General features: G+C 43.3%; 4 protein-coding genes and 4 pseudogenes across 5 annotated transcripts; 2 read left to right on the top strand and 6 right to left on the bottom strand.

The window, feature by feature from the left end:
- Positions 1–6559: 6559 nt before the first annotated feature.
- On the top strand, positions 6560–8726 carry LOC123152413 (uncharacterized). Its single transcript, XM_044571969.1, has 3 exons — positions 6560–7426; positions 7587–7816; positions 7915–8726. Exons 1-3 carry the CDS (start codon positions 7114–7116, stop codon positions 8557–8559), a joined length of 1188 nt encoding a protein of 395 aa, XP_044427904.1. The 5' UTR covers positions 6560–7113; the 3' UTR covers positions 8560–8726.
- Positions 8727–11856: 3130 nt separating this feature from the next.
- Positions 11857–17901, bottom strand: LOC123147588 (ABC transporter G family member 45-like; annotated as a pseudogene).
- A 283-nt stretch (positions 17902–18184) lies between these two features.
- Positions 18185–20528, bottom strand: LOC123153032 (ABC transporter G family member 45-like). The gene is made up of 5 exons (XM_044572353.1): positions 20455–20528; positions 20172–20271; positions 18792–18880; positions 18491–18575; positions 18185–18382 (listed from the first exon to the last, which is right to left on the bottom strand). The coding sequence occupies exons 1-5, from the start codon at positions 20526–20528 to the stop codon at positions 18185–18187; spliced, it is 546 nt and encodes a 181-aa protein (XP_044428288.1).
- A 6749-nt stretch (positions 20529–27277) lies between these two features.
- LOC123150213 (DNA repair protein RadA) lies at positions 27278–37369 on the top strand. The gene is made up of 15 exons (XM_044570041.1): positions 27278–28026; positions 28155–28210; positions 29471–29529; positions 29721–29792; positions 29946–30029; positions 30260–30367; positions 30717–30779; positions 30874–30954; positions 32784–32849; positions 33810–33965; positions 34508–34585; positions 34822–34860; positions 35241–35323; positions 35537–35609; positions 36986–37369. The coding sequence occupies exons 1-15, from the start codon at positions 27317–27319 to the stop codon at positions 37154–37156; spliced, it is 1899 nt and encodes a 632-aa protein (XP_044425976.1). The 5' UTR covers positions 27278–27316; the 3' UTR covers positions 37157–37369.
- A 930-nt stretch (positions 37370–38299) lies between these two features.
- Positions 38300–38453, bottom strand: LOC123155094 (uncharacterized; annotated as a pseudogene).
- Positions 38454–47910: 9457 nt separating this feature from the next.
- LOC123155088 (uncharacterized) lies at positions 47911–48061 on the bottom strand (annotated as a pseudogene).
- Positions 48062–48613: 552 nt separating this feature from the next.
- On the bottom strand, positions 48614–53336 carry LOC123150267 (ATP-dependent 6-phosphofructokinase 6-like; annotated as a pseudogene). The gene is made up of 14 exons (XR_006475023.1): positions 52919–53336; positions 52402–52448; positions 52271–52310; positions 52092–52154; positions 51874–52011; positions 51253–51411; positions 51050–51103; positions 50754–50822; positions 50535–50664; positions 49940–49980; positions 49605–49826; positions 49429–49474; positions 49200–49354; positions 48614–49108 (listed from the first exon to the last, which is right to left on the bottom strand). The product of XR_006475023.1 is annotated as an ATP-dependent 6-phosphofructokinase 6-like (transcript).
- Positions 53337–55797: 2461 nt separating this feature from the next.
- On the bottom strand, positions 55798–56708 carry LOC123152274 (uncharacterized). Its single transcript, XM_044571862.1, has one exon. The coding sequence runs from the start codon at positions 56670–56672 to the stop codon at positions 55920–55922; it is 753 nt and encodes a 250-aa protein (XP_044427797.1). The 5' UTR covers positions 56673–56708; the 3' UTR covers positions 55798–55919.
- Positions 56709–71365: the final 14657 nt, after the last annotated feature.

Genomic DNA, 71365 nt, shown 5'->3' on the forward strand with positions numbered 1-71365 from the left:
AAAGGGTGGCCACACCCCTCCCCATGGGCTGGTCCGAATTGGACTAGGGAGGGGCGCCCCCTTCCTTCCTTCTCCTTTTCCCTTCCCTTTCCTTCCCTCCTACTCCTACTACTTGGAAGGGCTCCTAGTTCTACTAGGAAAAGGGGAATCCTACTCCCGGTGGGAGTAGGACTCCCCTAGGGCGCGCCATAGAGAGGGCCGGCCCTCCCCCTCCTCCACTCCTTTATATACGGGGACAGGGGCACCCCATAGACACAACAATCGATCTCTTGATCTTTTAGCCGTGTGCGGTGCCCCCTTCCACCATAATCCACCTCGATCATATCGTAGCGGTGCTTAGGCGAAGCCCTGCGATGGTAGAACATCATCATCGTCACCACGCCGTCATGCTAACGGAACTCTCCCGTGAAGCTCTACTGGATTGGAGTTCGCGGGACGTCATCGAGCTGAACGTGTGCAGAACTCGGAGGTACCGTGCGTTCAGTACTTGGATCGGTCGGATCGTGAAGACGTACAACAACATCAACCGCGTTGTCATAACGCTTCCGCTTTCGGTCTACGAGGGTACGTGGACACACTCTCCCCTCTTGTTGCTATGCATCACCATGATCCTGTGTGTGCGTAGGAATTTTTTTGAAATTACTACGTTCCCCAACACGAACATGTATGCAAATGCGATGTACATGATGACATGATATGAAATGTATGACACGAAAACAAATGATAAGGCAACAACAGCGAATAACTGGAAGACACCTGGCGCAACGGTCTCGGGGTGTTACATTGGGTAACCCCCAAATGTAAGGGTGATGTAAACTTGCAATAAGTATTTCTCTCAATTGAGAATCAAGGTTTATCTCCACAACGACTAATGGTCAATACTTGCATACAACAAAAAAACAAACTTTTCCCTAATGATTCAAGAAAGTTGTCAATCTTCTTCTCTTGTTAGTTACAACGGAAAATTGCATAGTATAGTAGGAAGTGGTAAATAGAAGCAATAAAGAAAAATGAACGACGAAAAAACAAAATCATAACATTTGACTGCAATGATAGGAAAATAGACTTGGGGCCATAGTGATGGTGTCCTCGACTAGGGGGTGCTTACCGTGTCGACTCCCGGATAGCTAGGCCGGGCCGAGGACCCGCTTTGTCAGTTACCTCATGGGCCACTTTGGGAAGCACATGATGAAGGAAATATGCCCTAGAGGCAATAATAAAGTTGTTAGTATTATATATTTTTCTTATTCATGCTAGAATTGTATTGATCGGAAACCTAAATACATGTGTAAATATATAAACAAACACCGTGTCTCTAGTGAGCCTCTACTTGACTAGCTCGTTGATCAAAGATGGTTAAGGTTTCCTGACCATGGACCACTACTGGAATCAGCAGATTTGCCGTCTGCCGACACTTTGCCGTCAGCTAGCGGACGACAAAGAAAGGCTTTGCCATCGGCCACCGGAAAACGGACGGCAAAAAAGATAGTGGATGCCAACGAAAGGCTTTGCCATCAGCATATCTTTGCCGTCTGCTAGCTGACGGCAAAGAGGATGGGTGGCGGGCTTACGAGGACGACCTAACGGTCATTTTCTTTGCCGTCTGCTGGCGGAAGGCAAAACTTCTTTGTTGTCAGCCAGCAGACAGCAAAGAAAATGTCTATTAGGTCGTCCATTTCCACCCAGCCCCACCCCACTAGGTACGCTCTTTGCCATCTGCTAGCAGACGACAAAGAGCTGTGACCTACTAGTAGAAAAGGGGCCGCGCCCGCGCCCGTGCCCCCCCCCCCCTCTCTGATCTGTCCGTCCCCTGCCCGAGCCGCCGCCACCCCTCAACCCTGCCGCCGCCCCTAACCCGCGCCGCCACCCCCGTCGTCGGCCACCGCGCACCGCCCCGCCCCGGCCCCGTGCCTGATCCGCCGCCGCCCCGCGCCACCCCCGTCGCGGGCCGCCCCGCACCGCCCCGACCCCGTCCCGAGCCGTCGCCGCACCGCCGCCCGCGCCGCTTCCGCCCGCCCGGCCGCGCCGCCCCCGTCCCGAGTCGCTGGCCGCCCCACATCGCCCCGCCCCCGTCCCGAGCCGCCGCCGCCCGGCCGCACCGCACCGCCCGGCCCTGCCCCGCCGCCGCCCTGCCCCTCATCGTCGTGAGTTTTTTTCTTCTGTTTTTTAGATTTAGTTTACGTTTGTTTAGGTTAGGTTAATTAGGTTAATTTAGTTTAGGTTAGTTTAGGTTAGTTTAGGTTATTTAGGTTAGTTTAGTTTATTTTAGGTTACATATAGTTTATAGTTTTGTTTAGGTTTTTTTCCTGTTTTTAAGAATAATCAAGAAAGATGAAAGAAAAAGAAAAAGAAGAAGAAGGAGAAGGAGAAGAAAAAAGAACAATAAGTAGTAAAAGAAGAAGATGATGAAAAAAAGAAATAGAAGTTGAATATGAAAAAAGAAGTAGGAAAAGGGGGCGCCCGGGGACGAGCGGGTTAATTAGGGGGTTCCTCGGTGTCGATGGAACCCTAAATAGCAAGTATATCATCGGTGCGAGATACATGTGGCCGTCGGTGTCGAACACTACATTCATGTCCCACAAGTGACGCCGACGTTCGGCGTCTCAAAGCAACTGTTCTCGGCGTCGATGGCGGTCGAACACCATCGCGAATTTGTATGGCAGCCTCTGCGATGACGATTGAAAGGCAAGTGTTGAAACTTGAAACACCCAAACTGACTCAAGTTGGTTTGGTTGTTTGACATTTCAAAACTTGGCTTTAATCCTCATCGCAGAGGCTGCCAGACAAATTCGCGATGGTGTTCGACCGTCATCGGCAACCAGAACTATTGTTGCGGGACGCCGGGCGCCGACTTCACTTGTGGAATGTGGATCTAGTGTTCAACGTCGAGCGCCACATGTATCTCGCACCGATGATACTTGCTATTTAGGGTTCCATCGACGCCAAGGACCCCCTAACCTGCTCGTCCTGTTGTCAATATTTAGTTAGGTCAACTGAAGAAACAAAATTGCTATGTTACTCATCTTTGGATTTAAATGTGCAGTTATTTCGTCGCTGCGAGGGTCTAGTGTTCGACGAGCTTCGCCCTTGCGTTCGTTGGTGAGCATAAATGACATCTCCCGATGAAACTTGCTAGCTATATGTGTCAATCATCAGTATGCGTAACCACTATGCGTCTCCCGTTCGAAAGGGTTACATCTATAAATATGCATGCATTTGCATATTTATAATCGTGATTCTTTCGAATTGTCCAACGTTATCCATGGACAGCCCGAGTATGTGTAGATTGGGTTCTTTTTCCCATATGCTCTGCTCCAGATCCGATGCAGAATTTCGTTAGTGCCTCCCTGTTGTTCTCCGAGTACACATCCTCTCTGCTTATTGCCGAGACATGTATCAGGAGAACAGCGGGGAGGTGCTGCCAAAATTTTGCGTCGGATCCGGAGTAGAGCATGGGAAAACGAACTCAATCTACACATACTCGGGTGGGATTAGGACCTATCTTTACCTATTAGCGTGTAGGTTGCATGGACGTAATAAAACTGACAAACTCCATTAACTGATGGATATGGTTTGCTTAATTATGTATATATTTCTTGTGTGCCCAGTAGGAAGTCAATATGAGTGATCGTGCATGGATGTACACCGGTTACACTAGTCAGAAAGTTTGGACCGAGGAATGGTTAACAAAAACCAAGGGGTTTGTTAGAGCCGCATTTGCAAATGGCCAGGAATTAAGCTGGTGCCCTGTGCCTGTTGCGACAACTATAAAAAGAGGGACAAGCTTGAAATGAGTAAAGACCTGCAAAAGTTTGGTTTTATGCCTGGTTACACGGTCTGGACATTACATGGTGAGTCTGCCTAACATGGCAGAGCCGAGGTGGTTCATCGTTGCACCGACGAGCATGGTACCGGGACCGTAGACATGGTGCAAGACTTTGACGATGCTTGGGACTCGGACGAGGAGATGGAGGAATCTGCAAAGGCCTTCACTGAAATGTTGGAGTCCTCAAAACATCCTCTCCACGAGCACACTGAGCTTTGTCAGCTGGATGCCATCTCACAAATAATGGCTTTGAAGGCTCAATTCAACTTGGGCAGAGAATGCTACGATGCGATGATGACAATATTGACGATTTCTACCCAAAGGCCATGTGCTACCTCCGTACATATACCAGTCAGACAAAATCCTTCGTGCTCTTAAGATGCCCTATGAGAAGATACATGCCTGTGAGAAAGGACGTGTCTTATTTAGGCTTCAGTATGAGGACTTGAACTATTTATATTTCCTTATATCATGATAAATGTTTGTTATTCATGCTAGAATTGTATTAACCGGAAACTTAGTACATGTGTGAATACATAGACAAACAAAGTGTCACTAGTTTGCCTCTACTTGACTAGCTCGTTGAATCAATTATGGTTATGTTTCCTGACCATAGACATGAGTTGTCATTTGATTAACAGGATCACATCATTAGAGAATGATGTGATTGACTTGACCCATCCGTTAACTTAGCACGATGATCGTTTAGTTTGTTGCTTTTGTTTTCTCCATAACTATACATGTTCCTATGACTATGAGATCATGCAACTCCCGAATACCGGAGGAACACTTTGTGTGCTACCAAACGTCACAACGTAACTGGGTGATTATAAAGGTGTTGTACAAGTGTCTCCGATGGTATTTGTTGAGTTGGCATGGATCAAGATTGGGATTTGTCACTTCGGTTGTCGGAGATGTATCTCTGGGCCCTCTCGGTAATGTACATCACTATAAGCCTTGCAAGCACTGTAGCTAATGAGTTAGTTACGGGATGTAGCATTACGGAACGAGTAAAGAGACTTACCGGTAACGAGATTGAACTAGGTATTGAGATACCGATGATCGAATCTCGGGCAAGTAACATACCGATGACAAAGGGAACAACGTAAACCGTTATGCGGTTTGACCGATAAAGATCTTCATAGAATATGTAGGAACCAAGATGAGCATCCAGGTTTTGCTATTGGTTATTGACCGGAGACATGTCTCGGTCATGTCTACATAGTTATCGAACCCGTAGGGTCCGCATGCTTAACGTTCGGTGACGATCGGTATTACGTGTTTATGTGTTTTGATGTACCGAAGGTAGTTCGGAGTCCCGGATTTGATCACGGACATAACGAGGAGTCTAGAAATGGTCGAGACGTAAAGATCGATATATTGGAAGCCTATGTTTGGACATCGGAATGGTTCCGAGTGAAAATGGGAGTATACTGGAGCGCATGGAGGTTACCGGAACCCCCCGGGGGGTATATGGGCCTTATTGGGGGGGAAGAGCAAAGGAGGGGGCGCCCCCCCCCCCCCCCCCAAGCCCAATCTGAATTGGGAGCCCCCCCTTTCCTTCCTCCTCCCTCCTCCTTCCTTCTCTCCTAAATCCAACAAGGCAAGAGGGGAATCCTACTCCCGGTGGGAGTAGGACTCCCCTTGGGGCGCGCCTAGGAGGCCGGCCCCCTCCCCTTCCTCCACTCCTTTATATACGGGGGAGGGGGGCACCCCATAGACACACAATTGATCATTGATCTTTTAGCCGTGTGCAGTGCCCCCCTTCACCATAATCCACCTCAGTTATATCGTAGTGGTGCTTAGGCGAAACCCTGTTCCCGTAGAAACATCATCACCGTCATCACGCCGTCGTGCTGACGAAACTCTCTCTCGAAGCTCTACTAGATCGTGAGTTCGCGGAACGTCACCGAGCCGAACGTGTGCAGATCGCGGAGGTGCCGTACCTTCGGTGCTAGATCGGTCGATCGTGAAGACGTACAACTACGTCAACCGCGTTGTCATAACGCTTCCGCTTACGGTCTACGAGGGTACGTAGACGGTACTCTCCCCTCTCGTTGCTATGCATCACCATGATCTTGCGTGTGCGTAGGAATTTTTTTGAAATTACTGCGTTCCCCAACAGTACTTGACATTGGTTTTTCCCAGGACCAAAATGCTCTCTCTCTCTCTCTTCTCCTTAATTGTTGTGTCATGCCATTTTTTCGCTTATGTGGCATGATTAGCACATGTACATCATGAAGCACTGGTAAGCTATAACCCTTCCCTCTCTCTTATTAATTATTACTCCCTCCGTTTCATAATATAAGAGTGTTTTGGACACCAACACGAAGAAGTGAGTGTAACACATCAGCAAAACATCTATGAAACCGTGCTAAGAAATCTGCATACAAAAATTCCCTCGATGAAGTGAGCCTTTCCATTAGCGCTTACAAAATTCCCTAATAATCTCACCGTAGCCCTCGGTCCCGCCTACATCACTCGCACCCAAACTCCATCTCGCCTTGAACTGTGAGAAGAACACAATGATCATTGGTTAATCTCATTTCAGGGCTCAGCCAAAAGAAGAGGACGAAGAAATTGGTTTCAAACAGCTTTTTTTTCGTGTATATATAAAAATTCAATTCACGGCAGCTCAACCTATCAGGCCAAAGGTTTGCCAAATTCTAACCGGGCTCTGTTTCCCGAGGCTCCCGAATCACAGGCCCAGCAGCCCACCTTTGTCGTCTTTGTCGGTTTGGATCTCTCTCCGCCTCCTTTCCTCTTCGCCGCCGAGTGTACGGGAGACGAGGCGAAGCCGCCACCGCCGCGTGGTGTATAAATACCCACCGAGCAGAACACGGCGGCGATCGAGGCGAGTACCAGAGCAAAGATCGCGGAGAGGAGATGGCGATGGAGGGAGGCGAATCGAGCTCCACTCCCGAGCAGCAGCAGATCGAGGTCCTGTGCGTGGAGATGGAGGAGCTGGCGTCTTTCCTGAGGGCCAAGATCGAACCAGCAGCAGCCGCGCTCCGCCGCCGCAGCAGCAACGAGCCGGCGGCGGCGCCGGGGACGGACATCTCGGATCGCATCTCGGAGGCGCGGTACGCCGTATCCAAGGTCAGATCGGGGATGGCCACGCTCCTGCGGGGACCAGCAGCTGCATGCGAGTTCGTTCCGAACCCCGCTGGCGCTGACCATCAACCGGAGGAGGGGGAGGAGGAGGACATGACCCCCGAGACGACCAAGTATTAAAGGATGCTCGAGAGCGAGGTCGAGCTGGAGGAGAACGGGTGGAGGACATAGCGATGTATGCCCGGTTCTGCAAGGAGCTGCTAGAGATGGAGTACGGCCTTCGAGAGCTCCGGGAGCAGAATGAGAGGGACGACATTAAAAGGCAGCGCGAAGTGGACGCCACCATCCGCTTGTCGCGTCGGGGCCAACAGGAAGAGGAGGATGAAGAGGAAGCTGAGGAGGAGGAGGAAGAGGAAGAGGATGAAGACCTCACGGAATCAGCCGAGGAGATGGCCATGGAGATGGAGGCGGAGGAGAAGTTGTTTGCTTTGGAACGTAAAGGCTGGGAGTCTGCATGGGGAGACGAAAACGACTTCGAAGACGCGAGTAAGTAAAATATATTCCTTTGCTTTCTTCATTCAATCCTCCATTGTACTCCTTATGTAAACTAATATAAGATCTTTTAGATCACTAAAGATGGTATAAAGTAATTCATGTTGGAACATGTCTAACGCTTGGATTGATTTGGTTGCTTTGTGTCCTGCAGCCGTGCTGAGTCCTATGCACTTTACATACTGCACGCCAGGATTGATCCCATATGCTGCTAGGACCGCGAGCACCCTGCAGATCTACTCCGTCAAGATTATCGGAGCAGGTAGGAAGTTGGAGTGGCCACTCAATGTGTATGGGGTCGTCGCTGCCCGAGACGCCGTGGACTACAACCACAACATCCTCTTCTCTCGGTGGGGGGACGACTGCCAAAAACTCACTCCAGAGGTGTGCACCGTGTCCCTGTTTTTTCTCTTCGTTCCACCTTTCTTTTTCTTTTTCATTGTGCTCAACTATACGCATGATTATGATGATGATCCCTGCAGGATCCATTTTTGTGCTTGACTGGTCCGTCCCGTGCGATTGTGGCCATGGAATGTGCCGATTTGGAAGTCCAGCTGAAAGTAAAGGGTGAAACAAGGTCTAGTGATAGAGCATTGATCACCCGTCGGTCCACTTACTCCGGTGGTTACCATCAAGGTTTAGAGACCATGCTCTTCAGCAACTGCTTTTGCACGGTAGAGTTAAGCTTAGAGCGGCTTACGGAAACTGTCCAGGCTACTATCTTGAGTGTCCGTGTTGACGAAGAGGGGCCATGGCCTTTTGAACATGGCGGACGGATTATGTGCTCCTCACCACCACACGAAGTTAAGGACCCCCTATCCAAGCAAGTTGTTCTGGTTGATTCTCATAGTTGTGAAGGTGGAGAAATGCCAATGGGCACAGCCAGTTACATTGATCTGTCAAGGCGTGTTGTTTCTGTAAAATTGGAAGACAGCCTGCAATTTGCCATACAAGCCTACTCGCAGTCTGGCGCTATTGCTAGACAAAGTAGTGTCACGTTCAGGACCAAATATTGCAACGTTAGCCGAGGTATATGCAAGATTGGTGACTCGGTGGTGGAGATTACTATTGCTTGGTCCCATATTGTTAGGCGCAAGAGAGGAATCCACTTAGCAGGTCATGTTTGATGCTTCCTGTATTGTGTTGATGTTTTTTTTTTCGAAAGGGTATTGCGTTGATGTTATGGACTATGATACCCTTTACCAAGTTGTATCTGTTTTTGCCTCACATGTGGTTTACGAAGCTGCGGAAACTTCTTTTTTGTAGTAGTAGTATCGATTAGCTAAATGACCAATGTTACCTGAATATTTTTGTGTATGTGTATTATAATTTCTTACTATGCTGTGTGAAGTAGATTCAGCAGCCATGTTGTACAAATAGTCTGTGTTTTGTACTTTTCTTATTATATGTCACTCATGCTATATTCTGTCTACCATAATACTTGATTTCCCATAACATCCATCCATTCTTGTAAAGCCAAAACCAAATAAATGGCTATGGTCGAACCTGAGCTCCATCAAGGTGCTCTCAATGTTTTACAACTCCCCAGCCACCCGAAACATTGTCTCCGACATCAACTTTTCCAGGGCTTTCAGTGGTCAACTTGTTTCACTTGTCCTTTGCAGCAGAAAGGAACCTGTTTGACTTGTCCCTGCCTGAAAAGATTTACTAAGAAAAGGGCCCATGAGTAAGAGTTGATAGACCAAGGAAACAGCATGAACATGGAGCCACGAGATCAGCTTGTTCCATGTCTGACCTGGCCTCCATGATGAATTATACCTGGTTTCTAGCGTAAGATGCAGGAGCATCCCTACCAGCTGTTTCCTCTATCTCATCAGCTGACATTTGATCAACACGGTTGCCCAACACATGCTGACAGAGAATCTCTAGTCCTGGTTGTTTTGCTCAATCTCTTCAATTGCTTAAGTTCTGCGAATTATAGAGTCACAAAGCGGAGTAGAAGATGTCATTTTTTTTTAGGGAAAAGTATATTTCTCATCCCTCAACTCTTACAAAAGTTTAGAAATAGTCTCTAAACTTCAAAACCAGCAAAATATAGTCCCTCAACTTTCAAAAGCAGATAAGTTCTCTCGAAATAGGATTTCGCCCCGCTTTATAAATAAAGCAATAATCCCGAAAATCCAAATCCGAACATCACCATACAAATGACGGATGGGGCCATAGCACAATCATGCCCAAGTAAATAAAAGAGAAATAAGAAAAAAGCCACCTAATGGCGAGTGCCAACGGGCACTATGCCGATGATAAGCGACGCACCGAAGCCAGGATTCAAAAGCAGATAAGTTTAGTCGCTGGTGTCACCTCATGTGGTTTCTTTGCTGACCAGGAGTGGTTTTTGATTAAAACAGGACATGCCATGTGCGGGTCCCACTTGTCATTGTCAGGGAGAAAGAAATAATAGCTAAACATAAAAGTAAGGTGGGTGGGCTGCTAGCCCTTGCGTACTCCTGTCGCCGCGGTGCGGGTTCGACCCTGTGTCTCACACTTCTCTCTTAACTAGCTAGTATGATGCCCGTGCATTGCACGGAACATCAAGATGCATATTTTTATAAAACACCTATTGTGATTGACCCATGCGGAAGTAATCCCATGTGTAAAAACTAATGACATCTCGAGAAAGATGAGAGATAAGGTGAGGAGGAGTGGGGTGTGGTGGTGATCGGTGGTCGGACTGAGCGGAGGCATGGGGATGGACGACACTGACAGCGGCCACCATGCCAGATCGTTCCAGAGGCTTCCTTTTTTAATTGCTCAACAATTAGGTTGTGGGAGATAAGGATGAACGAGGGAATGCCATATCTGTAAATATGGAGAGAGGTGCGAGTATCTTTTTGCAAAATTGTCATAGTTTGCTTTCTATCCGTCAGTTATAGATCGGACGGTCTATATTGCAAGATGGCAGGCACACCATCATCATCAACTCGGTTTTTTTATAAGAAATAAAGACTAAAAAGCCAGAGGGGTAAATGAATGGATTATGATGAGCTGCAAAACATATACTATTGTGAATAAAGTAAGGACCAAATAAATTGTATGACTTGTCTGGTTGTCCCTGCCTGGATAAATATATACTCAAAAAGGAACAATGACTAGAGCTGACGACCAAGGAAAACACATTTGATGGACCGCCGAGGCACGGCATGAACGTGGAGCCATGCAATTTAAGCGTCACTGGTAAAGTTAGGATACTCGCACGGAGTACATCAACAGACGACAACACAGCTAGCCGTCAGTGTTTTCACAAAGAAAATAAAATTTCGCGCGGTGCAAAGTTCTAGGGTTATGAGAAGTCGGCTTTTCCCCGGGTCAAGTCAGAATTGTGATGGTTTCGTACAATTCACTAAGATCAAGTGAACTTTCTGAACCATGGTCACGAAATTCTCCTCTCCTATAGAATATAATTTGTAGTTTGCAATTAGATTAAAGCCTCAAACAGATCTTCAGCCATTTGTTGTATACATTAAAATTGAGGTCTCGAGGCCAATAAGCTAACAGTTTTTTGGTTCTCGAGATAGCTGACCGCTCTTTTTTTTGCCAAACGGTCAATAAGCTAACAGTATACTTCTATTATTTAAAAAAAAACAGTATACTTCTACTTGTGAATTAGAGATTTTGCAATTTGTTTTTATGAAGTGCTCTCATTTCTTCCTCTTGCCCTTGGTGTATACATCCCAGAAAACGACGAAACATGAGGGTGGTGGAGAGCGATGGATGCCGGCGGCCAAACCCTAACAACGGTGCACTGCCCCCGAGTATGAGAGCAAAGATGTGAATAATGGGTTGAACCAACCACTTGCTCGCGTTCAAACTAGTAACTCTTCCGATTATGCCCGTTGCCCTGTGGGATTTGTTTGGTCCCTTTGACCAAAAAAATACTAGCACTCACGTGTGGGAGTAGTATCGATTGATCAGGTTCCTCGGATCAGCTCAATGAATGCCTCATATCGATCTGCTCGTATCTTAAAAGTTCTCTTTTTCTAGGAGGCCTATTTTCTGCTATTATTTCTCTAAATACATGCATGTTTGATTGACTTTCATTCACGCTTTTATCACTCCATATTTGCTATCGTTGATATTATGTCTAGAAATTCCAATTTCCCTCATTTATATCAGGGAGGTGCTCCACTGTTCTTCCTACTTTGGTATGATGTTCTATTTTATCTTATAGACGTTTCTCCGAGACCCAAGTTAAATCCAACCATTTCTTTAGTTCTTCAAATAATCCTTTCAGTTCGATTCACATGTCCACTCCGATCATTTAATCTACAAATATTAGCTACAAGCAGAATACACAAACATATCACCCAAAAAAATTTCTATAGATATTAATAATTATGTACCATCTATATACAGTACATACACTTTTAATGATGCCCCATAATGATCCACAAATTTTAAAACGTCTATCTTTTTTGAAACTTGATATACTTGATGCCAACACAGAAGATAAAACAGAAGAACATGCTTAGCACAAAGTGAAGAGCTGTGACTAGGGGAAAGTAGCCATTTTCAAGGCCTAAGTACTCCTCCAAAAACTTCATCACTGGTTGGTCTGGCTGGCCCAACACACGGATTAGTTCCGTGTGGTCGCCGAGCTGTGAAGACACAAGCCCATATAGGGTCCATGCTGCTGGATCGGCCCAGTACATCCACCTCCACCACATGGGCATCGCCTGTAAAAGTGAGTGGCAATGCGTCATATACGCTAACATCCATTCTTCTATCAAAATTTCTAAGAGAGAAAGAATTGAAGGAATCAATTACCTTCCGTGTAATGATGAAGCCCGAGAAGAAATTCCATATCATGAAGATGAGGAAGGATAGCCCAGCAGCTATCTCTGGACTGGGTGTCAGTGCAACAGCCATCATCCCGTAGAGTGTGTAGTCCATGAAGCTTAGTATCATGTACATGACAAACCATATGAATTTTTCAAATGTCATCTGGAACCCTACCATTGGGTACACAATTGCTGAGAAAATGAGTGGTTGAATAACAATGTAAGGAATTTCAGCTGCTACCTGTGCAAGAAGATCCATTATGTGTGTTAGTTGCATTCCCAAGTGATGGAAGGTGTTTTACCAATTGACTTACCTGACCAATTACAAACGCCATTGAGGAGTACATGCCAGAAGCTTTTTCTCTATAGAAAACAACTCTCTCCATCGCCACGACTGGTTGTAAACTATTGCAGTTCATGGAACCGAGAAATAGGGCTGATCCATATCCAATTCCCAGTATGTTGAACACATCTTGCTCCACCTTACTGTTGTGAAGAAGATAGCTGGTAAATATTCTATGTCTGGTGAACTTTTCATTTTAGATTTGACACAACTAGTGACCATGCATGCGTACTTACATTGTTGACCCAATTTGCCAGAACACAACGCCAAACATGATTGAGATTGCAAATGTATTTAGAAAGCGAAATATATTTAGCTCTGAGTTTTTTCTGTAAGAGCAATATTGTTTCCATATACATGTCATGCATTGAGTTTTAGTGTCTCGCCAATATTTGGATGTGAATTGTAGATCTTCCTGGTTTGTATTTGGTTTGCTCAGCTCATCAACCAAAGCCATGTTCTCCCTGTGGATAGATACACAAGCCAGAGAAATACAATGTGATCATTTGCCTTCAAAATTTCCAGATGACAAATACAATATTTAAACAGCAAATTTATAGGCATGCATGTAATAGCTTACTTATATAAGTTGGAGTTCTCATAAATTTGTACGTAGTCCACTCCAATTGTACACTCCATGGCATGTGAGCTAATGTCTAACACCCATGAAGCTGGATTTTGACCATCCTTGATTCTAGGAACAGCGGGAATAACCTAAAAAGAGGCCATTTAGTTTTTCTCTCTATCTTATGAATGATAAGTTCGTCTCAACCTATCTCACCTCGAAATATTTTGTCAAATTTCTAGATAGTGATCCTAGAGAACCGCTATAAATGAGTTGACCTCCTTGTTTCATAAGTAGCAGCTGTGATTAGTGAGAAAAAATCAATCATTGTACTAAATAAATTTTTGCATGGAATAAATGATTAGCTTAATTTTAAGAAATGTTTTGTCCAATGAACCCCTATAAAAGAGACATCCCTACTCTATATATTGGGTGTGGTTGTCATTCTTTCTGGTAGCACTAGACATGTGCACAACAACTAACATACCTCGTCAAAAGATTCGAATAAATGAATATTCGGTTGATGAATTGTGCAAACAATAGTGCGCCCAGTGTCCACCAACTTTCGTACTGTATGCAAGACAATTGCTGCAGCACGAGCATCTAAACCAGTTGTTGGCTCATCCATGAACATAATAGAAGGGCTTGCCACAAGCTCCACCGCTATTGTAAGTCTTTTTCGTTGCTCGGCTGATAGACCTGTCACCCCAGGAATGCCCACCATTGCATTCCTCAAGCTGTTTAGCTCTACTAGTTCCATAATTTCTTCCACAAACATCTAGCAAAGTTTAAAACATGAAACTATGAGAACATGTATGCAAATCATGGTGCTAGTTTTTCTGTAATAATAAAAGTAATAAATATCTTACATCTCGTTGATAAGGTTTCACATATGAAGGTAGGCGAAGGTATGCAGAGAATAGAAGTGACTCATAGACTGTCAAGTGAGGAGAGTGTATGTCGGTTTGCTCACAATAACCAGTAATCCTTGAGCATGTATCTTGCTGTTTTTGGTAGCCGCCTATGTTAATAGTACCTTCGATGTAACCTCCGGTTTTTCTTCCTGCCAAAACATCAAGTAATGTTGTTTTCCCAGCACCAGTGATCCCCATCAACGCTGTTAGGACTCCTGGTCTGAATGAGCCACTAACATCTCGTAACAGCTGAAGCCTTGTTTCGGTTGCTCCAAATTTTTTCATCTCCTGTCATAAAATTGGCATATCTAAGATAAGAAGAGAGCAAAATAAGTTTTCATAACTAACATAAAATTGACATACAAGGGAGGGATTACTTTAGGCATGTCAACAAAATAGTTGATTTTTTTAAATACAAAACACAGCGGTTGGAACGGGATGCTAGCTTGATCAGTTGAAGCCTTCCCACCAACTATTACTTGACCGTCGTACTCTAAAGATTGTCTCCCTTGTGACTTGATATTACTTTGGTGCTTGTGTGGAGCTGCAAATAGTTTGATGAGATATTTATCCTTGTTTTTTCTCCGTGAAGCATAAGATGTAACTTTGTTCAATGTACTTACAGTTTAAGAACTCTAATGCCAATATGCTCAGGATGTTGAAGATCAGTGCAAATCCAAATAAAACTACTACACAAATCCAATACCATTGCCATTCACCGAGCAAACCCCTGACCTTCAGAATAGCTTCTCCAATAGTCTTAGCATTTTCAAAATGGAACTCCTGTAATAAGACATGATTTAGAAAAATAGTAGACAGTGGAACACGGAGATATTGTGTCTCATGACATACAATAATTGTTTATGTTGTAGTGTTATATGCTGCTAGTATATCGTTCCTTCTTACCTTAGCCCATCTTTTGTCAAGATATTCGTTCAAAGCTAGAGCATTGAGGGCGTAGGTGAATGGGGAAGCCCAATAACCCCAGCTCAACCATGGTTGGAGGTCATCTGCGTTTTGAATGGAAAATAGGTAAATTCCATCTCTGGCCTTGAAATGATGAGAATGTTATTACGTTGTTGCGCTATTCAGTGGTAGATAATCTAACCTTTTGATATGATGAAGCCTCCAAGTATGAAGATTGCAACTAGAGCTTGCGTCCCTAGTATATTTGATACTATTGGTGTTCTTCCAATGGTCGCTAAAAAGCGATAAAGACCTAGTGACATTTGATGCATCACAAAAAACACTAGTAATTGCTGAAATAACCTGCCACAAAATTGAAGGCCTCAGTTAGTGAGTAGTTATTTCCTTATTGGATAGCATTTGAATGATGATGGATGATGTTGAAATTTTTGTATATACCTAATGGGAGAAGGTGCATAGCCAATTGCATAGTAGGTTGGGAAAGGTCCAAAGACTTGACTCCATTAGTGATATAGGTAGACTGATAAGGAAAACTGAGCAAACAACAGCCCATCCTGGTAATGCTAATGACTCCCTTTGTTTATAGAATATCGGGAGTCTCTTTGTGGTCATTGCAAGTTCGATCATGCTGTTGAAGTTTATGACAGCTATACCCATAAAGAGAGCACCCAAGTACTTTACTCCCTCAAAAACTGTATCTGGGCTCGTTTCTGTCCGAAGGAAAAGTGTCGCAATGACAAAAGCTAGAAAAATGATTTGTATAGCCTTGAACATATGAACCGGACAATTTCTTTTAAATAGGAGTACTTCCCTTGAGAGGCAAGCTCTGAAAACATTCCGCTTTGATATGCCTGGATTGTTATATGCTTGAAATTCTTCCTTGCCCTGTTCGATGTCGTAATTCTTGCACTGCTTATCTTCCAGAGATTGAGGAAGGTCATATGCTTTGAAGCAATTTACGAAATTTTCAATGGTATGATTTTGATATTCACTCACATCACCGCTCTAGTACTGCTTTTGATACTTTTTTAAGGTAACCTATCCAATGCAAATAGTACATTATTTATCATGTTGAGTAGTTGGAGAAATTGATCTCGTGCTTACTCTAAATGATACATTAGACTATAAAGTGCTTTACTATTGATTCCAATCACCATGTGTGAACAAGCGGACAAGACTTCTTGTGCATTAGAATTCAGTAAATAAAAAACACTGGCATGCAGTTCAACTTAATAAATGTCACTCTACTATTTCCCTATGCTAAAGAAACAACCTAGTGCTCTTCCTAATATTGTTTCGTCTTTTTGTATGTTTCTTTCAATGGAACACCATGTCAACTAAATTATCTTCGCTTCATTTTTCCGTGCGATGTTTGGTTATGTTAATCACATAACAATGCTTAATCCATACACGTCTATACTCATAGTATATTTATTTTCTATTGATGACCTTATGGCTATATAATTAGAAATGGCAAGATATTTGTACTATGTGTTTTCTCTACCTAGTGAACTAATGGTCTACGATACAATTCCAATATAGCTTTCCGATCATTTGAAGCTCATGCAAGGCAAGTACTTGTAACGAATATGATTTATAACCAGTTATGAAATGTATCATGATTTACCTCTTGAAGGAAGTCAGCTACATTCTTCCTGCTAGGGCAGGTAAATCCAATGTTGTTGAAAAGGTCAATAACATTTTGTCGAGCGCCATGGTAAACAATATCACCCTCACAGAGAAGGATTATGTCATCAAACAATTCTAATATCTCTGGAGATGGTTGTAACAAGGAGATAACCATTGTAAGATCCATGAGATGTGCCATTTGTCCAAGAAATGTCATAATCTCAAATGTGGTAGAGCTATCCAGGCCTGTTGATATGTCATCCATAAAGAAGCACCTTGCACGACCAACTAGCATCTCTCCTGGATCATTAAAAGGAAGGTAATTAGAAAGATTGCTAGTGAGATACATATATATAATGAATTACAATATGTACATGCAACCTACTTAACCCGAGCATACCCAGGACCAGGCTTTTGCAAAGCCTACCATGGTAATCATGTGGCCCAAAAACAGACGTTTGCATTGTAAAAGGCACTCAAACCATTTTTTTGGAATAAACATGAGTTAATGTGCCTATTTAAAAATATTTTTTCACAACTTTTGGTATTTTGGGGCCGGTTTTGGCAGAAATCATAGCTCAAGCCCATGCACACCCCCTCGAAATTTCAGGTCGGGCTGCCCATGACCAGGCATAGTACAAACCATGTGGCACAATATAATTTTCCAACGATTGTAGACATGTAAATTTTATCTCTGCAATGTTCTTTCCTTCATCAACATAATAGAGTTAAATGTACCTTTAATTATATTATTCTCTTTGCAATATTTTGGGCCATGTTGTCCCACAACATAGGTAGGGTATGCAATTCTTCATGTCGTTTTTGCAACAAGCACCTAATGTGCTAAATATCGCTTACTTTTTAGTGTGTTGTACAATTGATTGCAAACAACTATATTATATTTCATTAGTAGAAATAAATCTTCTAGGATCACAATCTCCGAGGACAAGAATAATATTGCCATATTGGTCAGACAAAAGATCCTTTAGACTGAAGTTACTCAATTGCATAGAGTGGTATGGAAGTTAAAGCAAATAGTTTATCAGAGTGGAACAGAAGATCATGTGTGTATTTAAAAAAAGTAAGACTTGCCTAATGTGGTTCTCTTCTTTTGCCCCCCAGAAATCCCTCTTCGGAGCTCATCCCCTATTATGGTGTCAGCACAGTTCGACAATCCAAGAATCTATGTGTAGTATAATTTTTAAGTTATTGTTAGATAATATAATTCTGAATATCATAAGATGAAATAAATATACCTTCATAATATAGTTTGTTTTCAGGTTGCTTCCTTCTCCAAACTTGGTTGCCTATGCAAAAGACACCTTGTATGTTATTCAATAAAATGATGACAACTTCACAAATATTTTAGTCATAAAAGTGAGTGATACCTTAGAAAATAGCTCATCATCCACTGGAGCAGTCCTTCGCACTTCATCTTGTAGCATCTCTAAATTGATGGGCATGTCAAGTAGGAGCAATGAATTTGTGCGTATTTCGCATGGAAATTGATATTATTTATTATTGAAACATGGCTACTGCCTGATTGTGTCAGTTAAATCAAGAGATTATTTGTGCCTAATTTAGCGTAAGCAATAGAAGAAACACAAGGGGCACACCAAAGTCGTTGCTGGAACCCATCATGTTGGAAGAGAAATTAAGTGTTTCTCTCACTGTCATCTCAGCATGGTGAAGATCATACTGGCTAACATAAGCACGCATGTAGTGAGGTGTAGAGGAAATTGATTCTCCATTGTACATTACTTTCCCTTGGAACTGCCAAAATGATATTAAAACATGATATTATTTAAAACCTTGCTTGCAAACCATTTGCAACAGATGTAACATAGCATAATATATTATGTACTTTTTTTAGCCTGATACCTTCAAAGAGGGGTCTAATTTTCCAGCCAGTGCTCTTAAAAAGGTTGTTTTTCCTGATCCAGGTGCTCCCACAACAAGAGTCATCCTAAATATAAATAGAAAGGAAAGCTTCAGGTATAATGAAATAATGTACTTCCCTTCATAGATATTCAATAGGACCTCAGGACATCGCCTCCTCGATGACGCAAAAGGTTGTCCACGGCTCAATGAGAATGAGTGCACTATGCTTACTCCTTCTAGCCATGATGGAACTTATTTGTAACATAAAATGTGCCATGGAAAAAGAATTATGTAGCTTTACCTTGATGATCGTATTGTGCCACTTGCCGTGTTGAGAATTTTGATTCCCGTCCTCTGTGTGCCACAAAGGTATGCAGATTCTAGAATTTCCTACGCGAGAAAGAGATTTTCGCCCGTACATAAACTTTTCAATGAGGATACAAGAGGATATTGCCATTAATTGGTGAGCACCATACAAACCAGCAATAGGAAAATACATCTGTAACATAGTTGCAAGCACACCTAGCTAGCTATTTGATAAAATCTACAAAACATTATTGTACATACTTTTGTGTTTTCTATGGCCCTTTTTCACTGACAACGAGCTTCGTAAGTTTTTTTTTGCGCTGTTGTTTCTATTCTTCAATTTGGTATGCTTGTTGTTCTCTTCCAGATTCTGGTCAAGCTCATGTGACTGGGTGTATGTCGTGGAATATGTGATACATTCGCTGCCATGCAATGATGGCAATGAACAATTTCTATCAAATCCACGTCACATATATAGCTATAGATGAATAATAGAACACATATATGTGTATATAATTATGAATTTTAGCACTTGGGTGGTTGGGTTACAAGCCAACTTGACATGTACATATAGGAATAGGAATCGGCAAGCAGACACAACCACTAGGTCATTGCTATTCGACTAGTCTATCAGAGTATCCTACGAAGTCAGGTCCAGTAGGCGCAGGATGCGCTAAGCCATTCGATCTTCCTACTGGTGGTCCACCATAGAGCTCTATGTAGCCATTTATTTTCTCTCTTAAATAATTTGTTTCTTTTTTATCTCATGACTTTTTATGCGATCGAAAAACGAATGAGATCAGAAAGATAGGCGGACGACTTGACCATAAGGTGGGATGTTTCCCTGAGCAGTAAGCAACGGATCTCCCTTAAGAGGATTTATGCGGGTGCCTGGGTACCGACCCCATTGTTTTGGCTTTCAATTTTGAATCTTGTATATATTTTGAACCAAAAGTCTAAATGAAGTTTTGTTTGCACATTCATTTTCCTAGTGAAGAGGACTTTTAAATAAGATCACTTCTGAATACATTTTGGCATGTTTTTAAAACTTCACCAAGTTCCAGCTGGTAAAACTTTTTTTTGCGGGAGTTCAACTGGTGAAACTTGATATGAACGAACGAAAAAATTACCAAGTTTCAGGAACTAAAACTTAAAACTTGGTATTTCTCGTGTGGAATCCAATGATTTTGCGGATTCAGAAGCAATCGTGCTGCTGGGCACGGCTGAGCTGGTGTGTGCCCCTACACCCGTGTGCCTCTGCGAATTTCGGTGTACATATATGTATGCCATGTTGAGCTAAATTTGTAAATAAGCATATGGGGGTGGTTTGCCGGGCATGCATGCGTGCATCGTTAAAAGGCGTAACCGTACCCACCTTGGCAGCGCGGACGCCCGGCAGTGCAGGCACGCCGGCGTGGACACTGACGTCGTCGAACTGGACCTCCACCTTCCCCGGAGCTCCGCCGCATCCCGACCTACGCACGCACACAGCTCCGCTTTCATTAATCTGCATGCATTATATGGAGTGCACACTAGCATATACTGTATATACTACTCCTTCCGTCTCAAAATAAATGTCTCAAGTTTAGTACAACTTTATACTTGCAAATGCAACCATGCATGCAAGCACATAAAATCGTAAAAGAGCGTATATGTACCGTAGCCTGGCCTCCCGGAGAATGCGAAGGAACTCTCGGTTCTCTGCATGCGTCAATGGAGGCACCTCCGCCATTGTTGCCGCCCGCAAGTATGTGACTGTGCGTATACCGAGCAACCATGGTGTGTATATATACACATTTAAAACGGACGCTTCCACTTTGAGCGTAAACCTCAGGAAATGCTAGCGAGTAGTACGTAAAAATATACTTATAATAAACACGCATGACTCGCATTGCTCTGTATTCTAAGCGCCCAACCAACCATGCATATGGGCTAATATTTAAGAAGCAAAGACCTCTACCTACACGATCAACAAAATGATTCAGTCGAATGTTAGTGGTGCTTATGATACGTATAAAATGGGTATGGGTTGATGTATTTCAGTATTTGTGCTGAAGTAATGGGTGCATGTACTATTTAAAACATACAGTTACATGAATTCACGTAAAAAACGATAGTTATAGGTATATCAACGATCGACCCACGTTGTACAACCTACACATAGTGCTAATACGTTCGCTAGAAAAATCTTAATCGGTTGGCTAAGAGATTCTGCAAGCGACGTGCGTTGAGGAGTCATACTAACCGGCCTGGTGATCGCGTCTACTTTTTTTAACACAGTAGAGATGTAAGCGCTCCTATAAACGCGCATACACTCACTCTAATAAACATACACACGCACACCCTATTTCTATGAACACCTCCGAAAGACTGAGCCGCCATATCATCTTGAAATTTACGAAGTCACCGTAGCCCGACGGGAACGTCTCCTCCCACTGAATGCGCATCGCCGGAAATCCTGAAATAAATTCAGGAATAAATGCAAGCACCAGGACTTGAACCCTGATGGGCTGGAGATACCATAGTTCCTCTAACCATCCAACCACAGATTGGTTCGCCGCGTCTACTTTAATTATTAGTTGATGCATGCGCCACATGGGCTATACGCTGTGCAATTGTTCTCCGCGGGACACTGCGATCTAGACAAACCTGCATAACAAAACGCCAGACCTGAAGAACCAAATCTGGGGACACGCCATCTTTCACACACCTCCCGGCGATACAAAGAAGCATCATCGGAACGAGGGCGAGGTGGGTGTACCTTATTGCATGCCGATAGTGACACCATTGTCTCGCCACCGCCAAACGGAGACAACTCTAAATTTATTCCTAACCCTACCATCACTCGAACAAAGCCCGGGTGTCCCCCTTTCTTCATCTAGCGGCAGATGGAGGGAGAGGTGGCCCTCAGACTCGTGGGGAGCAGTGGCGGAGCTACACTCAAAAGCTTGGGCGGGCCAGTCTGAAGAGAAACCTAATATTTTTGATAATTATGACCCACATCTACCCTTACCCCAGCCTGGTGCAGCAAAATTTGGACGGGCCATGGCCCTTTTTGCTACAATGTAGCTCCGCCAGTGGTGGGGAGTATGATCAATCGGGCTCACCGCTCTCCTAAGTGAGGGGGACAGGAGAAAAGAATGACCCAACACTTTAACATCCTAACAAATTAAAGAATTTAACATCCATTTGATTTTCCTTGCTCCACCATGCAAATCAGTTCATCATTTTCATTAACAATACGTACCTCCTCATAAATCTCTGGCCTTACGAGAACATTCGTGTTTGGGGTTGATTTTGCTATGTCTATAACTTGTTGCAAGCAAGTTGCATTAATCGTATCAGCCTTTGTTACGATCAATGAAATGTAAATGAGGTACTCCCTCTGAATGAGAATACACTGATTTTTAAGTCTTTGATTTGACTAGCGGAACATGAGTTTTATTCCATAAAAACTATATCTATAGATACATTGTCAAATGAAGTTTCTAAACATATATTTATTGTCGCATATCATACATATTTTATTAGTTAAACTGATTATCTAAAACCCCGTGTCCAGCTTATATTCCCATCTAGAGGGAGTATTGAGTGTGCATTTCTGCAGACTCTGATACCTTCAAAGCCACCAACTTCTTCTTCCTGCATTAACAAACTAGACAAGCCTTCCGCATATGGCAACGAAGTGACAAGGGATGGCAAAATCCCCTAGTTGGATGGAAACCATCTGCCACCTGAGAATTGAGCCAAATTAAGTTTAACCTTACCATTCCTGCTAAAGGAGCCAGCTGATCAGAACATATTTACCCTTCCTAGAATAGAACCCGCGTTTGTTGCACTGGAGCTTGCCTCGTCCAATGCTATCAAGTCGCCATGCAAACCCTAGTCCACAACGGGACATGTCACCCAGCTCAAGCCTATCACATGAGACAAGAGCCAAATGATCGTCATGAACAAGGAGAAAACCCATGGTCGCGATACCACTGAGAGGAGGGAAAACCTTAGACTTACGTCGGGGAAAACAAATATGTAAACTCTTTTTTATGATGCATACTAATATGGGTTTATATACCTTTTTTAGAAAACTCCACTCGAACTTATGGGTTTATATACCTAGATCCGCCAATACATCTATCGTACTCAATTCAGGGTAAGCTAGTTTCTTCTTTCTTTGAAAGCCTATTGGCGCTTTAGCCCGGGCGCAGCTATGCCTCACTTTATGCGAGACGGTACCTTGGCTCGCCTATAGGGAGCCAGTAGTGGGTCGGCCCAGCAACCATGTGGGATTGTCATGCCGATGTCACGTACGTTTCCTTTTTCTGTTTTACGCTTGTTTATATTTTGGAAATATTAAATACATATATTACAGAAAATTAGTTTTGTTAGTTTTTTACAATGTTCATCATACGTTAAAACATGCACATGCATTGTAAAACAATGCTCAACTTTTAGAAAATATCTGTACCATCAAAAAAATGTATGCGACTATCAGTAAATGTTCCAAGTTCTAAAAATGTGTTTGACATTTTTTTAAATGTTATACAATGTAAATTAATTTTCGTGTAATTCAATATAAAATCATACCATTCAAAAAAAATCATTACATTCAACGTTTGAATTTTTTTAGCATGCATTCAAGAAATACTTAACAACATTAATCATGTGTTTAAAAAATATTAAACATGTACATAAGATGTTTTAGATGTATATAAAAAACATACAATGTGTATGAAAAAAGTAGATATCAAAACATATATTTAAAAAACTATTAATCATGTCCTTAAAAAAATGGTAAACATGTACAAAAAATGTTTGTGATGTATATGAAAAATGTATAATGTGTATGAAAGACATGTGTTAAAAAATTTAAACAAGAAAAATAAGAAGATGAAAAATACCAAAAAACACAGACAAAAAACAAATAAATCCGATGCAAAATAGTGAAACCCCAATAAAGAAAACCACAAACATAAAACTCACGCGACAGCTACCGTCCGGTTCCAGCCCAGTAAGTCCGCGCCAGAAGCGAGACCTCGCAGCGGGCGAGAAATAACTCTGGCGCTTCAGGTCGAAAAGATACACGTTCTGCGGGCCCAACCAACCGACGGCAGGTGTAAGACCCGAAACCCCCCGTCGGGACCTCCTACATTTTTCTTTCCAAATAATAACGTTCACACGCGTGGCATATTTGCACATTGCTCACACGCCTTAATCCATGTTGCTTCCGTTTTTGCACGAATCCTAAATAAATCTGTTAAAATATGAGTGCCACGTGGCATCATCGTGTGCGTGGGAGTTGGAAAATTTGCCCACACGTCCCGCAGCATGCGGTTTGCCAGCTGCGCTGACCTAGTCCATGTGCGCGTGGGCGAACTGCTTTTCGTTCACACAATACTCATATGTTGTTGGATGGCAACTGCAGTTGCACGTAGGTGGCAACTAGGTAAACACACATGGTAACTATGATTCGTTGCTAGACGGCAACTGTAGTTGCGTGTACATGGCAACCAGATAAACACACATGACAACTGTGATTAACCATACATAACAACTATGATTGGACCACACGTGACAACTAGATAAACACACGTGGCAACTATTGTTTAACCATATGTGGCAAGTAGTTAATCGGACACGGTAACTATGGTTTGATTACACGCGGTAATTAACATAAATTCGATATAGCAACTATAGTTAACCAAAACAGAAAGAGTTGTCATGCTTTTACAACTACATTTGTCATCCCTGACAACTACATTTGTCATCCCGGATGGCAACTAAATCGTCATCCTGCGAGTACCTAAAGTAGCTGCCCAGGACGTGGAGGCACATTTACTTCATGCCACACATGTGGGGTGGGGATGAATAGTATTTGTTGGGTATATGGCACGAAGTAGCTTCGTTTAAACGTGTGAACAATTCTAATATTCGCCAACACATAACTCGTGTGGGTTGCCTCCTACTCACACCACACACGGTATGTGAGCGAATGTTTTTTTTTGTGGCGATAGACGCGGCGGAAACCAGTGAAGTGGGCACCCCCTCCCCATGTGCGAGGCAGCGCATGTGCTGGGCGGGAAGCTACCTTGTTTTTCTATTTTCCTATTTTTTTCTGTTTTAACTTTTTTCCTTTATAAAATAATTCAGGATTTAAAAAAGTTATGATTTTGGAAAAGATGTTCATGGATTCAAAAAATGTCCATGACTTAAAAAATATTCCGGAAATGATAAATGCTCACAGATTCAAAAAAAACATGAGTTTCTAGAAAATGTTGACAATATTCAAAAATTGTTCGAAAATTTCAGAAAAAATTCTTCACAAACTTATAAAAATGTTTCCAATTCTCTAAATATTCATGAACAGAAACAATATTAGTAAAAAATGATTCTGAATTTCAAAAATTGATCCTAAACATATATGGAATTTCAAAAAATGATCCTAAACATATATGGAATTTCAAAAATTGTTCGTGAATTTGAAAATGTTGAAGATTTTTAAAAAAATTCACAGTTCATACAATGTTCATGAATTTAAAAATACTCATGATTTCAATACAATGTTCATGATTGCAAAATATGTTCACAAGTTTGAAAGATGTTCGCAAAAAATTGAAAAAGAAAAAGTAAAAGAAAAATAAAAGAATAAAAAGGAAAATAAAAAGGAAAGGAAAAAACAAAAAAAGGGAAAAAGAAAGAAAAAGATGAAAGGAAGACAAAAACCCGGTCCAGGGTTGGTTCTAGAACCTTCCAACTACCGGTCAAGATAAAATTCAGAAATGGGCTGGCCCACACGAATAGCGGGTGAGGGGTTACGCGCTAGGTCACTAGAACCGGCGGAATAGAAGTGGACGGGTCGGGTCGTAAGGATATCTTCATCGACGACCTAACCAGACACCGCATTTGTGATTTGTCCCCTATAAAAAAATTGCGGAGAAGGGGGATCAGTCCACGTTCCTCATCTCTGGCCCGTCATGAGCCCCGAAAAATGAAGCTTCGCCTCCTTTGCAGTCATGAGCGTCAAGAAGTCAAGTTATCCGCCTCCGTGTCACCGACCAGCGGCTAATCGGCCGACGATGTTGAGGCCGCCAAGCTTAGCTTCAACAGGAAGGGAGGAACGGTGGCCTTCATGTGATACAAGCTTCGGAGACCTCTTGTGCGTTACTCTTCCTTATTGCCGACGACGCTCGTGGATGTGCCGACTTCTTGGTCGTGGCGGCGGGACGCGGCCGAGCTGGCGACCTAGTCTTCGTCCTCACTCTTGCCAAACACTTTTATCTACTGCCTCGTCCATCTCCTTGTAGGCGGCCTCTAAATCCGCCTGGTATTGGTGGTAGCGCCAGCGCTCACGGCGGATGTCGTAGGCAAAGTGATAGGACTCGAGCAGAGCCTCCTGCTCGGGCACGTCCACGTCCAGCGCAATAGGCGTGCCGACAGTGAGTAGATCCTCCGTCCGTCGCTGCTCGTCGAGGAGGCAGAGGTTGTAGGCATGGTCGGCCTGCGCTTGCCACAATGTGACCTTCCGGTCCTCCAGCACGATGTCCATGTAGTGAGCACGGGCCTTGCCCATGGTGATGCCGACATTGGCCGGCGCAGACAGTGGCACCGGCTCGTCGTCAACCGCCTCTGCCATTGGCACGTCCGCAACGCCGGCCACTGGTGAGCTCGTCCGTCTAGCGCCCTGCCAACCAGCAGTAATGGCGACGATCTCCTTCTTCTGTTCGAACGAGAGGCCGTCCCATAGGGCTTTGGAGCTCGAGGAGGTCATGGCGGGTATGGTAAGGTGAGGGATAAAGAGCGGAGGAGGGTGGATGGATGCGGTTGTGTTTGCCGACCTGTGGGGGTTAAATAGCGGGCATAGGGCATGCCAGATGGCGAGGTCCTTAATGGTGGGCGGCAGACGGACGGACGAGTGGCACCGGAGTAGGTTTCTCGGCAACCACGCACGCTTAATGGAGGGAGGTGGACGAACTGGTGCTGTTTGAATGCAAAGAGACGGGGTGTGCATCAGGACGCAACAACACTCTTAGTCGGCGCGACACTTCAATGCCGGCTCTAGTGATAGGTCACCTCCGCTCTGGGCCGACATGGATGCGATGCTGACCAAAGTCGGGCGGAACGTAGCCGGGGGGAGAGAGAGGGTTTTTTGGTGCGCCAGGTTAGTTAGACGCGCGCGTGGCAGTTGTCCGGAAGCCCGCAAAGCCCCCTAGTTTGTCTCCGGTTTGCGAGAAAAGGTTTATCTGGACCTTCGAGCGGACCGATGCAGGACCGCATAGCAAAACACGTCTAAACCGCGCGGTGAGATGGTTGCGGGCGTTTCGAGGGTCGGCGTTCGAGATGCCCTAAGTAGTTATACGAAAGTAAAATGAAATTACGGGGAATATAATAGTGTTCCCCTTTGTGAAATTTCTTTCCCTTCGCCCGCCGCTCCCCCTCCTCCCCTTTCCCCGCCGGCGCGCCGTGTTTCCGCCCCCAAACCCCCTCAAAACCCTGCGAAAACCTCCTCCGTCCCCTTCCCCTTCCATGCTCCGCACCACCGCCGCGATGCTCCCGTCCCCCTCCTCCCTCCGCGCGTTCCTGCGCCTCTCCAGCCGCGGCCCCCTCCCCCTCCCCCGCTTCCGCCCGCTCCCGAGCCCCGCGCTCCTCCCCCACCTCCGCCCCCTCTCCTCCTCGCCCAAGCCCGCCCGCGACCCCCTCGCCCCGCCGGAGCCGCTCTCCTCGGCCTTCGCCGCCGCCGCCGCCAACCCCGACCCCGACTCCGACTCCTCCTGGGGCGTCTTCGACCCCGTCGCCGGCCGCATCGTCCTGCAGGCGCACCCGCCCCCTACCCCTCCACCTTCCAGCTCCGACCGGGAGGAGGACGAGGATGAGGAGGAGGTGGTGGAGGTGAAGCGGAAGGCGAGGCCGAGCGGCGGGAGGCGCGAGCCCAGGTGGGCGGACGTGGCCACCGCGAGGAGGGCCGCGGGGAAGGGCGGCAAGGCGCCGAGGGTCTCGTACGTCTGCAGCAACTGCGGGGACGGCTTCTCGCAGTGGTGGGGCACCTGCCGCGGCTGCCAGGCCGTGGGGACCCTCACCAAGTTCTTCCCGGGGGCCGCCGACTCCGCCGACGCCGACGCCGAGGGGTCGCACCACGCCGGCCGCTCCTGGATTCGGCAGAAGAGCAAGGAGATGGTGCCCAAGAAGCTCCGGGAAGTCACCAAGGGGTTTGACCAGGCGGGCTGGCGCATACCGCTGTAAGGTTCCTCGCCCTCAGTCTGAATTTGGAGGAATGCTGGCTTCCTTGTTTTTAGTTCTCTGAACTGCCGTGTAGATAAATTGTGTTAAAATGTTCAGATTGATGAATTATTTGTTTACTCACCAGGCCAGGGACCTTTGGAAATGAAATTTCTCGGGTGCTTGGAGGTGGCGTCGTTCCTGGTAAAACATCACTCTAACCTCTTTGGTACTGGTTGAAAGGAAACTTGGTGTAGGATCAGTCAAGGGATCGTATCTGTATAGATTCAGAACTGTGACATACTGACATCCATCATGCAGTTCTACCAAAACTTTCAGATTGCTTAGGATACCCATGTCTCATCAAATATGGTGTCAGTCAGATAATGCTTTTCAATATATATGTTATTTTGCCTCTCAAAATTGGCCTCAGAGTGAAGCTGACCGTAACACATAGTGAAAATAGACTACCGAGCACTGCCATGTGCTCATAAGCTCTTAGCTCTCTACTTTTACATTCTTTCCATTCCGAGACTATTTTTATCTTGCAATATTGCTTGATTTGGCTTGGAACGCGCATCTTCTGCCTACATGTTGCACCTGGTCTAGATTCTTGCTGTTCCATTCTTCTTACTCAGTTTGTCTGCTGAAATAAGTTTCAAGTTTCAGATAACATGTTGGACATGAATATTCAGTAGTTACTGATAGACATAACCCTATATTTTGCCCCTGCTTGCTCTAAGCCTCTAACCTGGACGCTGTCTGCATACACGATGTGCCACATTGGCACATCCCCATGGGTCCTCCAAACCAGCCACAGCCTCCCCTTTCCTTCCACTCCCTGTACATTTCAGCCACAACCCCTCAACTGAATCTCCTCCCCATCTTTTTGAGTCCAGAATCAGGTACCTACCTCTGCTCCTGCACATTTTCATTCATACGAGAATGCAAATTAATGGTTCATGTGTGTTTGCAAACGATGGCTACCAGCCTACCACTACAATTATATTTAAATCTTGGGAAAACAATGAAACTTTATGTTTCAACTCAGTTTGTAGCTAATGCCCTGACTTTTTCCATGGATCAGATGCTGGCTTTAGTTGTTCCAATTTGTGGTTTTCGTCATGGTCTGAATTGAATATAAGCACTAGGGTTTGGTAATTTATTACCAGAAGGATGTTGTAGTTCTATGTGATTTTTGGTTGTAGATCGCCAGATTGTAACTAATGAAAGATTGTTGTGAAACCCAAGCAACATAAAAGTTCCATACGGTTTTTGTGTGAGCTTGAGCCCACTACATTTGCTTCCGATCTCGTGTCATTCCATTTTTGTATTACATTGAATCATTGACCATGTCCAGGAAAAACTGCACCTCATGTGTTGCATGAAGCTTTCTGTGTTTCATGGCATCACTGCATTACCTACTGTTTTTCATTGTTGGCCATCACACATGTGCTTTTGCAGGCTCCTTGGTTTTAGTAGGTGGGGATCCAGGTGTTGGCAAAAGTACATTGATGCTACAGGTAAAGATACACATCTGGCTATTAATTGTTACATTGGCATGCCTTTTCCTGTGTTTTCAACCCATTAATTCCCTGCATGCGGTTATCTACTTATACTTGTGAATTTTAAAGTTGATGTAATTACTCTACATTTTGGGATTTCTGCACCTAATTATTTAACTTTGGAATCTGACAACATTTTTTCTATGTAGCTTGCTTCTATTGTATCTGAAGGTTCCGAGGACCATGGGTCTTCTCCTGTTGTGTATGTGTCCGGTGAGGAGGTTGGTTATAGCCTTGTCCAATCTCCATCATCTGCACGTTCTAACTGTTTTGTGTTATTGTTGACAAAAACTCCATGGACTGATCCATATGACACTCTTATGATTAGCTATTATCCTGAACATTTTTTGATTAAATTGTGACTTTATCCGCAGAGCATTGAGCAAATTGCAAATAGGGCTGACCGGATGAGTATCAAGTCTAAAGATTTGTATCTATACTCTAGTACAGATATTGAGGTAATATTATTTATCTGGCATCATTTATGTACTCATTTTCTTAGGTTCATTGACCTTTGTTTTAAGGAAACACGAACATGCTAGAATAAGACGTTTCATATTTCATATCTTGTGATTTGAGATTTTTTACCAGCTGAAAATCAAATAATTTTTATCTTGGCCTCTTGGGAGAATCTTAGGAGACGGATTCATAATTGATGAGCTATTGATGTCTCTCACTTGTTCAACAGGATATCTTGGACAAAATCCAGCCATTATCTCCAAAAGCTCTTGTTGTTGATTCAATTCAGACAGTTTATCTATCAGCGTTTGCTGGAAGTGCTGGGAATCAAGTGCAGGTGTTTCAACCAGTACATTTAAGATTATTTTCTTACTACATTTTGAGTTCATTGAGAGTGGCATTTATAGTAGTTTTTCCTATCTTGTTGACTCTCCAATTGTCCAATTCAGCTCAACCAACTTCATGAGTACATATCATGGTAGCTGATCCTGGAGAACTTGACCCATTTTCTGAATTTTGGTATTGAATCTAGTAACAAATTATTTTTATGAACTAGGTTACAGATTGCAAACCAAATATTATTTAACATAAATTGTGGTACTGAGCGTGATATATAAGTCTTACAAATGCTCATATTCATATCTTCGCTTGCTGAAAATATCTCCTATTTTCCGTGTGGAGCATAGGTCAAGGAATGCACATCTGCCTTGTTAAGTTTTGCAAAAATGACAAATATCCCTGTTTTCCTGGTGAGTGACACACTGCGATATATTTATTCTATGTCCTGCAAAAATGGGCGATTATGTTTCCTTGATTATGTTTTCTCTCTTTCTCTTCCTCTAGATTGGACACGTCACAAAAACTGGTGATATTGCTGGCCCTCGTGTTCTAGAGCACATAGTAGATGTTGTTTTGTATATGGAGGTTGGTAAATACTGATTTATCATACATGTTTTTGCTTGGTAATATTGGAAGATTGTTTTAGAATTTTCATATAACTTTGTAGATTATACATGTGTATGCATCAATTTTTTTGTTCTGCCTGGGAATGTGTCTCTTTTGGCGATACATGCTGGGGAATGCCTTAAATATAATTGTTTTATTATGAAGGATCTGTAAGCTCACAATTCCTGTTAAAAAGTTACTAAGAGCAGTAATTGTCTACCAAAAAATTCCTTTGTCCACATTATTAACACCCAGGTGATAATTGATGAATTTTTCTTTAAAGAAAATTCAAACAATCATGAATTGGCTGAAAGAAATTAATCATATACCAACAAGAGTTTTCCTCCCTTTTTTCAGAGTTGCGCAGTTGACATAGCATGGCAAATCACAAAAACCACATTGTGTTCTCTTTATCGTTGAAACACAACTTGTTCTAGAATCTTGAGTCTTCTATATGGGTGTTGAAATGAGATAGGGATCCTATGCAGTGGTGAGTAAAATCAATGGAATTGCATCATAGTGAATTTTCTTCACTGATGCAGGAACTGATTCCCAAGTAGGAGATATTGGCTGAGACCTTGTAATTATTTATATGTGCACCACCGTAACACTAAATGCATTGAGCTGTGATCCGAATTTGTTTCCTTTTGCGTTAGGGGGTGTGCTTGTACATGAAGTTCTTTTTTGTCCCCTATACATTTGCCTGCCGTAGACCGTGAGGTCAACAAGTAGATAATATAGGAAGAGACTCATTGTAAGATCCTACTTTAATATCCTCACATATTGTTTCCCCCCTTTGCACGATCGTGATTTGTCCTTGCAAGGGTTTCCACATTAAATGGTGTCTCGCCTATTCTTCGGACCATCTTCCATTCTCTGCATATTTCACTAACAAAAACATCAATCTTCATTTTTGTCATTGCCTCCATACAATGTTCCAGGTCATCCAGCCTTTGAGAAATGTAATACTCCCTCCGATCCATATTAGTTGTAGCTCAAACGGATGTATCTAAAACTGAAATACATCCAGCCTTTGAGCGACAACTAATATGGATCAGAGCTATGTTTTCAAGGCGCCCAGGCGCTTTAAGGCGCTGGGGGGGCGCCTCAACGCCTAGGCGCTCAAAGCGCGAGGCGAGGCGACGCCTTAGACACTTATTATTAGGCGGTAGGGGTACTAATATGGCGGAGGAGCTTGGCTGGAGAGGGGGAGGACCGGCGGAGATGGATCTTGGCCGGAGAGGGGAAGGGCCTGTGGAGGAGGAGCTTGGCCGGACAGGGGGAGGCCGGCGGAGGAGTAGCGGATCTGGGCCGGCGGCGTGAGAGGAGAGAGCTCCTCTCTCTTTTCCCCTCGATTTGGAGTCACGGGTGTGTTCCCCTCTCTCTCCTGCCTCTGTTTACCCCCTCTCTCCCGCCCAATTTCTCTTCCCTCCCGCCAATTCCTCTTTCTGGCGCGCGCCAGCTGCTGGTTCCCGCTCAACCTGCCCACGCATGTCCAGGGCGTCCAAAATCAACTAAAGCGGCGCCTTATCCGCCTAGGCGACGCCTTGGACGCCTCAACAGCAGAAGGCGGACGCCTTAGACAGAAAACTAAGGCGACGACGACGCCTTGACGTCCCCGAGCGCTCTGACGCCTAAGCGTCGCCTAGGCGACGCCTTGAAAACATAGGATCAGAGGGAGCACTATTGTTTATCACTAATAAGGTGTAAAATGTGTATATTTCTAAAAACCGTGCAACTTTACTCTTTTTATGCAAGTTCATGTATTATACAGTGCAAGCCTAACAAGCTTGCTGCTCTTCTTTCAGGGAGAGAGATGCTTATCTCATCGACTGTTACGGTCGGTGAAGAATCGTTTCGGCTCAACAGACGAGGTATATGTATACCCCCCCCACCCACACACATACTTGTCAAATGCAATGCATTTCTTATCTTATTGTATTGTATAAAAAGCATCTGTGTTGGATTTATCTGTCCTGTTATTCTTAAGGTATTGCTTTCTTTGTTGCCTATTATCTTCCGATGTGATATTCTAGTTCTGACGGCTAGTAATATTTCGTCTGCATGGTTAGGATTTTTTTTCTGTAACACTTCCTCCAGCCAAAAAGGTGTTGCTCTAGATAAAAATAAGATCGTGGAAGATCAGCAAAATGGCCCCTTCCTGATTCTGAGTGGATGCAACATGTTTATTCAGCAAATCCTAGAAGATAGTATTCACGGACCTGTCTAATGAAATTGACTTTACTTTTTTATGACGACAGCAAAATCTACTATTGTTACTGCTATGCCTTTTGAAAGCAGTTCTCAATTTTGGATGTATGGTTAGTTAAAGGGAAATAGTTCGTTAGCAGCATCTTTGTTCAAGCCATAACAGCATCTAACTGGGATCTTTTATGTCTAAATAGCCGCCCCCACTAACTATTTTGAAGCACATGCAACTATGCCACCTCATTCTCTCTCTCTTTCTCAAAAAAAAAAAACCATGACACCTCATCACCTGAATAAGCTTCAGAAATTAAGTGCATGCATGCATGTGTCCTTCATACTCGTTTTCTTCTCCCACACGTATGTTTTTTTAACTCTCTACCGGTAACTGAGTGCACATCTGATGTGATCAAACATATGCAATAGATTACTAATTGGAATATTCATGTTCATATAATCAAATCTTGTGGAAATTTATTGCAACCAATTCCCGTGGCAACACGTGGGGTGTCGTCTAGTCACGAGTTAGTAAAGATTCTTGCAACAAACTGGATTCTACTGCACCGCACATCAGCCGCAAACTGACCCTAAAGCAAATGTGTGCCACTTATGCCTTTTTTTTTGGCCAGCTTGGTGTATTTGAAATGTCAGAACACGGTCTGCAAGCTGTTCTGAATCCCAGTGAGATGTTCTTAACTGAGCATGACTCTGATTCTGAAATACTGGCTGGGCTTGCTGTAGCTGTTGTTTTGGATGGATCCAGAACCTTCGCTATTGAAGTTCAGGTACTCGATATGATATCATTCTTGAGTTGTGATTTATTTTCTTTCCAACAATTCATATTGTTTATTTTGTTCTCATAGCATAATGTTGTGTTGAACTTAATTTTGTCAAAATGGAATTTGTCGTTTGCTGTTAAGGTTTTTTGGTATAGGATGTAATAACAGTAAGGAAACTTAAGAAATAATTGTGTTATCAACTAGACTCGCTGTTTTGGAACTTGTATCAGTCTTTTGAATTGGGCATGTGGTACTGCAGCTTTGCTCATAAGCTAGCTAGTTGCATGAAGCTTGAATTAATCTGTTAAATAGGCCGCATACTCCCTACAAAAGCTTTGTTTATAACGTTTTTGTCATTTCACTCTATGTTGGACCTTGTGAGGACCATTTGGACCATCTGGGTACTCTGGATATTGCAGCTGAGTTGAGACCATGGAATGTAAAATTAATTTCCTCGAGACTTCCTTCAGCGTTGCTTCGAATAAAATTTCACCTTTCTTTTGCACATTTTAGATTGCAGTTCAAGAATTACAAGTGTTGTTTTTCAGGCACTGTCTGTTCCTGGTTCTCTTGGTCAAGGAAAAGTTGTTGGCACAAAGTCAAAAAGGGTTGAGATGATAATATCAGTAAGCACTTAGTAGTTTCCATAGTACTTCCATCCTATAAAGCATTCTGCCCTATAGTGTATGTCTAAAGTAAATATACATATAAGATCCAGCTGGATCGGCAGTATTCCCAGATTAGATAAGGCAGATGGATAGTGTTGCAAGCTTATTCTAGCTCCGCTAACCCAGCATTTTGGTGATAGAGCTGCAGAAATAAAACAAATAATGCCAACTAACCTCTTTTCTCAACCCTACAGGTTCTTATGAAGCAGGCAGGTCTAAAACTTCAGGATAATGTAAGCTCAGTTCCTGAATCTTAGCTCTTTCTAGTTGCATGCAAGGTTTCCTTGTTAATTTAGAGACACAATCAGTAAGCTGGTGTCATGTGTAGGCTGGTTAGTTGCTTGATTGGCCTTTAAAAGACTTGATGAGCTAATTTGCACCAACATTCTGCCAAGCCACATATGTGCTCTGGTAGGGGCATTGAGACAAATGCTGGTGTGCTCTAAATTATTACATGGATGACAGTGGCCTATCTGTAGCAAATTTTATTGACACTTTCTGTACTGTGCCAGGATTTGGGTCAATCTTGACTATAAATCAATCTTTTAGACGTTCTGTTTCCAGCTTTGTTCCCAGATTCTGATTCTGGTACTATTTTCTGTTTGCCATGCAGGTTATTTATCTGAATGTGGTCAGTGGGTTCGAGCTGACGGAGACTGCAGGAGATCTGGCCATAGCAGCTTCGATTTGCAGCAGGTCATTCCTTTTGTGGTTTATGTTTTAGAGGTCTTAAGTACTCCCTCCGTCCCATAATATAAGATGGTATTACATCCAATATGCTCAGTTGGTATAAGTACTGGACCTCCCTCCTTAAATACCTCTTTGCACATGCCCCTTGTGTTAGGATCATGATGCAGATCTGTTTATCGAAGTAACTGTCGAAGTAACCCGTTTCCTCCTTGTTTTCAGTTTCTTGGAATTCCCTATCCCAAATGATATTGCATTTATTGGAGAGATTGGCCTTGGTGGTGAACTTAGAACTGTAAGTTTATACGTTTTTCTGCTTTGTGTGACCCTTGTTGGCTGTGAATATTCTTAGTTGGTACTTGCGGCTTATAGGAAAGAGCTTGTGTTTGACGAGGAAAATGTGCCTTTGGAAGATAATAAGGAAGATGTTAATTGGGAAACAGGATCACCTATGTTATTTCCCCAAGCCTATAACAGTGCTTAGCAATTGTTATCTCCGACCATTTTACTGAAGCCAATAAATATTACTACCACCAGTAGATTTTGCAGAGCCATGGAGCTATTAACAGGTTCATAGGAGAAGTATGCCCCACTAACCATGTTCCAGCAACTACAGTGCCCTGACCCGGAAAACAACTTAATTAGCACTTCCCCCCCCTATATTGTGATAAGATATGGTTCCCGTGAAGAATTTGCAACGCTATTGAGTACCTGTAAGCCATTTATTGGCTTGTATGCTTCTCCTAATTATGCAAATGCATGTTACAACGGCTAACCTTTTGCTATACCTGATTATGTACTTTTCACTTATGGATTTCATACATGGCAGAAGTGCAAAATAAATCTTTTGGGTCAGGCAATTACCATAAATTGTTTAAATGGATATTGGTTTGTAAACGCCGCAGGGGGGAGAAACCCCTGGGTCTTTAATTAAGCAGAGTGTGTGACAACCTGCCGTTGCGAGCATGGAGGCACGAACACGGGTGGGCAGGGGCGCATCAGCCCGCCTGTGTCAGCCGGGCTATGCCTCGGTCCACAATGCACAAGAAAACAATCTGTCCGTCATCATTTTGGACATTATTTTTGCTAGATGCATTTCATAGATACATTCCGAATAAATGCTAGTGAACTTCTGACCACCCATCAAATACTAGTATTGCTTGTTGTGTCAAGTGGTCATGCATAAACAAGGAACTCAAACTTTTGGAAGACTAATCTGCAATGTATGTGGACAACCTATGTTTTTAAGGCGACGCCTTACTGCCTTAGGGAGGGGGGGCGCTTTGGCGCCTAGGCGACGCCTAGGCGGGCGCTTTGGACGCCTAGGCGCCCAAAGCGGTCGATTTTCCAAAGCGGAGGGGGAGCGCTTCGACGCCTAGGCGTCGCCTTAGGGATGCTTTAAAAACATAGTGGACAACATGCATTAGTTTTATCACTGTCGCTCGGCCTGCAGAGAAATAAATCTATTTACTATTGGAAGTACACTCCTATGTGGCAACAATCCCCTATCACTTTGTTCATCTTTCAGTTTGCCCCATACACTCCAATTTTGCAGAAATTACAGAGAAATAATTTGCATTTGCTTATCCAATTTTATTGTCATGGTTGCTTGTTTATTATTTTTGCCTGATCTCTCCGTGTTCAAGTTTCTTTCATTTTTCCCTCTTTAAGGTGCCAAGAATGGATAAGCGGGTGATGGCTATCGCGAAGTTGGGCTACAGGAAATGCGTCGTCCCCAAGACTTCAGAGAAGCTGCTCAAACCTCTCGATCTCGATATCCAGATCTTGCCCTGCAACAACCTGAAGGAGTTCATAAACACAGTGTTCAGGCCCGAAGTATGATGTTACATCCTGACAGGGTGTGCTCTGCGTACAACTAGCTGATTGAATGACTGTAGGTTTTTAGCGTGCCTAGGTCCATTGGTCAAGGAACCACGGCTCACCATGCTTGCTGGTCACCACTCTATGCATGCTTGATGTAAATCTTTTTCATCCCATCCTGGTTATGTATATACTCCCTCCTTCCATCTATATAGGGCCTAATGCGTTTTTCAAGACCGCCTTTAACTATTGATAAAATTAATACTACATGACATGCATAATGTGAAAATTATATCATTGAAAGCTCCTTTCACATACGAATTTGATGATGTGCTTTGTGTAAGTTGCATGTCATATATTATTGCTCTAACATTTGATCAAAGTTAGCCTCGAAAAACGCATTAGGCCCTATATAGATGAAAGGAGGGAGTAGTTCTATTTGCCTTTGTGGCATGGGCTCAGGTTCCATGATGGTTGATAATGAAAGGTAAGGTAAGGAATCTTCTGTATACCCTCTGTAAATTAATATAAGAGCGTTTAGATTAAATAGTGATCTAAACAGTCTTATATTAGTTTACGGAGGGTGTATTAACCAGTGCCCTTGTTCTTGTCATTTTTGGGGCTTCTTTAGTTAACAGGATTTTACATACTTCGTGATGTGATGGAAAAGGAGTAGGAGTTAGATGTCATGATATGTAGAAAACCTACAGGACTGAAAACACAAGAATATGTGATAGGAAAAAGTTGTTTGATGGCGTTATAGGAACGAAACATGAAATTGCGTGAAGATTTGGATTTAGAGGAAAATCGTCGGAATTACATGCAAATGTAAAGGATCAAACTTGCTCAAGTGAACAGTAAATATGTACATGAAGCTTTATGATTTAACTGCTGACAAAGTAATAGAACAGGGCCCACATTGCTAAGTACCACTACCAAGAAGAACATCAACGAACTTCTGAAAAACATAAAACATTAGAAAATTCCCAATTCTGTTTTAAGAGAGAGGACTTATAAACACAAAAATAGTGTAAGTGCTAACATGAACACAAAAGAATTTGTAAGTTGGCTAATCTAGTAAAAGCGAGCAAAGACAAACAGTACAAAGGGAATTAAGAATGTTTTTCTTAGCCACAAAATAAACATTTGATATTGAATTTGTAGGGCCTTGCCCTCTCCGAGGAGGAGAGGGAGCCCTTTCAGAAATTCTCAATGACCCATGAGAGCCAAAGAGGGGGTTTGGAAATAGTTTTCAACCAGCAATTGACGCGCCTTGGTATTACCTCACTAGCTGTGTCATTGCCCCAAGCGCAAAGATGCCTTTTACCATCTTCCCACGGCCCCTTCTTATACCCACCTCCGGCCCTGCCACCTCCCTTTCTGAGCGAGGTGGCACTAATCAGACTACTCCCAGCAAACAAACCGACGGGACAAAGCTAGCAAACATAGGCCCATTTCCCATGTATGTACCGCACAGGAAGATTTTCGGCCCATGGTCCGATAATAACCAGCTAGTGTGCTATGCACAACTTGCTGACTGTAGCCTAGCTAGGCCCATTTGTCAATGGTAGTCTGGTTGATGACGTGCCAATTTAATTTGCTACTCTATGCACAACACCAACCGTTTCAAGACCCCAGCCATTCTTGTGCCGCTCCCTTTTGCTCATCCTTCTTGTGGTCCTTAGTTGAGATAGGGCATGTGTGCTCGCGTGTGTGCATGCTCTTTGCTCGGCAATGGTTGATGGCCTACTTTGGTCCGGGCTGTTTCTCCTCCAACCAGACGGTCAAGCATCCGCGGAAGGGGTGGTCATCGATTAAAAATAGTGTACGTTAAAATGGGAAGAGAAAATGGAAGGAGTGTGTAGCAAGAAGAAGTAAGGGAAACGAACGATTCCCCTCACACCCTTTTCTGCAAACACAGGGATGCCATACTGCAACGATTTTGAACCGACATTGTCTCCATGATGCAAATTTGCTTTTCGCATTGCTGCAAATGTTGGTTTGCATGTTGTCTACGTGGTAACCATTTCTCTCAGGGATTTTGTTGTAACCAATGGAGAGTTGTTGCGTAAAAAAATAATACTGCATGTGTGTATTTGAATTATTGCAACATTTTCTACAAGGTTTTGACATACCCACGAGATGATATGTTGCAAACTGAAAGAGAATGTGTCACACATCTTTTTCTCTCTAACAATTATATACGCAAGAAATATCACTTAAGTTGTATCACAAACTGTTTGGCAGGTGGCCCATCGAACACATCCTTCGCCAGACCGACTGTTAGCGTCTCTTGAGTGTGCCCTTCGCCCGACCGATGCCTAGCATCTCCCAAGAAACAACATACTTTTAAATGTGTGTAAAGAAATAATTTAAAATGACCCACTTGCCTGAAGTAAATCATCATTTTGATGTTTCTAGTACAAGTGTGATCTAATACGTACTCTATCTGTAAGGAAATATAAGAGCGTTTAGATCACTACTTTAGTGGTCTAAATATTCTTATATTTCTTTATGGAGGGAGTATTATAGAAAAAGTATGGTCTCATCTAGCCACCATATTCTGTCACATGCTTTCGATCGACAACTGTGTACATGTTTCGCTAGATGGTGGTCATTCAGACTAGTTACAATGTGCAACTATCTCAAGGCAAAAATTGGTTAATCCGTGCTAACAAGGGGCAATGGCGCATGTTGTCCATCGCCCCTGATGAGATTATTCTTCGCATGCTCGAGCAGTTCTTGGACACGTTTTAATACCCAAAGTCCTTACCACCACATAATCTCGTCCAAAGTTCATGTGTGGCTGGCAAGGTCAGCACTCCGTCTATCAGACGTTGCACGACAGTTGGCGTGTGGGCCTACCTACTTATTTGGCGTTTGATTTGATTTTGTTTTCTTGAGAAATGATTTGATTAGAGGGTAAAATTTACGGCGGGGCAGCCTAGCTAGCACATTGGCATGTGGCTTGGGTACTCAACATTATTCGCTCCATAGTAAAAATCAACAGCTCCCGTTCTTAGAAAATAACCAGTTTTTCCATAGAATAAAATATGAATTTAAATATAGTCATGAATTTTTTAAATATGCATGGATTTTAAAAAATCACAGTTATAAAAATATTTGCAATTTTAGTTCATATTTAAATCATTTAAGAAATCATGAATTAAAAACATTTGACCATGAATTTAAAATTCTGTGAGTTTTAAATTTCCCCTTAATTTTGGAAATGTCCATGAATTTTTTAAAAATAAAAAAAATCCATGACTTTAAAAATATTTATCAATTTGAAAAAGTTCATGGTTTTAAAAATATTCTAAATTGAAAAGCTTCATGCATTGAAAAAGTAAAAGGAAAGAAAAATGGAAATGGAAAAGGAAAAAAATAAGCCGCTAAAACTAGAAGAAACCCGGTGGAAAAGCATAAAACAAACACACACAAACCACACGAAACCTTGTAGACCATGAGAAAACTAGATTAAACAAAAAAAGGCTACAACACTCCACACCGGGCTAGCGCATAGTCATTTAGTCCCATCCGTATAGCAACTAAATATCGCAAAAGTCAAAGAATAGGAAATTACATGACTGAGTGCTTGTATTTTTTTACCGCATGCTACCTTTTGTTTGAGGTAACTCTTTTTTATTCAATCACGACAGAGTGTTCCATACAAAGAAAATCAGGCGGGTTAAGCAGCCACACATGGCACCCAACACTGAGAGTTGCTGGAGCTTTAGCTAAGTGCCTAAGTTATGTGCCTCCTAGTTCATATCTCTCTTCTCATGCTAAAAAAAGACATGATCAAACTCCTTCATCCTCTCCTTGATGGTTTTTTTTGAGAATCTTCTTCTCCTTGATGTCATCTATGATCACAACTAATACCCATATATGGGCCATGTTGCACCGTAACCAAGCAGTCCTTCATCACTTGAATGTTTCTCAAATAAAGATTTGAGGCGAGAGAAGAAGCCTCCCTAAAAGCCATTGCTTCAAGTATCTCTGGATGATTTTGATTCATGAGAATTACAGCCGATGCTCCCTGGATGCTACCTGGCGCCGGATAGGCTGAGGAGCAGCCGCAACAAGTTGTGATGGGCCGGTGGGTTTGCATTAATTTTTTCTTGGTCGATTTATGTGGTGGACCACCCCGAGTGCTCCCAGCCTTGTGGGCCCCACGCATGGGGGCAAAGATGGACATGGTGTTGTTTGCAGTCACCGAGACGCGTAGCATGTTTGTTGTCTGTTTGCTGGCCCTGATGTGGTCAAGAGGCATGTTGGTACCGGGTGCAGCATGCGAACACCGATAAACCTCACGTGTCCATTGTACCCATACCACATCACCACCCACAGTTAATAATAAAATAATATACGACTCAGGGTGACCATCCTCTAAAGAAACACAGGTAAAAAACTCTAAAGAAAAGCTGGCACTACAAGAAATATGTCAACTTATGACCTTCTGTCAGTGACCCTCGAAGAATTGGTCATAAATTTATGACCATTTTAGACCAATTGGTCAAAAGTTGTTCAGGGGGCTCCAAACCCTAAACCATTGCGACCATTTTGGTCAAAAAGGTCGTAATTTCCTTACACGAAATGGTCACAAAGCAAACAGTGCTAGTCCGCTGCCTTATTTCTAGTTGTTAATGACCAATATAGATGGTCATAGCCTTGTAGATTGTGGTGGGCTGTGATGACTAGGCGCCATCTCATCAGTTTTGCCTATGTGTCATGTCCATGTGGCAGTTTTTGCCCTAGGTTGTGAAGCAACCTATATTTCTATCATTCCCAAAATTCCCCAAAAAATCTCATAAATTCTTTGGGGCATATCTTTATCAAATATGTAAAAATCCTTCCTTGCCTAGTTCAAAATTAATTCAACAATATTCATTTTTCTATTCTGTTCACAACAACACTTTATGAAGGAAGTGCTATTTATATATTCTTGATTGCCCTCGGAATTTTTGGGCACTCTTTCCTATCCAAATCATTACCGCATGACAAAATTCAGCTCCATTTTCCTAGCAAATCTTCTTCGGCAAATTTCCAAAGTTTTTGTCCACCTAGAAGCATTGTGAAGGAAGTACCTTTTTTATATCTCTAAATGACATGAAATTTATACAGTTCCTTCATATGCCCAAATTATCACCCTTCTCCAAATTGCAGCTCAGTCAAATCATCTATGTGAGCCCAGGTTCAATTTATATTTTATGGCCAAATTGGCACGTTGCAAAGCAAGTGTTATATAGACCCCTCCTATTACCCTCAAACTTTTCGGGCACTCTTCCATACCCAAATCATTGCCACATGATAATATTCAGCTCAATTTTCCTAGTAAATCTTTCTCGGAAAATTTCCAAAGTTTCTACCTCGAGAGAAGCTTTGTGAAGTAAGTACTAGCTAGGCTTACCCAAATGATCTGAAAATTTACCAGCGCATGACCATACCTAAGTAACTTACCTACACCAATTTTGAGCTCATTTCATTCATCCAATCTCTCTCACTAGTTTTCCCAAGTTTCTGTCCATAGAAGAGCATTGTGAAGGAAGTACTACTTTGGAATGTCCAAATGGTATCAATTTTCTACAATGCTTTCCTATGCCCAAATAACCATCCTCCACAAAATTTCAGCTCACTCCATTCATTATTTTGAGCCCAGCTTCAACATTCATATTTTTGTCCAGCGTGAAGACATTCTCCTTAGTAGATGATCATCCTCAGCCAAAACTCACACCCATTGTCCATGTGCATTTCCCGTACCGCTAATCAAATACTTGGCTGTTAATTCATGTTTGAGCATCGATCGGTCTCCTCGTGAGAATCTTATTTTGTAATTTTCTTCCTAGCACCAACCTGAGGAGTTCCCAACCCACTAGATATGCCTAGGCCGCCCAGAACACATGGCAACATTACGGTCACGCGGTGACCACGCGACGGGCATACGAGTTTACGCGCTCTAGAGTTGGGGCCCTCGGCCACTGCCCAAACCTCGACGTATCGCCACCAAACCATGTATTTATGATTAAATAGGTCCTTATGTAACTAGAAATAATTTTTGGAAAAAATAAATAGCAAACTATGAGGCAGCTGCAGTTCAAATTTGACCCGCTTCCAACTGAATCGGCGGAAATTTGTCTTTTTCACGAGAGGTGGATCAATTTTTTTTTACACCCAACCATTTTGTCAATTGTGCATTAAATATGGCCTAGTATTTTATAAAAATGATTTAGTCCAATTTTGCAACAATTATTTGGTAGTTCCTTCACAAAAAACCTCCTTTCGGGCACTCGAAAAATGGAAAATGGTTTTTTCGTCCAACGAAAATGAAAACTTCCTTAGGCAATATTGTTTGTCATTCCAATATGCATCCTTGTGCACAATATAAGATCATTTGAACAAACTATACCATGAATGTAGCAATAAGATTGATCATTTGGCTTGAAAACCATTGATCTCCACACGTGATAGCTCGTTTCTGAGAACATTTTTTTAAAATAATTGCCGTATTACAAGTTTGTTATTTTTCCTGGGAACTTGGCCACATATAATGACACAATGCGAAGGTTTCCCAATTTTTTGATTTTTTTTTGAATTTTTTATGCCCGTTTCAAAATGCGGTCAAAACGGCGGGAATGACCGTTCCTAGCTAGTGGTTGAATCTTGGATTTTTTTGGTGTTTCTCTGATTAAATAGGTACTTATGTACCTAGAAATGATTTTTGTAAAAAATAAATAGCAAACTATGATGCAGCTGCAGTTCAAATTTGACTCGCTTCCTACCGAATCGGCAGAAATTTGTCTTTTTCACGAGAGGTGGATCAAAACTTTGTACACCCAACCATTTGGTCAATTGTGCATTAAATATGGCCTAGTATTTTAGAAAAATGATTTGATCCAATTTTGCAACAATTATTTGGGAGGTCCTTCACAAAAAAACTCCTTTTGGGCACTCAAAAAATGGAAAATGGTTTTTTCGTCCAAAGAAAATGAAAACTTCCTTAGGCAACATTGTTTGCCATTCCAATATGCACCCTTGTGCACAATATGAGATCATTTGAACAAACTATGCCATGAATGTGGCCATAAAATTGATCATTTGGCTTGAAAGCCATTGATCTCCACACGTGATAACTCGTTTCTGAGAACACTTTTTAAAAATAATTGCCGTATTACAAGTTTGTTATTTTTCCTGGGAACTTGGCCACATATAATAACACAAGGCGAAGGTTTCCCAATTTTTTGATTTTTTTGACTTTTTTATGTCCGTTTCAAAATGCGGTTAAAACGGCAGGAATGACCGTTCCTAGCTAGTGGTTGAATCTTGGAATTTTTTTGGTGTTTCTCTGATTAAATAGATACTTATGTACCTATAAATAATTTTTGGAAAAAATAAATAGCAAACTATGAGGCACCTGCAGTTCAAATTTGACCCACTTCCAACTAAATCGACGGAAATTTGTCTTTTTCACGAGAGTTGGATCATAACTTTTTACACCCAACCATTTTGTCCGATCATAAAATTTTAATGGTTCCATTTTGCAAAATATTGTTAGTAGTTGTTTCATAAACCCCTTTGTTTTTAGCACTTAGAGACTATATTTTAAATATTGTTGGTAGTCTCCAACCAATAAGGACGTCTCCCCTGGATCACCCTACCGTAGACGATCTAAACCGTCCGATCGTCCCGGATCCAACGACAGACTTGACCCCCTCACCGTCTCACCCAACTAACCCTAACACAACCCGCACCACTCGTCCTCTCGCTCCTCTCTCTCCCCTACGCACCCACAGCCGCCGCCCTCTCCCTCCCTCGGATCTCGATCTCGATCTACGGCCCGAACCAACCCACCTCACCGCCGTCCCCGGCCGCCGCGCCCTTCCACGACGACCCCTTCCTTAGCTTCGCCGACGGCCGGGCCCCGTGGAGCTGCCCACAAACTAAGACTATATCATTAGAGAAAAGCAAATGGATACTAGTACAAATGGTTCTCAGATTTACAAGTAAAACCACTAAGAATTGTGGTGTAAAACCCACTAACAAAACCAGTAAATAGTTACAGTGTAAATCCAATGATAGTTACACAGTAAAAATGCAAAAAAACAAAATAATTATAGTGTAAATCCAAAAATGAGAATTACACTGTAAATCCACTAAGACAGTGTAAACAATTTGAGATTTACGCTATCAAAACAAGATAATTACACTAGATCAAACAAGACAATTACAGTGTAAAATCATTTGAGATTTACACTAAAAAAATTCAGTGTAAATACTATGAGAATTACACTGTAATTACAGTGCGAAAAATTACAGTGTAAATACTATGAGAATTACACTATAATCAAACAAGATAATTACAGTGCGAAAAATCCACTACAAATACCGTGAGAGAAACACTAAAAGATATTACAGTGAAAATACTTTGAGAATTACACTGTAAATCCACTACGAGAATTACAGTGTAAATCACTGTAAAACTCAACAAGATATTACAGTGCAAATACTTTGAGATTTACAATGTAGCAAAACAAGATAATTACGCTGCATCAAATAAGACAATTACGATGTAAAATCATTTGAGAGTTACACTAAAAAATTACGGTGTAAATACTTCGAGAATTTCACTGTATCAAAACAAGATAACTACAGTGCAAAAAATACTAAAAGATATTAAAATGAAAATACTTTGAGAATTACACTGTAAATCTACTAAGAGAGTTACAGTGTAAATCCTTTGAGAATTACACTGTAAAATACAGTAAGATATTACAGTGTAAATACTTTGAGATTTACACTGTATCAAAAGAAGATAATTACACTACATCAAACAAGATGATTACAGTGTAAAATCATTTGAGAGTTACACTAACAAATTACAGTGTAAATACTTTGAGAATTACACTGTATGAAAACAAGATAATTACAGTGCGAAAAATCCACTACAAATACTGTGAGAGAAACACCAAAAGATATTACAATGAAAATACTTTGAGAATTACACTGTAAAATCCAGTAAGATACAGTGCAAATCATTTGAGAATTACACTGTAAAACACAGATAATTACAGTGTAAAATACTTTGAGAATTACACTGTATCAAAACAAGATAATGACAGTGTAAAAAATCCACTAAAAATACTTTGAGAGTTACACTAAAAGATATTACAAAAAACCAGAGACAAAGGCTGCTTCTTACATGAGAGAGGATCACATTTACGCTGCAGCCACATAGATAAAAAAACTGCTTATTAAGTATTACTAGTGTTTCAAAAAACCATTGCAAACACACATCAATCCACACAAAAATGCAAAAAAGCGGCCAGGTAGATGCAAACCACACTTCACACGCCCATTGGCAAAGGTCTGAGCATGTAGACACAGGCTCATATCAGTCACCAACTTATTTCAGAGCCACAAAAGGCGAGCGAGACCCACCAATAAAACCACTAATAAGATAAGGAAAATACATTGCCATGGCACTAAGATTTACACAGTAAAACTACAAAAGAATTACGGTGTGACTACACTGGGATTTACACTATAAAAATACACTAGGAATCAACCGAAGATGCATTCCAAAATGCACTAAGAATTACATTGTAAATCCACTAACGAATTACACTGTAAAAATCATCTAAATACAGTCAAAAAACACTAGGGATGACACTGTAAACCAACTTACACATAACTGAATTTACAAAAACAGATACAAAAGCACTCGAAAAATCACTGAAAATTACACATTGCTGACGCTTAACTGGTAAAAATTCAGTCCCAATCGCTCTAAAATTGCTCAAAATTAACAGTACAACACACTGACTGAAACAACTTGCGTCATACACACATACAGTCCAAAACATCTAGGAGCTCATTCAAATCAGTTACATCCACGTATCTATGGGCTGTGCACATATAGGGGCACTGAACAACTGCAGCCGCATTAGGGGAGCAGAAAATCAAATGTAGACATGGGCGGAAACTGACCCCTACAACTACATGGACCAGGTGTTGCTGCATCTACATCTACTGAGATGTTGCTCCCTCTCCATCAACAACCGAAAAATCTAGGAACCACCACAAAACAACCTAAGAAGCGCTGGATCCACCACTGCACATGGGAACAAAAACGCCACTACGCCAGATCTAGCAAAATCCTACAGTAATTGCATCGAAATGAAGACAGGGAGGAGGATATTGGCAAAACAAACCTCGTTGCGGGAAGAAGGGAGACACAGGGCTCGAAGAACACCATAGCAACAGGAGGAGCGGCGTGAAATTATCGGTAGCAGATGAGATACCGCCGCGGAATCACCATGTGTCGACTTTTCCTCTTCCTCGACGCGCTTGCAGGAGAAGCAACAGGGGGTAGGGGAAGGATGCCAACCACAGGCTCGCTCTCCGGAGATCAGCGGCAGAACTAACCACCCAAATCGCCATGGCCCTCTCCTCTCTGCCTCCAAGATCTCGCCGCTCAAAATGGGGAAGGGAAACAGACAAAGTCACCGCAAGAGATAATAGGAAATTCAAAGAAAAAGAAAAATCCGCTAGTACACGGACCCGTTCGGGATTAACGGGTCTCCGGGGGCGTGGTTGCGGGCCCGGTAACAAAAAAACACCCGCGAGGCTAGAATCAAACGCGAATCTTGACGCACAAAACGGACGGACAAAAAAACAGATGAACATGAATTCTTTCCATCCGGATGAAAAATGGCAATTCCAAAGATTAAATGTATGCTTCTCAGACAAGAATGTAAATTTTGATATTGAGTTTGTAAGGCCTTGCCCTCTCCGAGGAGAAGGAGCCCTTTCAGAAATTCTCAATGACCCGTGAGGGCCAAAGAGGGGGTTTGGAAATAGTTTTCAACCAGCAATTGACGCGCCTCGGTATTACCTCACTAGCTGCGTCATTGCCCCAAGCGCAAAGATGCCTTCTCCCATCTTCCCAAGGCCCCTTCTTATACCCACCTCCGGCCCTGCCACCTCCCTTCCTGAGCGAGGTGGGACTAATCAGACAGGCAGCATCAACCAGCATACCTCACGGACGACCACCCTCGCCTGGGCCGCTTCTCTACTCGAGCCTCTTTCTATTGCACTGCACGGGAAGAGCATCGGCCCATGATGGTCCGATTAGATGAAAGGAATCGTATTCTCTCAACAAAAAAAAAAAAAAAAAAGGAATCGTATCGCTCAAAAACAAAAGGAAGGAAATAGTCTGCATACGAGGAGGGTCCTTGCCAACGGTTTGCTTTTCGCTTCGTTTTACAAACAACAAAAATCATTCAAAAATCATGCAACTCTACCTTTACATTTTCCATCTGTTCATCGCATGTTAGTGCATTTATTCTGCCTTGTATAAATAATGACCTTCATATATTGTTATTTTTTTGCAGGAGAATTATTATTTGTGCTTTACTTATTATAAACGGCAACAAAGGGAGCACCGTCTTTTGACATAAATGAGCAGAATAATGCCACTCATGTCACAAAGAAATCCGAAGTTGACGGGTATAATATTTGCCTGGTCAAGTTTCCATGAATAGAGTAGTTTTAAACCCGTAAAAATACCGACCATACCCTACCGGTAACTGGTCGAAATCGAGAGACTGAACCCTGTGCGACACAAACTGTGCATATTTATTTACCACTGGAATTTCAACTGGAAGAACTAACTAAAGCGTGACTTGGCAATTGGAAGAACCAACAAATACCACTGGCGGGTACTAATCGATGCGCACATAGCTATCAACCTGCATGGCGGCCTCACTTCACGCCATTGGAATTGGAAGGCACGACCTTATCTTCGACCTTGGGGTTGGAAGGAGAGCCGTCCAATAGCTTGGCCGTCCTCTCGTCTTCGACCTTGGCATCATCGACGTCTTGCTTGCTCAGGAAGCTTGGCTGGTTGGTGGAGGAGAGAAGCCTTGCCCACATCCTGTCGGTTATCGAGACCTTGTTCTGCTTCTCCGTGATCCTCTGGAGTCGGCGGGTGAAGCAAAAAAACTGGTTATGGACGGCACTGGAAAAGTTTTAAATGCAACATTGTATTTCTGAATGCGGCGCTTACGTAGAAGGGAATGTAGCAGTGTCTGCCGTTTACTTGGCCGACGGTGAAACCGGTGTATCCAGCCATGGCTCCATGGACCACGCTGTGAGCCAGTAGTGTGCAATAGACATTATCTGATGCGTTGCTAGGGATGGCACGTATCATGTATGTAGGATCTGCAAAAGGCATGGTTGTCTGAAATTAAGCACCGACTTACTGTCAGACCAAGAAAGTTAGAGAAACAACTGACCTATGTACTTCAGATTTATGGTTGTCTTGTTTTTCTTGAAATGCTCCTGAATTTGCAAAATAAAAAATAGAACAAAACGGTGTCAGCTAGCGCGGAAAGGAGACACAAGAAGCGAAATGTCGAACCACACAAAGTAGACAAATGGAGGATGCAAAGTGAATTTCCAAGAGTCTCACATTTATCTTCTGAGACAACCAAAGACCAACATCAAGAAGCAGTGCGTTGCCAGAAGCATCTTGCCCCATTTCCTTCATGTTTTCGGCAATAAGTTTCTGTCCTGCACCCTCCGCAACGACAATGACCATATGGCCATTCTCCTTCAGCCGCTTTTCTATATATTTAAAGAGTCCACCTTCACCTTCCAGATAGAAAGGTGACTCCGGAATCAAGCAACAATCCTGATACACAGAAAATGTCAAAATGTGTGTTAGCTCAGTTGACATAATCAAGCCCTCATCTTGAGTGGAAAGGTACAATTAAAAGTTTCCACTTGCTGGAGAAGTTAACATACCACATCTCTGCTTGCTAGGGTGGCATAATGTGCGATGAAACCTGCAACAATAAAAATAGTAGTGGATCAAAATTATGGTATAGGAAAAAGAGTAAATGGGCAAACTTACATTATTACTGTCAAAGTTGCTACAGCACATAGGTATGTTCGGTTTTAAAAGTTGAAGTGTTGCATCCACAAACAGGGGGAACAAGCCAAATGCTACCCAAAAGAATGTGGAACACCCACAACCAGATAAGGTTACATATGCCAGCTACTGCCATGTGTTTTACTTGCAACAGCACGGAAAGTAGCACAAGACATGCATATGAATTAACAACAAAACTGAACAAGTTTTGTTTAGATTTCTTAAGAGTGGTAGATAACACTTAGGTTGTTAACATCAATAAGTAATACTAGTAGAACTTCACAGGAAACTGTTAATAAAGACAATATATCTAAGAGTTCCAAAAGAAGCACTGGAATTTCTTTAAAGATGCTTATTTCAGAATATGTATTAAGAGGCAACTTTTTAAGCTAAATGTGTCAAAGGAGACAATTGGCTGATAGCATATCATATTGTGTCCAAGTATACAGTTGGCTACTATAAACTTACCACTGTATCGTCCCATGAGCTTTACAAGGCCTATTCCATTGTCAGCACTTCCAGCCTCTACATGAGCGGCATTTATGGCACGTTGAGCTTCCTCAACTGCGCTGTCGAAACCAAATGACTTATCAATTACCTGAAATAAGGGCAGCAATCCATTCAGGGATACAAAGGGAAGAATGCATTTTCACCATAATATCATTATAGCATGGAGCAGAGTATTACCGGGATGTCATTATCAATAGTCTTAGGAATGCCAGCAACAGCAACTTTGAGACCACGCTTTCTGACCTCCTGAGTTATGATTCATGTAAACAGTACACTTACAAACTTGTTTCAGCAAAAAAAATGTACGGTTGATTTAATATCAGCAGAAAAAAGTTACAATATACAGCTGATTTATATGCCATTTGATTCACTATAAGCTATAAAGGATATTATAACCGACAAAATGTTGAGAGTAAAAGCTCTAATTCAATCAGCTTAAAGAGAGCTTTCTTCTGGTTTATAGTTGAGCTTACTTCAAAAATCACTCCTGCGCCCCTTTGACTACCATCACCACCAATAACATACACCTGGAGAAAAAATGAGAGAGTGAAACCAACGCACAAGCTTACGATGTCTAGGTTTGAAATAACTTTTACTACTATAATGCATGGGAGGAACAAAGTGACCTTAAAACACAAAGAGGGAAAATAGTATAAATGGTGTTTCTTTACTTCACCTGATTTATACCACGGTACTGAATGCTATCAACAATCTTCATGGTGTCATGGCCTCCTCGTGATGAGCCAAGAATAGTTCCGCCCCTTTTGTGAATGTCATTTACACTCTTTGGAGTCAAGTCGATGGTATTGCGAGCGTAGAAACCTCTATACCCACCCTACACAAAAATAATAATAATATTAGAAGACAGAGAACCAATGTAATATCGATATCTCTGCTTCTTGTGAGGCCATTGTTATTGTTTTTCTTATGATTCCTAATCCCACACGTCAAAAACGTACTGTAATCCGGTTTATAAGTGAAAATAATCTGCTACAGATGTACAGCATAATCAACATGACAAATTTGGTAGATTTTTTTTCCGGCACTAGGTCTAATTATTGAATCCTCAAACTGGATAGATATCCATTATCCATACTTGGCTTTTGCATGATGCATCTTCCTGGATATCAGGTTGATTTGATTGGACAGTTGTAACAGAAATAATGAATGTGTATACCAGTTATTCCAGGATACAGAAAGAAGCAATAGAATCCAGGGGGCGGGGGGGGGGGGGGGGGGGGGGGGGGGGATAGCTTCTTGGTACTGGACTTTGTGATGCAAATGAGAAGCAACTTACCTGAATCCCAAGTATCTTGGTGACACCGTACATGTCAGATAAGCCGCATACAATTTCCCTAATTACAGTATTAAGTCCAGGGCAAAGTCCTCCACAGGTGACAATGCATGCATGGACCTCGTCAGGTTCAAAATAGACCTGATGGAGACAAAGGCGAGGTTAGGGAAAACGATTTCTCGTTGTAGTCACTATGTGAGCATAAACACGGCATGCTATACCCTTTGGCGAGGTCCAGCACGACGGAAGTGGTTTCCTCTTGGGCCATCCTTGTGGACAACAATCTGCATTGAGCCATGCAAGACACCGAATCAAAATGAAGACCGTCTAAACCAAAGCACCTGTCATTTTGTTGACAGAAAGGAAACACGAGTTCACGGCGAATCTCCCAAGAACTCACCTTCTGGCAGACGGTGTCATCCGGGTTAACGAAGTACTGCCTGCAAACAACATATTTCATCTTGCAGTCAACAACAATGTGCAAAGGAGAACCAGGAGTGAGAACCCAGTTAGCAGCGAGTTCAGCCTTACTTGACAACAGAGTATGCAGTGTTATCTTGCAGTGGATTTGGGTGGGTCTGCCACATCAAACAACAAAACGGTCATCATCGAAGTAACATTGAGCTCAAAGATTCAACATATTTTCGTGTTTCCTCTGTGATTAATCAGAGGACACCTAAAACGGTGTCACAAGATAAGAAACAGAGGACAGAGGGAAAAGTTCAGCTGGGCGACCACTTTCAATGGCCATCGCTGTTCCAATCCCCAAACGAAAGTGCCCACGCCACGACGCAAATAGAAGTAACCAACAAAAGGTGGTACAGTATTTAAGGACAAAAGGTAGATCGCGGAGAATCTTGATGAGATTCCACGTTCTGCCGCTTGGCAGCGTGATCCCGCGGCCGGCCAACTGCTCTGCTCCAACTGCTCCACATGCCGGCGATCCAGCGAGGCGGCGACCGGTCTGACCCCCCGGATCGATCCACGCACGCAGGAACACACACACTCCTCGCGGGACGGCCGGGCCGGGGCGGGGCGGGCGACTCACCGGGAGATCGGGGAGGTAGTCGGAGACGTGCGGCACGTCCTCGAGGACGTACCCGGCCTCGCCGGCCGCCAGCTTCGCCCCCGTCTTGGGCGGCGGAGTCCCGTCCATCGCGGGCGTCGCCCTCTGGCTCTGGGGCTCCCGCGCGGCGTGTCGCGGCGGTCGAGCAGGCGGTGCAGGTGCGGGTGCGGAGGTTCCCGCGGGCTGGGGACGGCGATTGGGGCGGGGCCGTTGCTGGGCCGGCCGGGGTCGGGGTCGGGGGTCCGGTGGGGATCAGCAGCGGCGGCGTCGGTCAGCGACGACGGCGCCATGGGGGGAAGCGGCCGCGGGGGAGGGCTCCATTGCGTTCGGATTGGGGCTGCTTTGTGGCGTGGCGGCGACGGCGACGGTGGCGACGAACGACGGGAGGGGGGGTAGGGGTGGGGAGGCGAGACTGGTTCTGTTTCTGTAGAGGCCGAAGAGTAGGGCGCAGGGCAAAGCGTTGGAGGACGAGGGGTGGACCGGCGGAGTGACACTTGTTGGTGGGGCCAGGCCGCGGGCGTGTGGGCCCGGCCGGATCGGTTCCAGCCGGGACTCGTCTGCCGCTTGTATCCTCCACCCCACCTTGCCCGACGCACGTAGACCCACAATCGTTTTTTCTTCATCTTCTTCTTGCCCGTGATGAAGACCAACGGCATCTCCTTTCTGTGCGTTTCACGAATAAAACGGTACACGTACGAACGGAGGAGCTCATGTTCGACCTACGTCGCCGTCTCCAATCTCCATGTCCGGTCGGCACTACCAAAATGTACATAGTCCCTCCATTATTTATCCATTTTTTTTCTTTGACTAAAGTCAAACTTTGTAAACCTTAACCAAGTTTATAAAGAACCGTATAAAGATTTACAGTAACAAATTTATATGATGTGAAAATACACTCAGTGAAGAATCTAATGGCATTGATGTGATGGTATCGTACTCTTTCCGTTCCTAAATACTCCCTCCGTTCTGAAATAGATGATTGAATTTAATTTGTACAAAGTTAGTACAAAGTTGAGTCATTTATTTTGGAACGGAGGGAGTATAAGCCTTTTTTATAAGGTTCTAATATGTACTGCACACGGAGTAAAATGAGTGAATCTACCCTCCAAATTATGTCTATATACATCCATATATAGTCTGCATTGAAGTCTCTAAAAGATCTTATATTTAGAAACAGAGAGACTATATGTTAATGTTTTTTTCTATAAACTTGATCAATTCTGTATAGTTTGACTTTGAAAAAAGATTATACGCGGAGTAAACAAGAACAGAAAAGCAAAACGCTACCGCACAAAGCCGCAAACCGCTCCGCCGAAACTTCCCCGTTGCACGACCACCGCCATCCCACGCTGATTCTGACCGATTCACCGCCACCATTTTGTCGGCCACCCCAAGCCTCGCCGTCACACCGTCGAGCGAAATGACCACCACGACCCCCTCCGCCAACGCCAAAGCTCAAAATGCCGCCACAGATTCCCGTCGTTCCTCCGCTCATCCACCGGTCGAAATGGTCGCCGCACCAACATCAGCCGATGAGGTCGATTAAAGGACGGGGGCATCCAATCGATCGGGCGGCCACCGCCAAGCCGCGGCTCCATTCGACTCTCGGGTTGTGCAGCACCGCCGAAGTTGGTCGCACCCTGGGCTCCACTCAGGCCCCTTGTCCCTCCTGACACCATTCCTATGCGTCCGGGTGAGCTACGCTAGCCGGAGTTGAGCTCGGTGCCTCGACGACTGTCAGATCCGCCTCCCGGCCTTCCCACCATTGGATCCCTATGAGAAGTTGAATTTTAGGGGCACCAATTTTAGAGCATCTGTCACAGCATAAATTTTCTAGTGCCCAAAAATCTTCTCTCTCCTACCAGACAATCATTTTAGGGTATTGACCGACGTTTACATCATCTGTTATAGATGTTCTTAGAGAATATCCCTTGAAACCTCCATGCATAGGTCGCTTTGGTGGAGCGCGGGGAACATGAGAGCGTGCTATTTGTCGTTTCCTAGTGTCGCGACACAGCACACAGCACAGATGCGCTTCATGCGAAGCATGGGCACGCGGGTGGAGCACAATGGTGATTTCCGTGAAGCAGAAGTGTGCTTTGTTGTGAAGTACATGCTCCCACACAATGAAGCACGTGCAACTAAAAATAAACAAAAATTGTGCTCTAGATGTGCTACATCAGGTAGAACACGAGTGTGTTTGAAAATATGCTTAAGGCCTTATACAATGTAAAGTGCTTAAGGAGTGCTCGGTAAAATAAATCAATTTTTTCTTAAGCACTAGGGCTTATCTATATAGAAAGGGTGCCTAATTAAGTGTGTATCCTCCGCAAATAAGCACTGTTTCATTTTTCTGAGTACCTCGCTAAGCACTTTGCACTGTGCAATGAAGTATATAAAAAAAGGAAAAAAAAAGATAAAAAGAAAATATCAGCGTGATCCCCTCTCCATCTACCACATGTCAAACGCGGAGCGCATCAAAGATTGATCTCAGGCGTGCAACATCGCGTGCAAGTGATGCGGTAGATATCCTTAACTCTGTGATTTCAAACATCCGAGGCTGCTTTCTACACCGGTAATCGAGGCCAGAACTGCCGACCAACATCGCGTGGAAGTGATGGATCCGGCTTCCATCCGTGCTACCACTTCATCTTACGGCTGTTTTTTTTTTCTTTTTTCTTTCTAATTTAATCATCTCCCCCTCTGATTTTAAGAAGGTGGGGCCGGGCCTTATTTTGTTCCAATCAAAATCAAGCCATATAAACGGGAGCACGGATGGGCACACGACGGAGGAGCAGGCAAGTCTCGTCCGGAAGTGATGTGGTGGGTATCTCTCAACCTACCTGACAGTGAACATCATCTTTCTCCTTTCCAACCCAAGTTCGTTTAAGTAGGTCATCCACAATTCCACTTCCACATACACACAACTCGAGTACTCGACAGTGAAAGCACCAACGCTGCCACCTCAACGAAGCAATCACATTCACAGGTAAGGGGACTCCTCCAGGTGCTGCACCCGGCACCTCCGCCCCAGCGGGATCGGCCGGTCGTAGAACAGCTCCGCCTTGCCATCATTGGCACCGCCGACACGGCGACCGGCTGCCAGCCTGCCGTACGAGCCCTTCAGCGCCCTGGAGCGCGCCCCCAGCGACGCGAGGACGACCACCAGCCTCCCCACGTTCACCAGCGCCTTCGGCGACATCATGGCGCCGCCGGCGTCGAGCTCCTCCGCGGGCTCCTTCACGTCGCCGGGGCAGGTCATGGCGCCGTGCTGGTCTTCTGAGACGGCCAGCGGCGCCTCGTCATTCTCGTCCTCGATGCGGCGGTTCTTGTCGCCGCCTTCGCTTAGATCGAACACCACGATGGCGCTCTTCTTCCAGGAGCCGTCGTCGTCGTCGTCGTACGGGTCGACCATCTCGGCAGGTTCGTTGGGCTGCTTGACGTCGAGGAGATCGGACGACGACGCTTCCATCCGCAGGAGCTCCTCGAGGCTCGGCCTTCTCGTCGCCCGGTCGACGTCGTTCGCAGCTGCGCCGGCGGAGCACGCGGTTCCGAAGACGGCGGCGAAGGGGGAGCAGATGAGCCTGACGACGGCGTGCCTCCTCCTTCCCGCAAACCTCGCCTTGGCGTGGTTGGGTGCCGGTAGCAGCGGCGAAGGGGACGACGCGCCGGAGAGAGGCGGGGACGGGCCGAACCCGAACGGCGACGCAGCCCCATCGTGCTCCGGCCTTCCCATTTCCGCGGCGTACGTGGCTTGCTATCACCCTGTGCGTACGTGCGCACTCTTCACACGATCCCAAGCTTCGGAGAGGTATTTATGCCGCTGATGATGCGTGAGGTGGGTGTGGAGTTTGTTCCGAGTAGATAGGCTTTCGGGGTGAGCTCTCCAAGTGTAGTAGCACTCGTTTGTTCAGCTACCGTGGTTAGGATGAGTGTTTGGTCTGGGAGGTTTCGAAATGTGGCAGAGTTTTGGGGAAGGGGCAAAGGATGGATGGGGAAATCGTGTGGGACTGTGCGAGGGAAAAAAGGGACATGTTGTGGATGCGTTGGTTCATAGTATGTATGCGGTTGTTTGAACAACAAGTTTAAGTTCATGGTTAAGTGAAAACCGACTAGCAACTCAGCGGGAGGAGAATCTCAGTGCCTCAGCTCCGGTTAGTAATTTGTGTTAGGGGTTTTTTAGTCTTCACAAGTACGGCGCTCGAGCGGATGGTGACGCTTTTTCTTCGCGTTTATCTTCCAGGCTTTGATCTTCCTCGTGTTCGTCCGTTTGTATGTAGTCGACGGAGCTTCAGCGTAGATTCATGCCATCTCCTTGGGAAGGTAAGGTTAGGGCTTTTCGTCATGTGACGAGATTTGGTGTCAGATGTTTTAGATCTATGTAAGGGTTCAACGACGACGATTGCGGTTCCAAGGCGATGGTCTTTAGGGGCACGTGCACGAAGACTTCCATATTGTCATCGAGAGGGTCAATCCGGTTCCGGTAGGAGAGCAGCGATAACGGCGTGCCAGCAGCTCGTTCTGGCGATAGTAGTGGTCATTCGATGGTCTCGAAATCCCAATGTAATTCTTATTATGTTCGAGATATTTTGTACTTTCGATAAACTTTTATAACATATCTGATCCTCTGCTAGCAGTGAAGGTTTCAAAGGAAACATGGCTCGGTGGTGCCCGAACAAAAATGAGCGACAGTTCCGACATTGGGAAACTGAGCTTGTTGGGAAGCTTTAGGGGATTGGTACAAGCGAGTGAAAATACACAGTGGTGTCGTGGCTTCAGAAAAGCATGTGGATGCTTCTGGAAACTTTGGTTAAGGATCTTATCTTGGATTTCAAACCAAAGTACTTTTGCCTTTGCTTATGCTCACCTTGATAGTACGGTTGTTCTAAATTCAATGTAAATCTTGAATTCAACAAAAGCATATAAATTACATTCAACAAGCTTGAGGTAGACTTCACTTTGAGAAGTCTGAAGCTAGGGTTCACATTAGACCTATTTTCTGAATAAAACTTGATAAAACGGTAGTCGTATAAACTGGATGACATCATTAATCGCCAAAAGCTAATGGGGGCATCTAAGAGATCGCGACACTTTTTTATTTTTGTGGGATCAGAGGGATTTCATTGCTCAACTAGCAAGAAGGTCCTCCATACAAAGTCGTGGTACATTAGCAGGGGCCGATCCAGAGAGCCGTACGGGCTTCAACACGACCAAAAGTAGCTAATCTATTACTTAACTTGAAGGATCATGAGAGGCTAAACTTTAGATCGTCAACTGACATAATTCATCACATAATCACAGCTAATTTAGAACACAAAAACAATTGAAAATGAGAATGGAAAAAAACACGTAGTAGGGCGGGCAGAGATCGAGCATGGGACAGTGTGCTACAATAGAGGGTGCCGACGGAGGAGAGTGCCAGACGGAGGCAAATCACCTTCGCCGCGGCCGAATGGGTCAACGGGGTATCTCAGCAGCGGCATCAGAAATAGCCGACGGGGGTTGGGGGAGATCGGCACAGTGGTGCAGATCGCCGCCAGGAGGAGCTCACCTCTGGAGCATACCCTAGCACCGTCGTCAAATCACCAGGCGATGGGGCGATGTACATTCTTGGTGAAACACGGTATCTTTGATTTTGTCTGTAGACACACATCTTACTGCAAAGTTCGGTACAGATTTGACGGTATGCTGTCACGGTTCATAAGTTGTATATATCAAACCTCTGTCTATAGCTTAACACTCATCAACACCTGCCCCTTCAAATCTACATCGCCCGATCCAAAATTGCATGACTGGAAAATGCAGCTAACATTTCTCCGCTCGATTAGAACAAGCAGAGGCTATATCGACTGGAATCGCTAACTCTGTCAGAAGGGACGCAAACAATGGTATCTGATTTGGGTTTCCAACGCACTGTTTGAGCCGGATCCGCGCGAGGTCAAGATGAGTTTAGGGCATCAAGTTGCCGCTGGAGCTCCTCGAGATCGTCGTCGATGGCACCGGAGCTGGCTGGTGCAGCAGGTGGCTCCACGTAGGTGTCTTCATCTGGAAGTTCACGGACGAGGCCTTCCGGAAGGATGTCTATAGATTTCCAAACGAGGTAAACACGTCAGGAGTGGTAAATCAGGAAATAATGCTTCGTTCTTCGAATTTGATTTTACCTGTTGCAGCCCTTTGAACGCTTGACGTTGCTGTGTCACTATCATCAAGAACACTGCAGAAGGGGAAAACATTGCAAGTAAGAAACTCGGTGCAACCTCTGCGATGGATATTCAGTTCACCAAGAAAATAATTCTGTACTCCTAGGAAGTATGTGCGTACTCACATTCCTCATATACCATATAGATGAATCGGCTATACCTCTTTACCATTTTAATACACTTCATTAGCAATTGCTAGGTACCGCAAAGGCGCAAAGTGAGTTCTACGAAAAATTCCTTCCGACTCAATACATTTTGCGTAGTTCGCGTATATTGCTTATTTGTACATAAAAATGGTATATTGCAAAAACTAGAGGCCCCGGTGATGTTTTTCCTAATACTTGTATTGAGATTATCTTAGTATGGTATATATCGAGAATGATAAAGAGGTATAATAGATTCATTTAAGAGGTATACTGAATGTGGGAGTACATACTCTGGAAGTATATAAAGGAGTCCTTGTATTATGTACATAGAAAAGCAAAATCATGAAAATACAGCAAGCATCAAACTGCAAATAGTGGCTGGGTAGTTCTGAATGTCGAGGGTGCCAAGTTGCTTGTCGATAACCGACTCGCAACTAGGTGTGTGTGTGTGTGTCATTTTGTCAAGGGTTTCCAATTGCATGTCACCATCGACTCGCAACTAGGGGGTGTGTGGTTGTTGAGGACCCCTAGTTGCAAGTTGACCATCGACTCACAACCATAGTTTAAAAAACCGAACCAGAAAGGTTGTCGGTTTAGGTTTTTACCGGTCGGACCGCCGGTTCACTGATAACCCACAAGTATAGGGATCGCAACAGCTTTCGAGGGTAGAGTATTCAACCCAAATTTATTGATTCGACACAAGGGGAGCCAAAGAATATTCTCAAGTATTAGCAGCTGAGTTGTCAATTCAACCACACCTGAAAACTTAGTATCTGCAGCAAAGTATTTAGTAGCAAAGTAATATGATAGTGATGGTAACGGCAACAAAAGAGTAACGAAAGCAAAGTAATGTTTTTGGTATTTTGTAGTGATTGTAACAATAGCAACGGAAAAGTAAATAAGCGTAAACCAGTATATGGAAAGCTCGTAGGCATCAGATCAATGATGGATAATTATGCCGGATGTGGTTCATCATGTAACAGTCATAACATAGGGTGACATAGAACTAGCTCCAGTTCATCAATGTAATGTAGGCATGTATTCCGAATATAGTCATACGTGCTTATGGAAAAGAACTTGCATGACATCTTTTGTCCTACCCTTCCGTGGCAGCGGGGTCCTAATGGAAACTAAGGGGTATTAAGGCCTCCTTTTAATAGAGAACCGGAACAAAGCATTAGCACATAGTGAATACATGAACTCCTCAAACTATGGTCATCACCGGTAAGTATCCCGATTATTGTCACTTCGAGGTTAACGGATCATAACACATAATAGGTGACTATAGACTTGCAAGATAGGATCTAGAACTCTTATATATTGATGAAAACATAATAGGTTCAGATCTGAAATCATGGAACTCGGGCCCTAGTGACAAACATTAAGCATAGCAAAGTCATAGCAACATCAATCTCAGAACATAGTGGATACTAGGGATCAAATCCTAACAAAACTAACTCGATTACATGGTGAATCTCATCCAACCTATCACCGTCCAGCAAGCCTACGATGGAATTACTCACGCACGGCGGTGAGCATCATGAAATTGGTGATGGAGGATGGTTGATGATGATGACGGTGACGAATCCCCCTCTCGGAGCCCCGAACGGACTCCAGATCAGCCATCCCGAGAGGTTTTAGAGCTTGGCGGCGGCTCCATATCGTAAAACGCGATGATTTCTTCTCTCCTATTTTTTTCTCCCCGAAAGCAGTTATATGGGGGTGGAGTTGGAGTCGGAGACGCAACAGGGGGCCCACGAGGTAGGGGGGCGCGCCCCCACCCTCGTGAGAAGGGTGTGGGCCCCCTGGTCTTCATCTTTGGCGAGAATTTTTTATTATTTATTGTAAGGTATTCCGTGGAGTTTCAGGTCATTTCGAGAACTTTTGTTTTCTGCACATAAAAAAACATCATGGCAATTCTGCTGAAAACAGCGTCAGTCCGGGTTAGTTCCATTCAAATCATACAAGTTAGAGTCCAAAACAAGGGCAAAAATGTTTGGAAAAGTAGATACGTTGGAGACGTATCAACTCCCCCAAGCTTAAACCCTTGCTTGTCATACCCTTGCTTGTACTCAAGCAATTCAGTTGACAAACTGAAAGAAATAAAGAAAAACTTTTACAAACTCTGTTTGCTCTTGTTGTTGTAAATATGTCAAGCTAGCATTCAAGTTTTCAGCAAAGATTATAACTAACCACATTTGCAATAATTCTTAGGTCTCATGATTACCCATATCAATAGCATAATCAACTATCAAGCCATAATAATAAATCTCGGATGACAATACTTTCTCAAAAACAATCATAAATATGATATAACAAGATGGTATCTCGCTAGCCCTTTCTGAGACCGCAAAAAATAAATGCAGAGCACCTTTAAAGATCAAGGACTGACTAGACATTGTAATTCATGGTAAAAAAGATCCAATCATAGTCACACCCAATATAAATTAACAGTAATGAATGCAAATGACAGCTGCGCTCTCCAGCTAGTGCTTTTTAATAAGAGGGTGATGACTCAACATAAAAGTAAATAGATATGCCCTTCGCAGAGAGAAGCAGGGATTTGTAGAGGTGCCAGAGCTCGGTTTTGAAATAGAGGTGAATATCATTTTGAGCAGTATACTTTCATTGTCAACATAACAACCAAGAGATGACAATATTTTCCATGCTACACACATTATAGGCGGTTCTCAAACAGAATGGTAAAGTTTATACTTCCCCTCCACCAACTGTTGGAAATATGCCCTAGAGGCAATAATAAAAGTATTATTATATTTCATTGTTCATGATAATTGTCTTTTATTCATGCTATAACTGTATTATCCGGAAATCGTAATACACGTGTGAATACATAGACCTCAATATGTCCCTAGTGAGCCTCTAGTTGACTAGCTCGTTGTGATCAACAGATAGTCATGATTTCCTGGCTATGGACATTGGATGTCGTTGATAACGGGATCACATCATTAGGAGAATGATGTGATGGACAAGACCCAATCCTAAGCATAGCACAAAGGTCGTTTAGTTCGTTTGCTAGAGCTTTGCCAATGTCAAGTATCTCTTCCTTAGACCATGAGATCGTGTAACTCCCGGATACCGTAGGAGTGCCTTGGGTGTATCAAACGTCACAACGTAACTGGGTGACTATAAAGGTGCATTACAGGTATCTCCGAAAGTAGCTGTTGGGTTGACACGGATCGAGACTGGGATTTGTCACTCCGTATGACGGAGAGGTATCTCTGGGCCCACTCGGTAATGCATCATCATAATGAGCTCAAGGTGACCAAAGTGTTGGCCACGAGATCATGCATTACGGTACGAGTAAAGTGACTTGCCGGTAACGAGACTGAACAAGGTATTGGGATACCGACGATCGAGTCTCGGGCAAGTAACGTACCGATTGACAAAGGGAATTGTATACAGGGTTTGATCGAATCCTCGACATCGTGGTTCATCCGATGACAACATCGAGAAGCATGTGGTAGCCAACATGGGTATCCAGATCCCGCTGTTGGTTATTGACCGGAGAACATCTCGGTCATGTCTACATGTCTCCCGAACCCGTAGGGTCTACACACTTAAGGTTCGATGACGCTAGGGTTATAAAGGAAGTTTGTATGTGGTTACCGAATGTTGTTCGGAGTCCCGGATGAGATCCCGGACGTCACGAGGAGTTCCGGAATGGTCTGGAGGTAAAGATTTATATATGGGAAGTCCTATTTTGGCCACCGGAAAATGTTCGGGATTTTTCGGTATTGTACCGGGAAGGTTCTAGAAGATTCCGGAGTGGGGCCCACCTGCATGGGGGGACCCACATGAACGTGAGTAGTGGGGGAAAGGCCCCACACCCCTGGTCAAGGCGCACCAAGATCCCCCTTAGAAGGAATAAGATCATATCCCGAAGGGATAAGATCAAGATCCCTAAAAGGGGGGGATAACAATCGGTGGGGAAGGAAATGATGGGATTTCTTTCCTCCCACCTTGGCCAACGCCCCAATGGACTTGGAGGGCAAGAAACCAGCCCCTCCACCACTATATATAGTGGGAAGGCGCATGGGAGCTTAAGACAAGCCAAGGCGCAGCCCCTCCCCTTCCCAACACCTCTCCTCCTCCGTATATGCTTGGCGAAGCCCTGTCGGAGTACTGCTGCACCAACTACACCACGCCGTCGTGCTGCCGTTGGAGCAATCTTCCTCAACCTCTCCTTTCCCCTTGCTGGATCAAGAAGGAGGAGACGTCTCCCGTCCCGTATGTGTGTTGAACGCGGAGGTGCTGTCCGTTCAGCACTTGGACATCGGTGATCCGAATCACGTTCGAGTACGACTCCATCATCACCATCCCCTTGGCTAGCTTCCGCTCGTGATCTACAAGTGGTATGTAGATGCAAACTCTCTCCCTTGACTCGTTGCTTAGATGAACTCATAGATGGATCTTGGTGAAACCGTAGGAAAAATTTTAATTTTCTGCAACGTTCCCCAACACCAACAAACATCAATCCATGGCTTGCTCAAAACAACGAGTGCCTCCAACATACATCAGGTCCTAGGGGGAGTTTTGTTTGTAATTATTTTGATTTAGTTGGCATAAAGCATGAGACTGGGCATCCCGGTGATCAGCCCTTTATCTCGTGAGTGAGGAGCGGAGTCCACTCCTCTTGAAATAACCCGCCTAACATGGAAGATACAGACAACCCTAGTTGATATATGAGCTATTCGAGCATACAAAACAGGATAATTATTTGAAGGTTTAGAGTTTGGCACATACAAATTTACTTGGAACAGCAGGTAGATACCGCATATAGGAAGGTATAGTGGACTCATGTGGAATAACTTTGGGGTTTAAGGAGGTTGGATGCACAAGTAGTATTCCCGCTTAGTGCAGGTGAAGGCTAGCAAAAAACTGGGAAGCGACCAACTAGAGAGCGACAACAGCCATGTACATGCATTAAAATTAATAAACATTGGATGCAAGCATGAATAGGATATAATCCACCATGAACATAAATATCGTGAAGGCTATGTTGATTTTGTTTCAACTACATGCGTGAACATGCGCCAAGTCAAGTCACTTAAATCATTCAGAGGAGGATACCACCTATCATACCACATCATAACCATTTTAATAGCATGTTGGCACGCAAGGTAAACTATTATAACTCATAGCTAATCAAGCATGGCACAAGCAACCATGATCTCTAATTGTCATTGCAAACATGTTTATTCATAACAAGCTGAATCAAGAACGATGAACTCATCATATTCACAAAAACAAAAAGGTCGAGTTCATATCAGCTTTTCTCATCTCAGTCAGTCCATCATATATCATCATAATTTTCTTTCACTTGCACGACCGAACGATGTGAATAATAATAAGAGTGCACGTGCATTGGACTAAACTAGAATCTGCGAGCATTCAATAAACAGGAGAAGACAAAGTAATACGGGCTCTTTTGTGAGATCAACAATAATGCATATAAGAGCCACTTCAACAATTTAATCACGATCTTCTCCTACTGACCCCCAAAGAAAGAAAAGAGATAAAACTATTTACACGGGAAAGCTCCCAACAAGCAAAAGAAGAACAGGAAATATTTTTAGGTTTTCCTTTTAATTACTACTACAGGCATGGAAAGTAAATTAATTAAAAACTATAACTATTTTTTTGGTTTTCTTAAGGTTTATTAAAGGCATAAGTAGAAAGCATAAAAGGAAATAAACTAGCATGGATGATACAATGAAAAAGTATGAGCACCGACATCTAACAATGAGTGTGTGTGAACATAAATGTAATGTCGGTGGGAAATACGTACTCCCCCAAGCTTAGGCTTTTGGCCTAAGTTCGTCTATGGCCACGGCTGGCCTGGCGGATATCCATAATAATAGTTGTTGGGGTTGTACTGTGATGCAGCAGCTATCACCTCCTGAGCTGCAGCGTGGCGACGAGCGGCCTCCGCCCTCCTCTCGTACTCATGTGCCTCCTCTCTGGTAATAGTATATCCTCCTCTTGCCTGATAATAAAAGAAAGCAGGAGCAGGGAGAGTAATATGGACAGCACGACGTCTGTCAAAGATTAGTCGGTACTGGAGAGGTGATTCGTTCCTCTCGACAAAATGGTGGGACACCATAGAATCAAAATCTAAATAAGCAGGAGGCAACTCCATGTCTCCTTCATGAACGTCTATCTCAAGAAATTTAGCTAAGCGGGTTGCATAAATTCCTCCAAAGAAATCTCCATTATGTCTATTATGATGCAACCTACGAGCTACAATGGCTCCCATATGATAAGATTGGTCTCCTGACACAGCACTCCTGAGAATGCTAAGGTCAGGGACACACATGTGACATGCTTCATCCTTAGCATTTATGCACCTACCTATGAAGAGAGCAAAAAAAATATAGCAGGAAAGTGAATGCTCCCTATGGTAGCTTGCGTTATATCTCTAGATTCCCCTACAATTATACTAGCAAGAAAGTTTCTAAATTCAGATTTAGGGGGATCCCTAACACTACCCCATTGTGGAAGTTTGCAAGAAAAAGTGAAATCCTCTAGGTCCATGGTATAAGATTTGTTATAAAGATCAAACATGACTGAAGGAGAATTACGCGAAGATGAATACTCAAACCTCCTCACAAAAGAGCTTGTGAGCTCATGATACTGGGGGCATTTGTCTGCCTCAAAGTCCTCAAGATCGGCATTATGCAAATATGCGTTAAATTCTTCTTTAATTCCCGCTCGATCCATAAAATTTTCAGAAGGCCACTCACAAGGACGCACTGAAGCGTCTCTTGGTGGCTCTTCGTCAGCATCAGGCATTGCAAGCCTGGGTCCTTGCTTCTTTGAAGAACCACCTTGGAACATTTTCCTAAGCATATTTCTTCCTCTGAAAAATTCTGAAAATTTTCAGTAACTTCAAAATAAAAGTAAACCAAACTCAATAATATTGATATCAACTACTCCTACAAGTGCCTAGAGCCTATATCATGCATCAAAACTACTTTTGACCATATAAATATGACATGCAAGCTCAAGAATAGGGTCACCTAAGAAACACAAATTTGCAATGAATAAAGCACTAGAACAAAAACTAATTGGACCAATGGAGGAGTCACATACCAAGGAACAATCTCCCCAAGCAGTTTTGTGAGAGGTGCTTTGAGCAAGGAGATCGAAAATGGCAGCAAAACGAGCTTGGACTCGGGTTTGAGTTGGTTTTTCGTGTTTGGGGGAGGAAGATGAAGTGTGTGGCTGGAAGAATAAGTGGAGGAGGGCCACCATGGGCCCACGAGGCAGGGGGCGCGCCTTAGGGGGGTGGGCGCGCCCTCCACCCTCGTGGCAAGGTGGTTGGCCCCCCTAGTGTGTTCTTTGTTCCACAAATCCTCAAATATTCTATAAAAAACATATTTATTTTTCAGGGCTTTTGGAGAACTTTTATTTTCGAGGTATTTTTATATTGCACGGATAATCAGATAACAGGCAGAAAAATATTTGTTTTTTACTTTATTTAATATAAATAACAGAAAGTATAGAGAGGGTACATAAGGTTGTGCTTCTAGTTTCATCCATCTCATGCTCGTCAAAAGGAATCCACTAACAAGGTTGATCAAGTCTTGTTAACAAACTCATTCCGATTAACATGAAACCGGAGAAATTTCGAATAACACTAGGTTACCTCAACGGGGATATGCACATCCCCAATAGTAAATATATCATATTTCTTCTTGACAGTAGGAAGAGGAAATTCAAAACCTCCAAATATAATCGATGGAATTTTTCCAATAGAGTTGATACTATGAACTTGAGGTTGTTTCCTCAGAAAGTGTACCGTATGCTCATTACCATTAACATGAAAAGTGACATTGCCTTTAGTGCAATCAATAACAGCCCCTGCAGTATTCAAAAAGGGTCTTCCAAGAATAATAGACATACTATCGTCCTTGGGAATATCAAGAATAACAAAGTTCGTTAAAATAGTAACGTTTGCAACTACAACAGGCACATCCTCACAAATACCGACAGGTATAGCAGTTGATTTATCAGCCATTTGCAAAGATATTTCAATAGGTGTCAACTTATTCAAATCAAGTCTACGATATAAAGGGAGGGGCATAACACTAACACTGGCTCCAAGATCACATAAAGCAGTTTTAACATAATTTCTTTTAATGGAACATGGTATAGTGAGTACACCGGAATCTCCAAGTTTTTTTGGTATTCCACCCTTAAAAGTATAATTAGCAAGCATGGTGGAAATTTCAGCTTCCGGTATCTTTCTTTTTTTTGTATTAATATCTTTCATGTACTTAGCATAAGGATTTGTTTTGAGTATATCAGTTAATCGCATACGCAAAAAGATAGGTCTAATCATTTCAGCAAAGCACTCAAAATCCTCATCATCCTTTTTCTTGGATGGTTTGGGAGGAAAAGGCATGGGTTTCTAAACCCAAGGCTCTCTTTCTTTACCATGTTTCCTAGCAACAAAGTCTTTCTTATCATAATGTTGATTCTTTGATTGTGGCTTATCAAGATCAACAGCAGGTTCAATTTCTACATCATTATCATTACTAGGTTGAGCATCATTATGAACATCATCATTAACATTTTCATTCGGTTCATGTTCATTGCCAGATTGTGTTTCAGCATCAGACATAGAGATATCATTTGGATTATCAGGTGGTTCAGCAATAGGTTCACTAGAAGTTTGCATAGTTCTATCATTTTTCTTCTTCTTCTTTTCTAAGAACTAGATGCATCAACATTATTTCTTTGAGAATCTTGCTCAATTCTCTTAGGGTGGCCTTCAGGATACAAAGGTTCCTGAGTCATTCTACCAGTTCTAGTAGCCACTTTAACATCATAATCATTTTTCTTACTATTCATCTCATTGAGCAATTCCTTTTGAGCTTTAAGTACTTGTTCTACTTGAGTGGTAACCATAGAGGCATGTTTGCTAACAAGTTTAAGTTCACCTCTAATATTAGCCATATAATCACCCAAGTATTTAATCATATCAGCATCTTGTTTTAATTGTCTACCAAAATAAGCATTGAAGTCTTCTTGCTTAATCATAAAATTATCAAACTCATCCAAACACTGACTAGCAATTTTAGTAGGAGGGATTTTAGCTTTATCATATCTATAGAGAGAATTTACCTTTACTACGTGTGTCGGGTTATCGAGGTCTGGAGGTTCTTCAATAAATAAAGGATTAAGATCATATGTTTCTTCAATAGGTGATAAATTAAGACCATGTATTTCTTCAATTGGAGGTAAATTCTTAGCATCTTCAGCTTTAATACCTTTTTTCTTTCATAGATTTCTTTGCCTCTTGCATATCTTCCGGACTGAGAAATAGAATACCTCTCTTCTTCGGAGTTGGTTTAGGAATAGGATCATTAATTGGAGCAGGAGCTGGCTCCGGAGGTGTCCAATTATTTTCATTTGTCAACATATTATTCAATAAGATTCCAGCTTCATCCGGTGTTCTTTCCCTGAAAAGAGAACCAGCACAACTATCCAGGTAATCTCTGGGAGCATCAGTTAGTCCATTGTAGAAGATATCAAGTATTTCATTTTTCTTAAGAGGATGATTAGGCAAAGCATTAAGTAACTTGAGAAGCCTCCCCCAAGCTTGTGGGAGACTCTCTTCTTTAATTTGCACAAAGTTGTATATTTCCTTTAAAGCAGCTTGTTTCTTATGAGCAGGGAAATATTTAGCAGAGAAGTAATAGATCATATACTGGGGACTGCGCACACAACCAGGATCAAGAGAATTAAACCATATCTTAGCATCACCCTTTAATGAGAACGGAAATATTTTAAGGATATAAAAGTAGCGAGATCTCTCATCATTAGTGAACAGGGTGGCTATATCATTTAATTTAGTAAGATGTGCTACAATAGTTTTAGATTCATAACCAAGGATCAGATCCAACCAAAGTAATTATATCAGGATCAACAGAGAATTTATAATCCTTATCAGCAACACAGATAGGTGAAGTAGCAAAAGCAGGGTCAGGTCTCATCCTAGCATTTAGAGATTGCTTATTTCATTTAGCTAATAACCTTTTGAGTTCATATCTATCTTTGCATGCTAAAATAGCTAAAGAAGCATCTTGGTCAAATAAATAACCCTCAGGAATAACAAGTGATTCTTCATCATCACTTTCATCTTCATAATCAGATTCAATATTTTCAATCTCTCTAGCCCTAGCAAGTCGTTCCTCGAGAAAATCACTAAGTGGCATAGTAGTATCAGGCATAGAGGTAGTTTCATCATAAGTATCATGCATAGCAGAAGTAGCATCATCAATAACATGCGACATATCAGAACGAATAGCAGAAGTAGGTTTAGGTGTCGCAAGATTACTCATAACAGAAAGTGAATCAAGAGCAGAGCTAGATGGTAGTTCGTTACCTCCCCTCATAGTTGAGGGATAGATCTTGATTTTTGGATCTCTCAAGTTCTTCATAGTGATAAACAGATATAAATCCCAAGTGACTCAAAGAATAGAGCTATGCTTGTTGGGGAACGTAGTAATTTTAAAAAATTTCCTACGCACACGCAAGATCATGGTGATGCATAGCAATGGGAGGGGAGAGTGTGATCTACGTACCCTTGTAGATCGACAGCGGAAGCGTTAGCACAACGCGGTTGATGTAGTCGTACGTCTTCACGGCCCGACCGATCAAGCACCGAAACTACGGCACCTCCGAGTTCTAGCACACGTTCAGCTCGATGACGATCCCTAGACTCCGATCCAGCAAAGTGTCGGGGAAGAGTTCCGTCAGCACAACGGCATGGTGACGATATTGATGTACTATCGTCGCAGGGCTTCGCCTAAGCACCGCTACAATATTATCGAGGATTATGGTGGAAGGGGGCACCACACACGGCTAAGAATATGATCACGTGGATCAACTTGTGTGTCTAGGGGTGCCCCCTGCCTCCGTATATAAAGGATCAAGGGGGGTCCGACCGGCCAGGAGGAGGGCGCGCCAGGAGGAGTCCTACTCCCACCGGGAGTAGGATTCCCCCCTTTCCTAGTTGGAATAGGATTCGGGAGGGGTAAGAGGAGAGAGAGAAGGAAGGGGGGCGCCGCCCCCCTCTCCTTGTCCTATTCGGACTAGGGGGGGAGGGGCGTGCGGCCCAGCCCTGGCCACCTCTCCTCTCTTCCACTAAAGCCCACTAAGGCCCATATACCTCCCGGGGGGTTCCGGTAACCTCCCGGTACTCCGGTAAAATCCCGATTTCACCCGGAACACTTCCGATATCCAAATATAGGCTTCCAATATATCAATCTTTATGTCTGGACCATTTCGAGACTCCTCGTCATGTCCGTGATCACATCCGGGACTCCAAACAAATCTTCGGTACATAAAAATGTATAAACTCATAATATAACTGTCATCAAAACCTTAAGCGTGCGGACCCTACGGGTTCGAGAACAATGTAGACATGACCGAGACACGTCTCCAGTCAATAACCAATAGCGGAACCTGGATGCTCATATTGGCTCCCACATATTCTACGAAGATCTTTATCGGTCAGACCGCATAACAACATATGTTGTTCCCTTTGTCATCGGTATGTTACTTGCCCGAGATTCGATCGTCGGTATCTCAATACCTAGTTCAATATCGTTACCGGCAAGTCTCTTTACTCGTTTCGTAATACATCATCTCGCAACTAACTCATTAGTTGCAATGCTTGCAAGGCTTATGTGATGTGCATTACCGAGAGGGCCCAAAGATACCTCTCCGACAATCGGAGTGACAAATCCTAATCTCGAAATACGCCAACCCAACATGTACCTTTGGAGACACCTGTAGAGCTCCTTTATAATCACCCAGTTACGTTGTGACGTTTGGTAGCACACAAAGTGTTCCTCCGGTAAACGGGAGTTGCATAATCTCATAGTCATAGGAACATGTATAAGTCATGAAGAAAGCAATAGCAACATACTAAACGATCGGGTGCTAAGCTAATGGAATGGGTCATGTCAATCACATCATTCTCCTAATGATGTGATCCCATTAATCAAATGACAACACATGTCTATGGTTAGGAAACATAACCATCTTTG

The sequence above is a fragment of the Triticum aestivum genome, chromosome 7A (assembly GCF_018294505.1).
Source record: "Triticum aestivum cultivar Chinese Spring chromosome 7A, IWGSC CS RefSeq v2.1, whole genome shotgun sequence".
NCBI lineage: Eukaryota > Viridiplantae > Streptophyta > Magnoliopsida > Poales > Poaceae > Triticum > Triticum aestivum.

What these genes read in the sequence shown, in the direction of transcription:
- LOC123152413 (XM_044571969.1), top strand. Translation starts at nt 7,114, where the DNA reads ATGTATGCCCGGTTCTGCAAGGAGCTGCTAGAGATGGAGTACGGCCTT. An exon ending in AAACGACTTCGAAGACGCGA is followed by an intron (nt 7,427 to 7,586) that starts GTAAGTAAAATA and finishes TGTGTCCTGCAG; the next exon opens with CCGTGCTGAGTCCTATGCAC. An exon ending in GCCAAAAACTCACTCCAGAG is followed by an intron (nt 7,817 to 7,914) that starts GTGTGCACCGTG and finishes TGATCCCTGCAG; the next exon opens with GATCCATTTTTGTGCTTGAC.
- LOC123153032 (XM_044572353.1), bottom strand. Translation starts at nt 20,528, where the DNA reads ATGGCGGAGGTGCCTCCATTGACGCATGCAGAGAACCGAGAGTTCCTT. An exon ending in CGGGCGTCCGCGCTGCCAAG is followed by an intron (nt 18,881 to 20,171) that starts GTGGGTACGGTT and finishes TTTCTCGCGTAG; the next exon opens with GAAATTCTAGAATCTGCATA. An exon ending in AATTAGACCCCTCTTTGAAG is followed by an intron (nt 18,383 to 18,490) that starts GTATCAGGCTAA and finishes TCATTTTGGCAG; the next exon opens with TTCCAAGGGAAAGTAATGTA.
- LOC123150213 (XM_044570041.1), top strand. Translation starts at nt 27,317, where the DNA reads ATGCTCCGCACCACCGCCGCGATGCTCCCGTCCCCCTCCTCCCTCCGC. An exon ending in CAAATATCCCTGTTTTCCTG is followed by an intron (nt 30,780 to 30,873) that starts GTGAGTGACACA and finishes CTCTTCCTCTAG; the next exon opens with ATTGGACACGTCACAAAAAC. An exon ending in ATGTTGTTTTGTATATGGAG is followed by an intron (nt 30,955 to 32,783) that starts GTTGGTAAATAC and finishes CTCTTCTTTCAG; the next exon opens with GGAGAGAGATGCTTATCTCA.
- LOC123152274 (XM_044571862.1), bottom strand. Translation starts at nt 56,672, where the DNA reads ATGGGAAGGCCGGAGCACGATGGGGCTGCGTCGCCGTTCGGGTTCGGC.